At 36.9% G+C, this 72,089-nt stretch overlaps 1 protein-coding gene and 2 long non-coding RNA genes across 3 annotated transcripts; 1 reads left to right on the top strand and 2 right to left on the bottom strand.

Moving 5' to 3' along the window:
* Window positions 1–23,581: 23,581 nt before the first annotated feature.
* Window positions 23,582–24,949, bottom strand: LOC147499807 (uncharacterized). The gene has a single exon (XM_086563538.1). It carries the CDS (start codon window positions 24,947–24,949, stop codon window positions 23,582–23,584), a length of 1,368 nt encoding a protein of 455 aa, XP_086419664.1.
* Window positions 24,950–33,195: 8,246 nt separating this feature from the next.
* On the bottom strand, window positions 33,196–35,961 carry LOC147499806 (uncharacterized). Its single transcript, XR_015194546.1, has 3 exons — window positions 35,753–35,961; window positions 34,419–34,629; window positions 33,196–33,623 (listed from the first exon to the last, which is right to left on the bottom strand). It is a non-coding gene; the product is annotated as an uncharacterized LOC147499806 (long non-coding RNA).
* Window positions 35,962–41,483: 5,522 nt separating this feature from the next.
* On the top strand, window positions 41,484–42,071 carry LOC147499805 (uncharacterized). The gene is made up of 3 exons (XR_015195133.1): window positions 41,484–41,594; window positions 41,677–41,874; window positions 41,956–42,071. It is a non-coding gene; the product is annotated as an uncharacterized LOC147499805 (long non-coding RNA).
* The last annotated feature ends 30,018 nt before the right edge of the window (window positions 42,072–72,089 follow it).

Here is a 72,089-nt window from a genome sequence, read left to right as displayed (position 1 = left end):
CAGTTGGCTTCCCTCCAGCACTTCAATAGTTTTCAAGCAAATAAACACTTAACTTTGAAAAAAAAAAAATTATTTTTATTATTTTTTTGACAAAATTGGGAGAACTTATTTTTCAATTTTAATTTTCTTAGGATTTACTGAGTGAGAAAGGGATTACAAACTTTGTTTCTCTTCTCCAAACGCGATTCCCCCATTACAAATTAAAGGTGATTTACAAGTTTTTATTATGATATTAAAGATTGATTTTTATTTTATTTTTTTTTTTTTGTTTTTAATATATTAGATGTTGTTGTTATGGGTAGTAATCAAGACCTAATCTATCTCTCGACCAAACACCTAAGATTGTTCGATTGTCCTCAAAGTGCAACTTTTATTCAAGGTAAAGAATTTCTATTTATGTTTTGTATTTATGGAATACCAAATTCCCTGTATAGAACTGCTCTTTGTGTCAATTTAAAAAATGGTTGCTGTAATTTCGGGGACAAGTGCCGTTACATTCACTTCTAATGTTCTGATTGTCTATAGATTTGCTAAATAGCCTATGGATTTTAGAAGGTTGGATTGGAGATATTGGTGATTAGTCATTAATTACTAGTCACTTTACTTACTTTTTAAAGTTTGATTAGTCTGGCATATACACATGGTGATATATTACTATGTCTAACATTTTTGAATGTTGTGTGTATCTTTTATTTATTCCTAAATACACCATGGAGGGTTCTATTCCAATCGATAGAAGTTAGATTGAATTAGATCACCATGATGAACGCTTTCTAAAGGGTGTTGAAGAGTTTCTAGAGTTTGCAAAAACGTACAATCATAATAAGATATTGATACCATGTCCGTGTCGCGTGTGTAGAAAAGGAGGGAAGGCATTGACACACGAAACCGTGAAATTTCACGTTTATAAACGGAGGTTTGATCCAACATATTTACATTGGATTTTTCACGGTGAAAAAAGACAAGATGCACATGTAGAGTCCAATATGAATTCTAATGCGTGTTCGAGAATAGGAATGATGCATTTGCCATTGTGGTAGAAGAATTTGGTGGTGAAGACTTAGATGCATTTCTTGGGGGTTTGGTAAGTGGTGCTGAAGAGGGACTGGACGATGATGATGAAGCAAAACCATTAGTGTCGGATAAATTTTTTGAAGAGGCCACAAGTGCTTTATACCATGATTGTAAAGGCTTCACTATCTTGAAGTTATTTGTAATTAAGCTATTCCGAATTAAGGTCAAACGTGGGTGGTCTAACATAGGTTCCACAGAGTTGCTTCAGTTATTTAAAGTTGTACTACCACACAGGTTTCACGGAGTTGCTTTCTTGGAGATTGTCTCACACATACCGAGAAACCAATTTTGGTGTGGACTTAGTTAGCAGCGAAGATGGGAGCAACTATGAATCAAGGAGAGAGGCTATGGAGTTCTACCTGCAGAACAAGATATATCACACTATTAGAAAGTCCGAACATGCCTTACTACCGTTTTAACTAGATCTAGTTTTATTACCAAGTTGTAAGTTCTCCACTTGCGATGTAACATTCTTTATTATATTAATGCAATATCCCTACTTGTGTGCAAAAAAAAATAGTACTACCACATAGTAATAAGATCCCAAAAGATACATATCAAGCATAAAAGTTTGTTAAGGATTTAGGGATAAATTACAAGAAGATTGATGTTTGCCGAATGACTGCATCTTGTATTGGGGAGATAACGAATTCCTAGAACAATGCCCTACTTGTAACTCATAGAGATACAAGTTTGCAATAATTCAAGACAAGAAAAAAAAATGTGTTAGACAAGCTGCAAAGTGATAAGAGCCCAAAACTGTAGTTTTAACCTGTAACAGTCATACTTTTAGACCAATTATGTGAGTAATAATTAAGAGTTTATACGATTTTACGTGTTTTTATGCATTTCAGGCTTCAAAGTCCATTATGTGCAGAAATGTGCCACTTTAGCGAGATAAAGGAGCAAAGGTCGGTTGCTAAGGAGTTCTGTGATTAAAGGCCAAGATTGAAGAAGACAAAGCCTTTCTAAAGCCCGGTCAAAAGCTGAAAAGTCGACGCGGGCGTAAACAAAGACACAAAGTCGTGAGAACTTCGAAGGCGTATCTTTGGACTCAGATCTCGGAATTGGGCCTACCTTATGTCAAAACGACCGGCTCGGAAAGAGCTTTCCAATGGTCCAAGTCTTGACCCAATCAGAGGAGCAGAAGTGAACGAAAAGTCTGTTGAAGCTAACTGCAGCTGAAGAGGCCTTTTTGGACTGAAAGAATCGGGTTTTGGGCCTGATTCTCTGGCCCAAAACATGGCTTCAAGCCCATGCATGATTTTTGGATCTGAAAGTATAAAAACAAGAGCTTGACTCTTTGTTAATGGTAGTTAGTTAGACCTAAAACTATATAGATAATTCTAGATCTAGATTTAAGTGTTTTTAATTTAGTTTAGCTTCAATTCAGTTCTTGTTTTAGATTAAACTCTTAGAATCAATTGTTCTTAATTAGTTGATAAATAAAATAGCTATTTGTCAATTTCGATTCTTATCATTTACAATTGTTTAGATCTAGTTCCATGTTTAATTAATTACTTTAGAACAAGTAGATTATTAATTTAGTATTTGAATAATTGTTTTATTATTCATTAGATTAAGAAAATAGTGTTCTCTATAAGTTAGTTTCATTTCCATTAATTGTTTAATTTCAAGTCGTAGATTCAATTAATTGTCATTATTAGTTTAATTCAATTATTGCATTAGTAGTTTTGAATTGGGTTTAAACAAGCAAAGTTTCAATCTTTATATCATGTCTTGTTTGAATTCCATTGGGAATGATAGCGTGATGATTCTCGGCTAAACCTCCATTGAGGGGGTTGAGAAGCCTTGATGAAGCTTGACTCCGATTATCGTAGAGTCGTCGTAATTTCCTTTCCAATCTAGAAACGATTAGTTCACCATGAGAATGGGTTTAATCGTTCACATACTAGTTATGAATTGGTAGAAATGCCATGTGTAATTAGGGATCAGGAGTAACCATATTGTTCTGCGAAGGAGTTCAATTCGGATTACGACGATTCGTCGTTAGTAGGATTAAGTCGAGTTAAGGTGGAATCAATCCCCCTCTAACTCCTTATCATAGAATCAACGTAGCATTCCCATAGTTGTTCTGATAATCGACTAGTTGCGTCTTGTGGGTAGTTGCATCGTAGTCTAGTTGCCACTTCGTAAATCTCTCATTAGACTTTAGAGTTAAGAATACTTATACGTAGAGAACACAGCATGCGGAAGGACTGGGAGTGAACGAATCACTCTACTCCACTATATCTCATAGGATTGAGAGTAGAATCTTTGATAAATATAGGCACATAAGGTAGTTTTAGTTTACTTACGTTTTGAGTTTTATCGTTCATTTTGTAGGTAAACTATTCAATTTTATGTTTTATCAAATGGCGCCGCTGCCATCTTAGTTTCACTTTCGCATTGTTTTCGTAGTGTAAGTACTTTTCTTAAAGTCCCATTAAACCCACCCACCCTTGTTTGATTCATACTTTGGTTGTCCGTTTCAGCATTGAAAACTTCCGAAAAAAATTGAAAAGTCGCATCTTCAGGAAGTGGAGCGACTTCAAGTTACGGAATTCGAGGAACGCTTAGCGCGACCAAAAGATCAGTAATCGAAACTGTAACGAACCCGACCGACCCTATGTGGGAGCGACCCCTAAAACACTGTAATTTCAAGATTACACGGAGCGTGTGGCGCCACTAAGCGAAGCGACTGCGCTAAGCTAGACTTTTCGGATTTCTACGGTTTTGATTGAACTTTGATTTTTCAAGTTTTTCAGTGTTCTAACTTGTTATATACACTGAACACGCGTAAACAAGATGCTATTCATAAGCGAAGCAAGGACGCAATCAGGTATTCCTTTCTTCCGCACCTCGCATCTCCTGTTAGAGGTTTATACTAGTATATCAGAATTGTTTGGAGTGTTGATGTGTTTAGCTAAATTTGGTCTTAGCCTTGTATGCGATTAAGGTCTGGTCGAACAAAAACACCAAACGTAATCACACAACAACGTCAACAAACAATTCTATCTAGTATACCACCTACTACACCTCTAGCTACTATTTCACACACACCACCTGACACAATGCCCAACGAAGGAGACACTCCTCTCTCGGACTTTTATAAAGCCTTGAGCGATAGCCCCAAATCTTGCATCGTTCTAGCGGACCACGTGGGGATTTCGAATCCCCAAATATTTTAATTTGTTACCTGTTTTTCATGGATTAGACCATGAAAAACCTTATCAGCACATGCGTAGGATTGAACAAGTCCTTACAACATTTCATCATCCTACGGTTGGTGCGGAACAAATTAAACTCAGGGTATTCCTTTTCACCTTAGCTGATAAGGCGGCGTCTTGGTTAACTGCCCAAGCGCCTAATTCTATGGATTCGTGGGCTAAACTTGTTAAGCTGTTTATGGAACATTTTTACCCACCCCTAAAGACGGATGAGATGCTTTCCAAGATTCATTTCTTTCGACAAAATCCTCATGAATCATTTTCAGATTCTTGGAATCGTTTCACCGATCTCCTTATAGAGTGTCCACATCATAACTTAGCAAAAGACACGTTAGTTTGTGCCTTTTTCAAAGGACTTCAAGATCACCATAAAGAAGTCCTCGACATAATGAATGGGGGTAGTTTCTTAAGCAAAGGAGCCTCGGAGGCTTATAAATTTTAAAGGATCAAACTAAAGCTTAAATAACAACTGGGGGGGTAGTGACGATATCCACCGCTCCGCTAGTTCATCAAAATAACGCCCGGTATGTTTGAAATTAAACATGGCTTAAAACTCTAATCGAATATGTTTGAAATTAAACAAAACGATCCCATGAAGCTTAAAACTCTAATCGAATCACTCCCACTAAAAAGGTAAAGGCCATTTCGTTTAACAAAAGCCTATCCCCATCATGAGCGTGGAGAAATTCAAATCCATGTAGTTTATGTTGGAGCCCCTAAGCCCTATAAAGCATCCCAACTAAAGCCCTCACAGAGTTTCGGTCTAATATAGGGCGGGGCTATGATTCTAAAACATAGGGCTTGTTCCATTAATAGTGAACCTAAATACACATACCATAATTGGAGACAAAATCAATTAAAATAAACTTTGGTTGGAGAAATAACCAACTTGTCAACTTACACATCCAATGAGTACACTAATAAAAATAAACTTTATGTTCAATCAAAGTCCAATCAATTTTTTTCTCACTTATTTCTTATAAATTATATTTTTATTCACATCCAAGCCAAGTCTAAAACTAAAGGTTTCCTTCCACACCATTAAAGGTCGGGGTGAGCGGACATTTGTAACATAGAAACCAAACTTTGTCTAAAATGACATTTTATCTCAAACCTTTCTCCATCACTTGTTCAAAAGCCAATATTTTCATTTCCATATACAAAGCTTGAATCACTTTTTAAATTAGAAGAAAGGTAATTTTAATAATTATAACAAACCTTAACCAAAACTATTATGTTTCTTCTTTATATCTATTAACTTTCTTTAAAATGATAATATAAAGGTATTTCAATGTTAAAGCACAAGGAACAAATTCGAAAGGTAGTTATAATAATTATAATGCTAACTTTGAGTTTGAGATTATTATACATTTTTGTAATATAAATAATAATTATCAAAATCCACCCATAAATAATTCACGTGAAATAGTTCTTGAGATTTAGACCACCACCACCCGTGACTACTACACCCACACAACCTAGGATCACCCCCTCTTGACACCTTCAGTTTTACAAGTGAGCCACAAACTTTTCCAAACCATGGGTTATCAATCTAACCAAGAGGTATCGTTAGGTAAATAATAATTATTGTTAATAATTTAACCCACCCGTGACTACTACACCCACACACAACCGGATCGCCTTTGACACCTTCATACAAGTGAGCCAAAAACTTTTCCAAACCATGGCTCAATCTAACCAAACCGGTTGGCTCAAGATAAAGCCCAACCCGAGGTGTGTTTCAGTGTCACGATAAATGCCAAATCCTAAAACAACAAACACAGCCTTTGAGGTAACCGATAATACTAGTAATGAATATGAAAATGTAGGTGAGCTAAAGGCCATCACCACCACGTTCCGGCAGAGTGGTTGATAACAAAGTAACTATGCCTATAGTTACCCCACCAAGAGTCTCCCTACACTTGCTATTTTACTAGATACCGAAATAGAAATGAAGAACCTACCTTTGTAGAGGTACCCATAACACAACCTAACCTAAGAAACGAGAATGCCACGGTTAAACATCTAGGTGATACCATTGCTAAATATAGACAGAAACCACCATTTCCACAAAAATTAGCCGTGTTAACTAGGGATACTAATTATGAGGAGATTAGGGACGTTTTCAAGAATCTAACTATAAATCTTCCCTTCCTCGAAGCTATTAAAAAGCTACCACACCATGCTAAGTTTCTTAAGGAGTTGTGTACTACTAGGCGTAGGACCAATATACCAAAAGCGCCTTTTAACATTCCCAACTTTATCCGAACATAATGGAATTGTTAAGTACAAGAACCCTTGTTGTCCCATCGCATAATGCACCTTAGGAGATTCTTATAACGACGACCGCGTTATTAGACACGGGGGCTAGTGTTAACTTACTCCCGTTTTATTTGTATAGACAAATAGGTCTAGGCGAGATGCAACCCACTAAAATGGCGTTGCAATTAGCTAATCGGTCTATTAAGTATCCTAAGGGTGTGGTCGAAAATGTTTCGTAAAAGTTTAGGATTTTTACTATCCGGCTGATTTTGTCATCCTCGATCTGTAAGTGGATTAATCGACTCGTCCCTATCATCTTAGGGCGCCCTTTCGGCGGCAACGCCAATGAGCTCATTAATTGCCGCTGATGGTTCAATGTCCATGTCTTTTGGCCATCTTTTTTGTTGAAGTCAATGTTTTTAAAACAAAGACACAGTTACCCGATTCGTCTATGGATGGAGAGGTTAGCATGATCGAGAGTTTTGCTCGAGATTATTTCAACAACACGTTCCCTGATAATCATATGCCCAAATTTCTTTCCTTTGGAAGTTCAAACTCCAATATTTCCATCCCTACACTAGTCGATACACATATTACGGATGAGGATGAGATAGATGACTTTCTCAAAGATGTAGAGGACTATCATAGTAACGAGGATATGACTAATCTAGATGAGCAATTCGATGAGTTTCTTAGAGCAGATGATGATTCACCCTATCCAGAACTACTTTCCACAACATCCACCTCGACTTCCCTCCTTCCACCCTTTCAAAGGAATCTCGAGTTTGCACTCGATCCTTTTGTTTCTTCTGTGCTTCATAATTTTTTAAATCCACCTAGTAAACAAATACTTCAGAAGAACAAAGCATTTGACACCTTCATTTTCAGACTTGAAACAGTCCCTACACACACCGTGAATGAGTTTTGTGCTAAACCCACATCCTCAGTGTTTACATGCTTTCCTTCTACAACTTATCCATATCCACCATATTCTCCACAACCATTCACTTTTTCACACTTATTTACTAGAACACCCACTAATTCAAAAATGAAAAAGAAGGTGCATGTTAGGTTACGTAATAGGGTTATCCGATTTCGCTTTCATTTCACTAGGTTGCGTCATAGGAAATCTTGGTGCTTGATTGTGTTTGGATATGTTTTCTGTGATATTTATTTATGGAATGATCCACAACTATTTCGGTTGTTGATATATGATAAACTGCATGTTCATACATATGTTTAGATAAAGTTTCGAGTATCTGACTATAAACGACTCAACTTTTGTGTTTGGTGCATTTCATTTCATTTCCATATATTGGTGAGTGCACTATTAAGGTAACCGGGCCCTCCCTACGGAGTGTGTGGCTGTAAGTACCGGATCCTAAGTCCACGTTTAACATAATTCACGTTTTCCACTCTTCATGTTTCATCGGACTTTTGAATCATGTTTCTCTATGGGGTGAATTATGTCCTTCTTGTTTATTGTTTTTCATTATAAAAGTAAAATATATATATATATATATATTAAAGAATAAACATAGAAATCTAGGAAGTCTCGGAAATCTAACTTTAAAAGACCCACTGCTAAAAAACAAATTTTCTAAGCTTTGTTGTAAAAAATTTGTTTGGGGGTGTGGTGTTTGTATTTCCGTCCTAGAATGTTTATGTCCCATTACAGTTGCTTAGGCCGTTTAATTGTATTACGATCCGGGTTGACATAATCTTGAATTTAGAGTTCAGTCGTTCGCATAACGTACGTCATGCACGCACTTCGAGGTGTTTTCCACTATCTTATATGTCATCCACGGTCGGAATAGAGTGTTTTATGGATCATTGGATTGAAAATTCTCTCCTGATCATTTCCATATCTCATTTGCAAAATTCAGACCGGTAACGAAGTGGCAATTTTGATTTGAAGTTTCGCAAAAAATAAAAAAATTCAAATTTTTTTCGAATTGGGCTTCGCCCAACCAGCACAACCCCCGCTCTTAACCGACAATAAGCACCGGGCGCCTTACCTTTGCTTTAACAGTGCTTTATCTTCTCAAACCGCCATTAATGCCCACCAAAGCTCCAAAAACCTAAAAAAATAAAAAATAAAAAGAAAACCAAATTTACCCACGCCCACAGTTCAAATCCACTTCCAATATAATCTAAAAGCTTTCTACCACCACCTCCACCAAATTAAATAACCAAAAACCACCGAAAATTTCAAATTTTGAACTGCCGCGCCACCACCGCGCCACCACCACTGTTTGGTTCAGTCGGTCGACTCAAATTCCAACACCACATCCCTTTTAAACCCCCACTACATTCCAAACACTAAAATGGCTCAACAACGTCGAATTTTGCCGGAGCAAGCTTTTACTGGCGACCACTTCGCGCCGTTTTACGGTGACGAGATGATCGAGAGATTGGAATAGCTTGTGGTACTTTCGACCAAGCCTTTTACCACGAAGACTTAGTCCGACGGTTTTACAAAACACGAAGGAGGTGGAGGGACTAGAATTTTTGTTATGGTGGCTAAGAGGAGGAAGGAAGTAACCATTGGGTTGTTGGTGAGATTCTAGGCATTCCGCCTAGAATCCATCCGATGTCATCGCTGCAGGAGTCCCAATATAATGGGGTAGAGCCATTGATGAACATGGCGATTATCGAAGGGAACTACAATGCGAGATCGCATTGTGTTCGCCAGCATCCCTTAGAACCAACCCCGGTGGGGCATTTCGATGGATTGGTCGGAACGTCCCGGGAAAGAGAAGGTCGGCGACATCGGTTTGAAGCGCCTTCACATTTTATGGATACTCTAGGAGCGAAATAACGAAGTTCAGTATCTTGGAGTTTTGCTTAGCATGATTAGGGGAGTAGGGAAGTTTGTTGCACCTCTCCCGTGTTGATAACCAAGATCATACTTGAAGTTGAGCAAAAAGGCGCCCCGATAGGTCTTACATCACCCTACAACCAAATCCTCTCATCTATAAGGAGTGTGTCCAACGAGTTTGGAGGTTGCCCGAGGATAGGGTAGAGGACGAGGAGGATGGTGGAAATGAGAATGCCGAGGAGGATGGGGAAATGAGAATGCCCGGAGGATGAGGAGGACTTGACTTGTTTTGACGCGGATGCCCCGGGGCGGTGTTGGTCGGATGTAGACGCGCATGGCCGTAATTCATCGTGGCATGCGTTCACTGAACACTATCTGGGAAGACCTACGGATTCGACATGCTACTATCATAACTTCGAGATCCGTACCGAGAGAGGACGAAGCGGTGGGAACAGATGAGGGCCGAGCTAGAAGCTCGGCCGCCAGATTCGGGGCGACATGCTTGCAGACGATTCCCACCTCACGGGATTCTCCTTCTGAGGACACACCATCGAGGCACGAGCGTCGTCGCCGAAAGACGAATGGTCCTTGGCCCATCGGGAGCTCGGGGAGCCATCTCCGGACCGTCGCCCTCCGCTACCAGTACCGGAGTGGTTAGGGATAGTATCAGTTGATGTTTCTATTTTTATTTGTAGTTTCATTATTGTTATTTATTTTAATGTAAGTTTTATTTTCGTAATTTGAATTTTGTAGTGAAATGTACTTAGAATGAAAATTTTAATATAATGCGGTTATTTTCATTATGCGTGGTTGTTTAATATTGATCCCACCTTCCCAAATTGTTTGGGGGTGGTTTTATCTATTCCAACATTATTTTTATATGACCTCGTCTTATAATTTATTGCGGAGTCAAGGTGAAAATATGGCCGTTTAGGCATATCTATGAATAAGTATCATGGTAGGATGAAATCTCGATTAAATAGGTAGATTATGTCATAAATTCATCCTAAAAGATACTAGGTTTGTTTTAGAATCAAGAAAATGAGTTGTTTCCGTTTTTGGGTTTGGAAATTTTGTATTTTTCGAAACCGCCAGAAAACCTTTTGGCAACTTTCCGATCCATTTTAGCAACTTAAAACCTATATAAACTTCATACATTCTACACTCACAACTCACACTACACCTAACCTCCATCACTCACCTTTCACTCCCACGATTCCCCGTTTTCGTCTCATTTTCCGAAGTTTCAAAGACCTCCGAAGGCGCTGCTTCAAGAGGAGCGCGATTTTCGCCTTCTGCAATTTTTCAGATTTTTTTTGTCGAGCACACTTTCAGCCAAGGTGAGCGTGACCAGCGCCAAACACTGGATTTCAAAATCTTGAGCGCACTCACGCCTCTAAGAGAGCGACTCGCTACCGACTTCCGTGGACCGAAAAATTCGGTTTTCTGCGGGTAGTTTTCGGATCATTCACGCCTATTCAGAGCGTAATTTTGAGATGACATCTCCTACATTGATATTTGGAACAGTCTTTTCAAGATTTGTTCCAAAGCACTACTTATGGTGCTTGGTTTCATGAGGCGATCACATACGTTGGCCGGGAGCCGCTTTATGGTAAGACTCGATGCACTTTATTCTCCAACACTAGCATCTTATTTTTACGATAAAGCGCATTTTCTTTGAAAGACCGGATGGAGAACAAGTGTTCTCCATCAACATTGATAATGAACCAATGGAAATTACCGTGTTCTTGCTAGCATTTGTTCTTGGACTTGCTATGCCCATTTGAAATACAAGACCAATGGTGCTATTGGGTAGATAATATGTATGTCTACACTTATGAGTTTTTGCATGAGTCCTATGGGGTAGGCATTTTCCGTATCGAGGACCAAGGGGACTATAACGTCGCCTTTGGTAGCCTGTCCATGAACATAGGAACTATTATGTTTTGGATCATGCTAAACATTTTAGGGGAATGACGTTTTTCTTCTGTGAATGATGCCACTTGTAGCGTCTTCCTTGCTTTAGCCACGGGACGTATGTGTCATGACCTTCCCCGAACCTTGATGTTTAGTTTAGCTCGATCCCATAGCATGAGGCATAAGTACCTTCTTATGCCTATTCTGATTTCCCGTATTTTGCTATGTTTCTTTCCTATTTTTTGTACACATTTCACGGATTGGATTACGGCCGCATTAATTTGACGACCCACCAATAGTATTATTCGATCTTTCCATGCAATGACTTGGCAAGGGTGGAGGATACAACCTCATCGAGGTTGCACCCTACACCCCGTCGGAATCAAGTGGCTCTTAATAGGTTAGCAATAATAGATGATAAATGGCGGAAGCCCGGCAAATTATCATGGCATGGCGGGGATCTAAAGGAACCTCACTTCTTTATGGAAGAAGAGGATGAGGAAGATGATGAGTAATGCGGGAGATAAGGTAAGTTTTCATTCTAGTTAGTGTCCGCTTATGTCCCAAGCAATTTCATTCTTGTTAACCCCATAATGGGTAGAACTTCGTGATAGAGTTGCGTCGGTTTTTATTTCCTATATTAAGACGCGTTCTAACTTTGTTTTGTAGATGTTCCTGAATTTCCACGCGTTTCAATGGTATTTTTCCTACCCTCTTTATTTAAAATACTTTGAGGACAAAGCATGCTTCTTGCGGGGGGCATAGAAACACGTGTAATTAAGGCATCTGTTAGGATATATATATATATATATAATATGCATTTGTTTTCTAGTTAAAATTTAAAAAAATTCAAAAATATAAATAAATAAATTATGCTATACACTTAGGAATAGTGGTATTGTTTTCTTTCTATGCTCTTAACAATCTAGAAATCTCAATGTAGTTTTTTGCATCGAGAATAATTTTTAGAAACTTAGGTTAATATGTAGGTAATAATCTTTGCATCTATCTATAAATATATTACATGAGTATCGATGATTATTAGCGGTAAAGTTTTCAAATCTAGGCTAGAATACTTATTCTACAAATCTGTGAGAATATAGCCTAAAGCCTTATATGAGCGAAACATTTGAGAAATGACACAAGGGAGAAGTAAAATCCGGATAGAGATATCACACGTCCACTTGCTTGATCACTAAACAATATCCTAAGCGAGAATTTAGGCCCTCTTTGGATCGATATAGCCAGAAATTCAAACCTATGAATTATTTTCCGCTAGTCGCCCCTCTGAGCCTTTCTTTAGCCTTTCATAAACCACAAATCCTTTACCCTGTTACAAAACAAAACAAAATAAAAAAAAAAAAAAAAATTAAACCTACCCAATTTAGATAAGTTTGAGAATAGAATGAGGAAGAAAGAAGAAGAGAAAAACCTGTGTAAACAAAATTTAGTTAATTGCTTCAGAAAATAAAGAAAAGAAGTTTCCATCCAAAGAAAAGAAAAAGAAAAATAGAAATAAAATAAAAACTCCAAAAAAAAAAAAAAGTAGAATAAAAGGAGTCAAAAGCCAAAGAAAAAAAAAAAAAATAATTATGGCTAAGGATGGAAACAAAGTGTAGAAGCAAAAGTAAATAACAAGGTTTTATCTAGTTACATAATCTGAAGACTCTATTATCTTAGACTTGTCCTTTTTAAATATCCATTTCTTTCCTTCTTAAACCATCTCCTAATCCCCGCAACACCTAATAAAGACATCTAGCTCAATTAGGAATATGTTAGTGTGATAGTAAGTGGCAGATGTGTTTGATCGACTCCGGCTTCCTTGTTGTCATTGAGATTGTAAGGTAAAGTGTGCCCACCGCATTAATTGGAGTAATAAACTTGAGTGGAAAAATCAGAGTGTTGTATCTTGACTATTATTGTGAGAACCAACTTAAGGACGCTATCCCGAGTTTCAAAAACGAACCTGCTAGGCATTTCATAGTATTACTCATTGTATATATGTTTATTGTAGATGATTGATTATTATGCAGATATTAGCTTAGGTTTTCGACTTGATTACTCTATATGCATTGCTAGTGAGAGGTATAGTTAATTTAGAGCATGAATACGGAAACAATAGTTTTATTTCTTAGTCGATTTGTAGTATAGATGAAGTTTGTGAGTACCTTCTTTGGAAAACTCTCACGAGGCTATAACTTCGTCCACTAGGGAATTCCTAGTGGTTTAAGGCCTTGTTGCATATGGTCAATGCAATCGCGACTCGTGAAACGAGTAGATAGAACTCCATTTTGGTCACTTATTCTAATTTCTCATCTTTGCTTGAGGACAAGCAAAATGCTGTTTGGGGTGGTTTGATAAGAGCCCAAACTGTAGTTTTAACCATGTGTAATGATCATACTTTTAGACCAATTATGTGAGTAATAATTAAGAGTTAATAATCGATTCGTGTTTTATGCATTTCGGGCTTCAAAGTCCATTATGTGCAGAAATGTGCCACTTTAGCGAGATAAAGGAGAAAAGGTCGGTTGCTAAGGAGTTCTGTGATTAAAGGCCAAGATTGAAGAAGACAAAGCCTTTCTAAATCCCGGCCAAAAGCTGAAAAGTCGACGTGGGCAGAAACAACACACAAAGTCAGCAGAACTTCCGAAGGCCGTATCTTTGGACTCCGACCTCGGAATTGGGCCTACCTTATGTCAAAACGACCGGCTCGGAAAGAGCTTTCCAATGGTCTAAGCCTTGACCCAATAAGAGGAGCATAAGTGGACGAAAAGTCTGTTGAAGCCAACTGCAGCTGAAGAGGCCTTTTTGGACTGAAAGAATTGGGTTTTAGGCCGATTCTCTGGCCCAAAACATGGCTCCAAGCCCATGCACGATTTTTGGATCTGAAAGTATAAAAACAAGAGCTTGAATCTTTGTTAATGGTAGTTAGTTAGACCTAAAACTATATAGATAATTCTAGATCTAGATTTAAGTGTTTTTAATTTAGTTTAGCTTCAATTCAGTTCTTGTTTTAGATTAAACTTTTAGAATCAATTGTTCTTAATTAGTTGATAAATACAATAGCTATTTGTCAATTTCGATTCTTGTCATTTATAATTGTTTAGATCTAGTTCCATGTTTAATTAATTACTTTAGAATAAGTAGATTATTAATTTAGTATTTGAATCATTGTTTTATTATTCATTAGATTAAGAAAATAGTGTTCTATATAAGTTAGTTTCATTTCCATTAATTGTTTAATTTCAAGTCGTAGATTCAATTAATTGTCATTATTAATTTAATTCAATTATTGCATTAGTAGTTTTGAATTGGGTTTAAACAAGCAAAGTTTCAATCTTTATATCATGTCTTGCTTGAATTCCATTGGGAATGATAGCGTGATGATTCTCGGCTAAACCTCCATTGAGGGGGTTGAGAAGCCTTGATGAAGCTTGACTCCGATTATCGTAGAGTCGTCATAATTTCCTTTCCAATCTAGAAACGATTAGTTCACCATGAGAATGGGTTTAATCGTTCACATACTAGTTATGAATTGGTAGAAATGCCATGTGTAATTAGGGATCGGGAGTAACCATATTGTTCTCGCAAGGAGAGTTCAATTCGGATTGACGATTCGTCGTTAGTAGGATTAAGTCGAGTTAAGGTGGAATCAATCCCCCTCTAACTCCTTATCATAGAATCAACGTAGCATTTCCATAGTTGTTCTGATAATCGACTAGTTGCATCTTGTGGGTAGTTGCATCGTAGTCTAGTTGCCACTTCGTAAATCTCTCATTAGACTTTAGAGTTAAGAATACTTATACATAGAGAACACAACATATGGAAGGACTAGGAGTGGAACGAATCACTCTACTCCACTATATCTCATAGGATTGAGAGTAGAATCTTTGATAAATATAGGCACATAAGGTAGTTTTAGTTTACTTACATTTTGAGTTTTATCGTTCATTTCGTAGGTAAACTATTCAATTTTATGTTTTATCACAAAGCAATTGAGGTACTTTCCTATAGTAGATAGGTTGAAGAGAATGTACAGTATTGATTGGGTAGCAAAAGCAATGTGTTGGCACTCTACAAACCGATTGAAGGGTGGTGATCGAGTTGGGTCACCCCAGTTGACTCCTCACCGTGGAAACAAATTGATAAAACATACATGTTGTGACCTAATTCTTTTTCTTAGACTTCCTATTTTTTCCTCCCCCTCTCTTTAGGGTTCCCCCCTTCTTTATACTTGGTTCATCCCTTAGTTTGCGCTCTACCCTTCATCTTCTTTCCATCCCTCGGTTTTGATAAACCTACATGTCTTCTCTGACTTCACACACCTGTCTCTCACCTTTTGCGCTATCCCCTCTATTTCTGCCCTGGGCTTGCTGCCTACCCCAGTCCGCGATGACCCATCAGCCCATGGGCTTTTCCAAACCTTTGGGCCCAATCATCCCGAATCGGTCCGTAACAGTTGCCCCTTCTTGGGAGCGTGGACCATGCTGGGCTGCGATGCCAAGAACACCGAAATGCTCTTCAACCAACTGACTTTCTTTGTACTGTAGAAGCCAGGTGTTGATTTTTCTTAGGTTGCTTTGAATCTAGGGACCCGAGCCACCTCCAGTACTTCTTCACTCTAACCTTGCTTCTCTCTTCATTCTTTCTTCCCTTCTCAAACTCCATTAAGTCTCTTTAACCTCTGACCTTTTTCTGCCCCTCTCACCATTTGGTGAACTCTCTTTGTTTGCCGGCGTGGGAATGAAGTTCTTCAAGCCTTCTTAGTTGCTTCAAGGTTAGATCAACTCCTCTTGCTCCTTTTTATTATTTTCATTGTTTTAATTTTGCTTTGTCTATTTCATTTTTATCAAAATATCTCTCTCCAAAACCTCATTCTCCATCACCATCAGCCGTCTTTTTAGTATTGGGCTTTGTATTTGTTAGCCGCCACCTCATTTTTACCCATTTTGTAGTCAATAGGGCTGTCAATTAGCTAGTTCATGGAATATCTTTCACCCCTTTCCCTTTTGTGATAAAATCCATCCACTTCAGAACAATTTGTCCTCGAACCCCCGGCTGCCACCCTTAGACGACCTGATCTCGAGGCTGTTCGTGCAACGTTTGAAATCCCTGATGATGTTGGAGTCGAGTTTGTACCCAAGTTAACTCAATTTCCGCTCTTAGCCCCTTTTCAAAAGGGATGCCTGGTAGCTACAGTTGGCCAAATCGCGGCCGGCTTGCGCTTTCCTTTAACTGACCTTGATCGCGAAGTGTGCAATTTCTATCGTATATCCCCTAGTCAAGGGACTGGCAACTTCTGGAGAGTCTTGTTCGCGGCCAATTTTTACAACAAACATAATTCTACTAAAATTAGTTGTCGGGACCAATCTTCAAATTACTATCTGAAGAGAACCACCAAAGCTAAGGGCGTCGGCTATCACTATTTCTGCTCCCGTTCTGGTAGGAAGTTGTTTATTCTAAATCTCCCTGGCTCTGATAAAGATTGAGAATTATTTCCTTTATATTTGTCTGGCAACTAGAAGTCTGCGGAAGCTGAACCTCGTGTTCGTTTGAATTATTCCAAATTCCGTTTTGGGGGTGAGTTATAACTATACTCCCTTTGTTATTCATAGTTTACCCATATCTTAGTTTGTTGTTCTTAATTCACAGGTTGGTACGCAGACTCCAAAGGCAGACCAGGTGGGATATCTTCATTGCTACAACACATAAGAGATCTAGGGAGTGCTCAGTATCCATTTCTCGGTTTGTCTGCAGATACAGGATATCCTATTCTCTCCGACGATAGTCTATATTGCATTAGGGAGCACAAGCACCCCCTCTATCGTTTTCCATTCCAGTCTGCTGCTTCTCAGTGTGAGGTCCCGCCTGAGCATACAACTAAAACCCATCAAGCTCCACCCCACAAGAAAAGAATAGTGGATAGTGCTTCATGTTCTCACACTGTTTTGTCGGACAACGAACCCCCTTTTGTTCAGAATTTTGCGGCGCTACATGAGTGGGAAGAACACCCGGCCATAGATCCACACCTATCTCAGACTAAGACCATGAAGTTTGCCCCAGTTCCCAAGCTTTTCCCCAGTGTTAACCATGACTCATATAGTGATGATCAAGGGGTCGTCGTGGCCCCAAATTTGGCTAAAAGGCCACAAACTGAAGCTAGCTCCTCTCCGGCTCTACTGGATTCTTCTTGTAGAAGCACGCCTCCCCTTCGGCTTCGCAAAAAGGAGAAATACTTTACAGATAATCGTGGTGGCTATAGAGCTAAAGTTGTCAGTGATGCCCACCCTCTTTCTTCTATCAAATTGCTTACTCGTCCTCTTACTTCTGCAGATTCAGCTTTACAGGACCCTGATGTAGCCTCCGCTATGTTTCACGGGGCACACCTCATAGCTGATTTGACTTATGTCACTGATGGTCTCACTGCGGACCACTGTACTTCTCTCTATCAAAGCCTGGAGCGTGTAAGAATCCTTTAATATTCCTAGTTGGTTAGTTGCATTCCATTCTAGTTTTAGTACGAGATTAGTTCAATTTTCTTATTTCATATATTTATATGTATGAACATGCGATATCAAGATGGATTTAGTACACACATTAAGTGCCAAACTCTTAGGACGGATGCCACTTCGCTTTCCATTTCTTTTTGTAGCATGAGAATTGGCTGTTAGCTAGTTGCTTCACGCTGAAACAGGTGTTGCATGTCAACAATACCCAACACTCAAAAGAGTATTAGTAATAGAATATAACTATGATGCAACTAGTATTTCTTAAAAATATAAACCAAATACTTACGATAGACACTTGTGAACTCCAAGTTGATATCCACTTCAAGTCCAAAGTACTTGTACTGCCTTCATCAATGTCACAGAGCACTTTTCCGTAGTCTGATTTCAGCAAACTCTTTGCAGCACAACTCACCCCATTTTGTTTAAACAACCCTATAGTGTACTGTTACTCATTTCATCACGATCTCCCATCGTTCAAAGACCTTATAATGCTTCCTTAGTAGGAGTATAATTTATAGTATAACCCAATGTGTATATCCGCTATCGTTGGTTCTGACCTCCTTCATTTCATTATACATTTGCGTGGTTTTGCTTGCTATTTATGTTAATTTTGCCTGTAGGCATCTCTAGATTCTCTCCACCTTGTTCATGCTTTCAACCTCTACGCTAGCTAGGGTCAAAGGATGAAGGCAGAGCTCTACGGTGTTGATGGTAAGTCTGGCCTTGCCAAATGTGACCAGCTCCTTGTTGAAAGGGACGCTGCTCGACTCGAGATCGAGACCTTGCACACTGAAAAGGAAAATCTTTTGAAATCTCAAGATAAAGCATTGAAGAAGTGCCTAAAAGATAGAGAGGTTGAACTTCAGGAGCTGTAAAGAGCACACTGCTTTAGCAGTTAAGCAGGTCCGCAAAGAATTAACAGGTCCGAAAAAGTCAGTCCTAGCACCAAGACCCTCTCCTATGGATTCCACTCCGCCATCCCTTGTTTCTACCGAACTTCCTCCAAACTCCTTCGTGATCCCTCAAGAGACATCTGATAACACACTTGCGGACTTGTCCACCGTGATAGATATTGTTCCAGAACCTCTGACCGCAGTCAATGCTATCCAGGAAACCTTGTCCGTGATGAAGACATGCGAAGATGACCCTTGTCCGTGATGGAGACATGCGAAGATGACCCATGTCCGTGATGGAGACATGCGAAGCTGACTCTTGTCCGTGATGCTTATTTTGAATTTTGAGTTTCACTTAGATTGTTTAATTTTGGCCATCGTGTACTTCCTGGTATTCCAGGCACGCCGGTCTCTTTTGCCTGTTTAGGTTTCCACTTTTGAACATATTTAAATGTCTAAGTCTCTTGTTTGCCTATTCTTGTTTCCCCGCTATGCCCCCTAGTTTTTGTGCGGTTTCTATATGTATGAAACCGATGAAAACTATGTCATCTATATTTTGTTATTTCTTGCTTTGCTTAATATTAGGCTCATTGTGAAGCCCCTTCGATGCACCTAACACTTAGGATGTTCTTGGATCCAAGTGAAATCAGAACTTGCTGCAAAAATTTAGCATCACAGCTATCACAAAGGTTGGAGACTCAGCCTTGGTTTCCACATTTGGCAGTTAGATAACTATCTGTACGCCACATATAATTTAATTAAGACGTAGTTATCAGAGATTGGAGCTAAAGAAAATACAACAGAATTCATACCGTGAACCTACTTTGTTTCGTGATGCATATTCATTTTATGACTTTAACATTATATCTATCCCTTTCGTGCTTCTTTTACACATACATTGCAACACTATCTCTTTGACCCATTTTGCATTCCAACTCTTCATGGACTCGTACTACTTGTTTATATTCTTACACCAATGCCGAGTCTGGGGACAACTAATATCTGCCCCCAGTTGTGTTTTGGACCGGTTAGCCATACCTTGTCCGGGACAACTAATATCTGCCCCAGTTTTGTTTTGGACAGGTATGCCATACCGTGTCCGGGACAACTAATATCTGCCCCAATTTTGTTTTGGACTAGTTTGCCATACCATGTCCGGGACAACTAATATCTGCCCCAGTTGTGTTTTGAACCGGTCTGCCATACCGTGTCCGGGACAACTAATATCTGCCTCAGTCTTGTTTTGGACTGGTTCGCCACATCGAGTCTGGGACAACTAATATCTGCCCCTATTTTGTTTTGGACTGGTTTGCCATACCGTGTCCGGGACAACTAATATCTACCCCAGTTCTAATAACCGATTTACAATACCATAATATCATTTTTCTTATATCTCCTTTGCAATACACCATATCACTTTTCCGATAATCAACATTGAACATCCTATATATATCGATGTATCTAGATAATATGTACATGTCCAGGTCACAGACTTCTTTCAAGGAGGTACTACCATCCATTACATATAAAACTTTTTCAATAACCTTATGTTCCACAATTTGTCTATCTCTAGTCCATTGGGATACTTCATCTTGTAAGTTCCATTGGGACCTATACCAATGACGAGGTACGACCCCTCCCAATTCGGTCCTAACTTCCCATCCTTCGACTCCTTGGTGTTCCCCATTACTCTTCGCAGCACCATGTCCCCCACTATGAATTTTCGTTCCATTGTGTGTTTGTTGTATCTTTTCTGGATCCTTCTATGATAGTTTATCAATTTCATTCGAGCTACCGCCCTGACTTCTTCAGCCAAGACCAGATCTTTTTGAATTATAACTTCATTAAGGCCTGACTCCACCACTTTCAATTTGGTGGTCGAGGCGATCATTTCAGGTGGTATAATTGCCTCCATACCATATGACAGCACGAACGGTGATTCTTCAGTTGAACTCTGCGGTGTTGTCCTATACGCCCAGAGTACACTATACAGGTCGTCTGCCCATTGTCCTTTCCTATCTTCCAATTTGCGTTTCAAATTGTCCAAGATACACTTGTTAGAAGCTTCTGCTTGTCCATTACCTTCTGGGTTTCTGGGTGTTGAAAAACCTTGTTTGATTCCGTAAGATTGAAGAAAAGCTTTGACTTTAGATCCACGGAACTAGCTACCATTATCAGCTATAACCTTATATGGTAGGCTGAATCTGCACACAATGTTTTCCCATAAGAACTTTATCACATGTTGCTCCTTAACTTGTTGTAGGGCCACCGCTTCAACCCATTTTGTAAAATAGTCAGTGGCGACCAACATGAAACGCCTTTTCCCCGGTGCCATAGGCATTGGTCCGACAACATCCATCCCCCACATTGCAAAAGGCCACGGACTGAAAATGTTATGCAGAGGCTCTGTTGGAGTGAAAATTAGTTTTGCATGCATTTGACACTTGACACACTTCTGGGAGTATGTCGTAGAATCTCTTTTCATGTGTGGCCAATAGTACCCTTGACTTAAAAGACGATGCACGATGGTTCTTCCTGCGGAGTGACTACCACATTCTCCTTCGTGAAACTTAGCCAAAATGTCGTTGGCTTGCTTTGGGTTTAGGCATCGAAGCAACGGTCCTCCAGAATTTTTCCTATACAAATCCCCATCCACCATAGTGTATCTTCTAGTGGTTTGTTCCAGTCTCCTTTTTTCTTTTGGGTCTTCTATTTCTCTTCCTTCCAAGAAGCCTTTCATTTCATCTGACCAGTCCTTAGGCTCTACATCATTTTGCATCACTGCTGCCACTTCATGCCAGGTTCTCGGATGTTTCCTGTATTGAACATCAATTGTTCTGCCTTCTGTCCCTTCTATCATTGCTGCGACATAAGCCAGCACATCCACGTGTCTGTTCTCTCCTCTGTTCAAATGCACAAACTTGATTGATTGGAACCTCGCTGCCGCCATGTTCAACTCATGTAAATATTTAACCATCCGCGGACATCTAGCTGTGAACCCTCCATTGACTTGGCAAACTACCAAATTTGAATCTGTATAGACTGTTAACTCCGTGACTCCCGCCTTCTCTACCAACTCCAATCCTGCTAATACTACCTCGTACTCTGTTTCATTGTTAGATGCATTGAATCCAACTTTCATAGAAAGCTCTAACCTTGTGTTCTCTGGAGTAACAAGCACCACGCCAACTCCACTCCCAGTATCATCAGATGATCCATTCGTGAACACCCTCTAGCCATTCTTTTTGTTCCACAGGTCATTTTCGTCTGTGGCCTCTATGGCTTCAGCTTCGATTTCCATGTCCGCACCCCACGTTGGATCCTCCGCGGGGAATTCTGCTAGAAATTCTGCCACTGCTTGAGCTTTTTCCGCGGTCCTAGCTTGGTATTCTATCTCATATGGACCCAACAAAATAGCCCACTTGAGCATTCTCCCTAATTTTTCTGCTTTCAGAACCTGCTTTAAAGGCAAATTAGTCATGACAATAACCGAATGAGATTCAGAATAAGGTTTTAGTTTTAGTGCGGAGAATACTAGCGCCAGAGCAAATCTCTCTATCCTGCTGTATCTTGTCTCTGCATCTAACAATGTTTTACTTTGAAAGTATACCAGATACTCTACTCCGTTCTCTAGACGAACCAACATAGAGCTGATTGCAAATTCTGACACCGCGAGGTACAAATATAGCTTTTCACCTGGGTATGGCCTAGAAAGTATTGGTGCTTGTCCCATATACTTCTTGAGTTCTTGGAAGGCTCGTTCACATTCCTCTGTCCATTCGAAGTCAGTCGTCTTCTTAAGCAATTGATACAAAGGCTTGCATTTGTTAGACGATTTTAAAATGAATATGTTCAATGCTGTTATTCTTCCCGCCAATACCTGCACATCTTTCTTAGTCCGCGGTGATGGCATATTGTCCAAAGATCTAATATGTTCTGGATTGGCTTCGATTCCCCTATCAGTAACTATATAGCCCAAAAATTCCCAGACGACACCCCAAATGTGCATTTTTCCGGATTCAACTTCATTCTGTGCTTCCTCAATATCCCAAAAGTTTCCTCCAGACCTTTCATGTGTTCTTCTTCCGTCATGCTTTTTTCTACCATATCGTCGATGTAAACTTCCATCCTTTTTCTTATCTTGTTCGCGAACATTTTTTTCCCCAACCTTTGAAATGTTGCACCTACATTCTTAAGACTAAAGGGCATCCGAGTATAACAATAAGTCCCTCCATTAACGACAAATCCGGTCTTAATCTGATCTGGTTCATACATCTCCACTTGGTTGTACCCCATGGAAGCATCAAGAAATGAGAATATTTTGAACCCGGCTGTTCGGTCCACCAACTCGTTCACTTTGGGCATCGGATAACTGTCTTTTGGGCATTCTCTATTAACATCTGTGAAGTCCACGCACATGCGCACCTTGCCATTCTTCTTTGGTACTGCTACAATATTGGAGAGCCAAGTGGGGTACACATTGTCTTTTATGATTCCTGCCCTTAGTAATTTTCCAATCTCTTCTTTAATACTATCTTCATACTGTGGGCGCACACTTTGTGGCCTCTGTTTCACTGGCCTTGTATCTTCATTCATGTTCAACCGATGACATGCAATCTCTGGGTCTATTCCGGATATCTCCTCCACAGACCAAGCAAACACATCCTTGTTCCTGCTAAAAAATTCTATCAACTCTTTTTTCCATGCCTCTGGTAACAACGATCCTACACCCGTAAGTTTCTCCTCCTCCATTTCTCCCAAGTTAACCATTTATACCTTTTCCATTGTCTTGGACTCTGTCCACGGTATAGGTGTGTCCGTGGACAGACCTATCTGTAATTGCTATGCTTTCCTTGGGTGTTACGGACCTTCCGGTCATGCACTTCCTTTCAATATATCTTTTACTGTGGCAAAATGACTTGATTGTGCCGCAAACTGATCTCCCCTGATCTCATACGTCCCATTTGACGAAGGAAACCTTATGACTTGATAATAAGTGGATGGGACAACTTTCATCGCATGAATCCATTTGCGTCCCAAAATCATATTATACTGGGACCCAGAGTCCACTACCATGAATGTGGTTATGACTGTGACTGGGCCTACAGATACAGACAATTCTATTTCTCCTATGGGTTCAGTCATACTCCCATTAAAACCAAACAAATTATTTCTAGCTCGTTTCAAGGCTGGTATCTCTATATGCATTTCATCTAGGGCAGAACGGAACAATAAATCTACTGAACTACCACAATCAATTAAAATTCTTTTAGTAAGATAGTTACCTACTACCAGAGTTACCACTAATGCATCATCATGAGGAAGGTTGACCCTCTCCCTATCCTCCTTTGTGAACGCTATGTTGTTGTAGCCGGTCGGACTCTGCGGTATAGCTCTTGGCATCAAGTTCACCTCGTACACCTGCTGTAACTGAATTGTCCGCCTTACCTTGTCTCTTTGACCATTCTGAGTCGGTACTTCACCGCTATAAATGACATTGATAGTTCCCATAATTCTGCAATCTTCAGGTATCCTACCCTCTTCTTTGTTGTCCGCGACAAACTCCCTTAAGTGACCTTCATCAATCATCTTCTGCACCAACCACCTCAAAGCATAACATTCGTTGGTGCTGTGGTTTCGTAACTGATGATGTTGGCAATAAGGCTTGTTCGCCCTCTCCTCTGGGTAATTCCGCGGTGGTATGTAATCCTGTCGATCTCTTATCACCCTAAAGATTTCCTCCAAAGGCTTGTCAACCGTGTATATACCTTTTCTTGATATGGCTTTCTGCCTTTCTTCCCTCCGTTCTCTTTCCCTAGGCCGATCCCTTGTACCCCTTTCCCTTGTAGTCCACTTTGCCTCTCCTTTCATCATCTTTCTCCACTGTACTGGCTTTTTAGTAGACCGCGGTATATAATCCTCACACCTTATATACTTCTCCAATCTAGGATACAGTTCCGCCAAGCTAGATATCACCTCTTCATTTTTTACTATGGACATGTGTACTTTACTTTCTTGGCGAACTCCATTCCTAAAAGCTATCACTGCAGTTTTCTCATCTAAATTCTCCACTTTCATGGCCTCCGCGTTAAACCTGGACACAATTTTCCTTAACGATTCTCCATCTTCTTGTTTCATATAAAACAGTGCGGACATGTCCACCGCTATTTTCTTTTGATGAATGTAATGAGTGACGAATGCCTTTTCTAGTTCACTGAACTTCTCTATACTTCCAGCTGGCATCCGATAAAACCAATCGGAAGCTCCTTCTTTCAAACTTGCCGGAAAAAGCATACACCATAAACCATTAAACTTATCTTCTTGCCATAAAGCTAACTGTTGGCGAAAATGTTGTATGTGATGCACCGGGTCTCCCTTTCCATCAAATCTATCAATCTGGGTTATGTGAACCGCCTTGGTACCTCCGTTGACCTCACCGCCGCCGCCAATGGGTTGTGACTGAGCGCCGCTATTACCTAGTTTGTCGTTCCTATGCTATCCTGCTGCACTGGTCGGATGGCTTCCCTTTCCCTTTCAAACATGTGTTGAACTTGTTGTAATGTGACTCCATCTGCTATTCCACCGCCTTCCATTTGTGGATCTAGCTCTACTCCCTTCCCTATTCCATCTAACGACTACACAGGTTCCCCATCTGAGCTTTCTTTATCAGATTCATCTTCTATGATATTTTCCTCTCTTCTTGTTTCTTCCGCTTCCCTCTCTCTTCTAAACTTTCCATTATCTTCCCTCAGCCTACCCATCTCTACCTCCATCTCTCTCATTCTCTCCACCGCCGTCAGATCTGTTTCTCCTCCTACCTCCTCTACTTGATTGACCACTCCTATACCATTTGCTTCCCCGACCTCCGTTTCTGTCTCCACTCTTGCTTTTCTTTTCAATGGTGCCATCTCTTCTCCTAGAACCGTGGTTTTTAACCGGTGTGGTCGTCAGTTCAGTCCCCACAGACGATGCCAATTGTTGTGACCTAATTCTTTTTCTTAGACTTCCTATTTTTTCCTCCCCCTCTCTTTAGGGTTCCTTCCCTTCTTTATACTTGGTTCATCCCCTAGTCTGCGCTCTACCCTTCATCTTCTTTCCATCCCTCGGTTCTGATAAACCCACGTGTCTTTTCTGACTTCGCACACCTGTCTCTCACCTTTTGCGATATCCCCTCTATTTCTGCCCTAGGCTTGCTGCTTACCCTAGTCCGCGATGACCCATCAGCTCATGGGCTTTTCCAAACCTTTGGGCCTAATCATCCGGAATCGGTCCGTAACAATTCCCAAGTTTCTTTTCAGAGCCTCATAACGTTTGATTGGGTCTTTCTACTGATGGGTTCAATCTGTTTGGAATGCAAAGCACTTCACATAGTTCATGGCCAATAATGTGTCACATACAACCTCCCCCCTTGGCTATGTATGAAACCGCAATTCACTATGCTTGCACTGCTTATTGAGGGTCCAAGACAGCCTGGAAAAGATATTGATGTTTACTTGCAGCCATTGGTTGTTGAGTTGCAGTCTTTGTGGGATACCAAAATGTTAGTTAAAGATGCTAATAAGGGAGATGTGTTCAACATGCGTCAGTGTTATTATGGACAATTTATGACCTCCCTGCATATGGAAACATCTCTGGTTATAAAATTAAGGGGAGATTTGCTTACCCCCCTTGTGGTCCTCATACTTCCACTTTGAGACTCATTCATGGGAGGAAAAATGTTTATCTTAACACAAGGCGATTTCTAGGGAAATCAGATAATCCAAGCAGGTTTGATATGAGAGAATCGACTTTCAACAAGAAAGAAGAACGTCGGGCACTACCAAACAGATTGTCTGGTAAGGAGGTTAAAGAGCTGACCGATCGAGCATCTTAAAGTGAAATGTGGAAAACTTAAGATAGGGAAAGGGAAGGGTGATGATTATGAGGAGGAATATGATACCAGTGACTCTTGTTTCTACAAGCAGTCAATATTTTTGAAGGAGCTAGACTATGTGGAGGGGCTTCCCATATTTCATAACCTTGATATAATGCACATTGAGAAGAACATATGTGAAATACTTCTTGCTATGATGTTGGACATAATAAAAACCAAAGATGACATTAATGCATGCAAAGACTTGGAGCTCTTATGGCTTAAAAAGAAGTATTGGTTGACTGAAAATGCTCGTCAGAAGAAACATGGGGTTTTGTGTTTGTTATCTAAGAAGAAGAAGTTGTTTTTTACCACTTTTAAGGAATATGCATGTTCTGGTTGGTTTTAGTAGTAATTGGAGGATTATCGCCAATGAGGGATCGTCTATGGAGCTGAAAGGGATGAAGTCTCATGATTATCACATTTTAATGCAACATTTGCTCCCAATATTAATCCAACATCCATATAAAGATAGTAAAGAGGCTCGAAATGTTCTACTAAGTTTCTGTACTATACCTTTTTCCGTGCTCTATGCTTCGAGGAGAATTGATGTTGAGTTGCTGGCTATACTTGAGATGGGTATGGTCCGAACTCTATATGAGCTTGAGAAGATGCACCCCTTCGTTGTTTGTCATAATGATGCATCTACCTATTCATTTGGCATATGAGGTCCATGTTTTGGGACATGTGTTCTACCGGTGGATTTATGTTTTCAAAAGGTACAATCATTTTTATTTTTTATAAATAGTTAGAATTTATTTTACAGAATCTTCCTAATTTATTTTAGCACTCAAAGGTTAATGAAAACCTACAAGTACTCTGTCACGAACAAAACATGTCCAGTAGGTTGCATTGCAGAGAGATATTTGAAGGAGAAATCAATGACATATTGTGGAGGATATGAAGGAGGGGTGGCATCCTTTAAAAACTAGATGAATGCACCGAGGGTTCTATGGTAACAATACCTCCAGGTTTGATTCTTAATGTTAATGAGGAAGACGAAATTGGTCCTCTTGGTCCTCAGAAACGTTATCTTCTAGAAGGTGTTAAGTGGGAACAAGCACGACAATGGATATTGAAAAGCCACCCCAAGTATGATATGTGGCAAAAGTTTGTATTTTTAGTGTTGTTACATTGTGGATGTGATTTTCAATTCCATGTTTTAATTTTGTGTTGTTTTGTTTTAGGGAGTACAATAGCTTCCTCGAAATATGTAGGAGGACCATGGGTAGAAGGTCAGGTTAGTACAAAGTACCTGAAAAAGATGAGTTCATGCCATGGCTGGGGAGACAACTTGACGCTCAAAACCCGAAAGATTATGAGCTCATACAAATAGCAAGGGGACCAACACGAGAGGCTAGAACTTACGATAAGTACACAGTGAATGGGTTTTTATTTGTCACCAAGGATTACGAAATGACTAAACGAAATCAGAACAGAGGAGTTTCTACCAAGTACCTAACTACCTTTCACTCGAGTGCTAATGATAATAATCTAATAGATGGGTCTACTGAATACTATGGTGTTATTAGAAAAATCATTTAATTGGAGTACCGGAGTATTGACTATGAACCAGTTATATTCAAGTGTGACTAGGTTAAGCTCTAACATGGTGTGAAGGTCGATAATGTATCAAAGTTGTTGTTGGTCAATTTGTTCAATATATATGAGTTTTCCCAAAGGAGTGACAAACCATTTATTCCTGCTGAACACGTATCACAAGTCTTCTATTCTCAAGACGCAGTGAATCTTGATTGGCATGCGGTGATTGAGGTTCCAAGAAAGGTATACTCTGATCTAGATGCAACAAGATTGGTGTCGGAAGATGTAGTTATGGATGAATCCTTCGCAGGGCTAGTGAATCAAGAACCAATTAGAATGGAAGACGAAGTGATATTTAATGGCCAAGAAAACATGGTTGAGGCTATTGAAGTTCCTAGGCGAAGGAAAAGACTTAGAAAGAAGTGAATGTATCTATATATTGGAACTTAAAATAAGTATCTATTTTTTGAACTTTTTCCTTGACATATGCATGTTTTTTATTTGATGTATTGCATGTCCATTTTAACTATGTAAGGACATCTATTCAATTTTAAACTTCTTGACTTGCAGCCCGCATAAAGCATTTGACCTGCTGAAAGCATCTTCAGATGCATGATTTATATTATTAGCTATTGTGGCATTGTCTGGTGTACATCCCATGTGTGATTATTTGTTTTATAATGCATTTTTTTTTAAGATAAGGTAATTTACAATGGTTAGCAACACATCACATATATGGTTCAGTTCCACTTCACGAGTCCCCAGGGGCAGATAATGTGTTATTTACAAGGATATTACTATACTTTAAAGTTCATTGCCATCAAAGTTGTGCCTATATGCTTTTTTTTTTCTCCTTTTGGTCATCAACTCTTGAGACAAGTTATTAGCGTATTAGCATCCTGCCATCCTCAAGAATGAAATGTTTATTGAAATTTTGCAACCTTATTTGTTGACATTAGGCTACATAACATTTTGCTTCTCTGACTTTCACCCATTTTATGATTAGGTATGTTTGCCACTTCATGGCGAAGGTCGGGTAATACCTATACGTACGACTTTCGAAAAGGTTGAAATCGGGTGAGAAAATTGTTCTTCGACTAACTGAAGACACCTTGCAGCCTTGCTCCCCTAAACAGGGTGTACATAACTTGTCTAGTGAAATTACTACGCTTGTTAATTTAAGCGCGAGATCCCGATTTATTATAAATCCTCTCTAGATATGATCATAGATTGTGTTGAGAATGATATCTTCCCTTATAAAACCATAATTGATAGTTTGAATACCCGGAGTTGGTATGTTTATCTTTCAATAGGATAAGATTGGTGCACATTTGGCCTCCAATCCTCAATCAGATCCGACTTGTGATGCTGTGGCGAAGGTTTAATTTGAAATTATTTTTTTGTTATTTCAAAAGGTAAATTAGTCTAGAATATTAGTTATAAGCATAAATTAAATTATGTCAATTAAATAGGTTCTTGGCAAGGATGGTAGAGGATGCATGCGGCTGATGGGATCGGGTTAACTGCTCCAAATCAAAATTGAAGAACTCATCTCCTTATGTCAATAGGAATCAGAAACAAGTGAAGGCGTCTTCAGACTTAGCCACCTTGTTTGAAAAAAGAAACTTGACACCGTATGATACCAATCAAGCCTAGTAGCCCTAATTGACCATCTTCAATTCCCATGGACCATCTTCCTCTTTTGGATTCTTTTCACATAATGCAGTTTCCAATGTATGTAATCTATTTAATCTTTTTTATGTTCTTAATGAAACACCCAGACTCGATCGACTAGTAATGTTTCTTGCACTGTTTTGTTTTCTAGGAAAACAATTACATTGATGCTGAAGTGGATGTTAGAGCTCATTGGCCCTTTGAGAAAAGTTGCATCTGGGAGGGTGATAAATGTTGATTCGGGACATAAAATTGGTAGAAGAACCATAGGGGAGGGCAATTTCCTAGTATGCATTGAAGCTATTATCGAAATCTTATGTGAGATTCTTTAACCATATAACCACTTTCGAACCCTTGGACAAATTGGGCAGGGAAATGTTATATGGCCTAAAGTGTTTCTCAATTTTTTCCCTCTCGTTGTTAGGAAGCAAACTTGTTTTAGTTTTAACTTTTATTAGACGTGCAAGCTTCATTTTGAGTTCCATGTAAGCTTAAGGTATTTTATTAGACATGTAAGCTTCATTTTGTACAGACTTTGTCTTTCTATGGATAATTTTGTTAGATTGAATAGTTTATCTTATTAATCTATTTATTTATTTATTTTTTATTGTGGAACTTGCATATGTATGTATGTATATGTGTTTGATATTTAGGTGATGAACTCTACTTAACTCTACTAACCACTTTCTAACTCTGCCAATGCAAATTTATTTGCATTGTTGATCCCAAGCCCGAATAAAGGAGGAGGGAAAAGGGTGGCGACTTGAAGGTTTGTTGAAACATAGGTATGTGCTATTCTACTTTGAAATATTTTTACGTACATCTCACTCTTTTTAAAATTACAAGTTCACTAAGTAAAGTTTGGTTGGCATCAAGGTGGTGGATTACAACGATATTGAGGATTACTGGATGCACTGTTGCATGAAGTGGAAGCTATGGGAGGAAGCAGAAGCTATGTGTTACTGGTTACTTTGGTACAGTAAGTTTGCATCATTCCCCTAGTATCTCTCCCTCGATCTCCTCCTCTAACTCAAAGCTGTGGTATTTGCTTCATTATAGGGGAAAAGTTATGGCTGGATGAGTGGGAAAGTGCAGAAGAGTCAGAAAAGTGGCAGAGTTATAGCTTTTTGGGACAAATTAACCTAAGATATGCTGTTTTTTCATTTTAATTTAGTTTATACTCTTCTCGAATGACTTAGTGACTTACACTGAGGTTTTTTTTTTTTTTTTTTTTGAAGTGGAAATTTTATTGATACTGATGAGGAATTTTACAAATAATTAGGACAAGCGTGTAACAAAGCTGCGCCGCAGCCGCAAGTCCTTTTTGAATAGCAAATCCTATTTTTCTAAAAACAAACTCGTTAAAACCAGCTGTCATAACGTTACTGTTCATAACTTTTTGAAGTCTCTTGAGAAGCTCAACAGACTGTTGTTCCAAGAAACCAAAAGTGTCGAAACTAAATGAAATGAAACAATGCTGGTTAGCCGTGCAAGCTTCCTCATACTTTTCTATCTTCCCTGTCGCTGTTCTCTTAGCTGCTTCTCCCACCTCAAAGACTCTATTCCCAAGCCCCACCAACGGAGAGGCACCAGTTACATCAACACATGCATGTCTCCCCTCAGACCAACTTTATATCAACACATCCGCAGGCCGAAGTGTAGATCTTCCCTCATTCGGATCAGTGAGAAAATTCACGGGAGCCTCCTTCTTCACTTGTACCCTAGACCTCCAAAATGCATCACATAAAATATCTCTGACATGATCATGTCGGTATTTGAAACCTGTAAAATGTCTATAATGTGCTGCATGGTCCCCGAAAGCATCTAGTCTACTATTTTTGCAAACAGGGCATAGACCACCATCAGAGTACAAAGGAATCATGAGACGGTACCAGAGAATAGAACGATACTCCCCCGACGACATACGTTGTCTAAGTCCTTCCATCGGAATAGCAAGTAGAAAATCCTTTGCGTGTTCTGACTGTAAGCATCCAATGACTGCTTTTTGACAAGCAGATAACACAAACTCCCTCTCAAGACTAGCAACAATCTTACCATATAACGCTTTTGCCAAAACTTTTTGTGGTTTTGAGGGGACGGTAGCATTCACAACCATAGAACTGAGGTCAAAATCGGGTAGACAAAGACTCAATGCACTGCTAGTAACATCAAGAATCTCATCTAAAAGCACTGGCCCACAACTCCTAAGAATGTGATTCTAAAGCTCAGAAGTTTGACAACGGGAGGCCACAAACGGAAAAGATAGAGTGGCAAAACTTTTTTTTTTCAATAAATGAGGTGAAAGATAGAGAATTTGTGGAGAGCTCTAGTGAATGAGGTGAAAGATAGAGAATAATATGTATTGTACTTGAGAATATGGATAGTAATTAGAAATAACAGTTGTTAACCGCTCTAATTACCTGAGTTTACCATGCATTTATTAATGATTGGTGTATAAAATATCTCATATTATTACTCGTCTATGTTCTTGTTTTGGAAAGTGTTTACATAGTACATGTGATACAGAGAGACACTACTAGTTAATTCAATCATTTGCTTTATGAAGCTCCCTTTTATATCTTTCGAGATGATGAGGATGAATGGAAATGGTGATTTTGAGGTGTAGGATGGTTAGGGGAGCTTTGCTAGGTTTCTATTGATTGCAGGTGAAACGACCCACAATTAAAAAAAAAAAAAACCCTCTACCACGGCCCATAATCGTAGCAAAAAGTACTTATATTGCCATGATTGTTAACTTTATCCACGGTCAAACAACAGATCCCACAAACTAAGACCGTAGGAAAAACTATCTTATCCCACGGATAATAACTGTCGGAAAAACTGATCTCATCCCATGAACAAAGACCGTAGGAAAAATGGATCTTTTCCCACGAACTATCCCACGGGTTTTTGCCGTGGCCATACCGATGGCAATGACCGACGGAAAGACTATAACTATTGGTTGGCTTTACCAATGGTCATGACTGTGGGCAGATCATTGCCGATGCACAAAAAACCCACGGTCGTGCGATGGTCCAAAACCGTGGGAAAAAGTTTTTTCCCATGATCTTGGACCGTGGCTTAAAACCTATTTTCTTGTAGTGATACAAACACACTGTCCAATAGAAAAGCTAGGTTTCTAAATTATGAAAAATCAAAAGTAGAAAGCACACCTTTCATTATCTCTTAGTTATGGCATGGGAATTAATGATACAACTTTCACTCAATATGAAACAATAACTGCATTACCTAAGATAAAGTAATCTTCCTTCAAGGTTGATTTGCATATGTGCACTAGGTACTTACATGTTCTTCCTTGGTAGTAGTTTCTCATGATGCAAATAAGCCAGCCGAGCAGCCCTGCAAATGTATTCTTTTTTTTTTGCTAAAAGGTAATTGATTAAATAGAATAAAAGAAAAGTTACAAGAAAAAAGATTAATATGAAGAGTAAAAGTTGTCTAGTGTGAGTAACATCATATGTGTACCCACCTATTACATCCCAAAACTAAGAAATGAAACAAAAGTAGGTAGTGAAATGGTTCTCCCGGTTTCTCATGAATAGAGGCCTTGTGTCCCACCATTTACTTTCACCCCTTTGTAGTGCTGCACCATGTCTCGAGCAACTGTCCGCTCCTAAGTTTGTTTCTCGCCATATTGTTGTTACATTTATCCATGTGGCTTTCTCCTTCAGCTGCTTCCATTTTGCTCTAACTTTCCAATGCACTGTGTCCTCTTGAAAGGCTTTCACCATTGAGGAAGAGTCTGATTCAACTTGATCTTTTATTTAACTATATGAAAAAGAGCATTAAGTAGAGGTGAACATACCAGTTAAAGCATCTCTGTGGTAACAAGGGCTTCTATTCGGGTGAACAATACCAATTAGAGCATTTTTGTGGTAGTTAGGACTTATATTGAGATTAGTATTATACATTTGAATCAGACTAAATCAGCATAATGTTTTTAGAGTTACATGAGTCTAGTATTATCATTACACGTTTTTAGAAATTTTTAATTTTTTTGATTATTTGTGACAATGTTTAGAATTGTTATGAGATTATATCTATAAAACATTAGCCTAATCCAAAACTTATAAATGTAATGTTTTTAGAGTTAACAATTTACACGTTTTTAGAAATTTTTAATTTTTTTGATTATTTTTACAATGTTTAGAATTCAAGATATCTAAAAACATTAGCCCCAAAACAAACATAATATGATAAAAACAACCCTCCCCAAACATTATGAACCTATTATTGTTAGTTACCTGACCGGATGCCATTGACATTAAGGATATATCGATAGACCAAACACATATACATCCTGACCGGCTTCTAGGAAAAATGGATCGAATAGTATAATGAATTTGAAAAAGTTAATTTTTAATTTGGACAACTTAAAAGAACTCATTAAGACTAATTAAGTACCAAGACCAAAAACTAATACATCGACCATTTTTCAAATTACTACGAACCATAATAGTCCACCAAAAACAGTCAAACTAAAGAGTCTTGATTACTAATTGATCATATGGTCCTATCGATTAATAATTTCAAATGTTTCGGTTCTAGACATGAAGGATTTACCTCAATCACCTTTAGGGCATGCTTTGTTATAAATCGCGTCATAGCTAGTATTAAAACAATCTTTCGTGAAAAGAAGTCCAGTCTTGTTGTTGCATCCCACCACTCATTTCCAAGTTGCAACAGTCTTACCTACCCAAGAAGAGAGCCGACCGTTTGAAACATCTATGCCACTTGGTTTGACGTTAGGAATGAGGCGCTTGTGGTTCATTCTCTGGACAATTCAAACTCATATGATCACTTCACAAACTGAACTTAATAGTATATCCATGAACAACACGACTATTAATGCATTTGAAACTGATTTTGTCTTTGTCTTATGGAATAGGACAACATCAAAATGTTCAAATTTACTTGCTAATTTCCAACTTTCCATGAACTTAATAGATTCCAAGAACTTAACAAACAATCAAAAGTTTACTTATTAGGTAGTTCTTATGCACACGATTGTTACATATTTTTTACTTTGTAGAAACATTGCAATGTTTATCTAACTACTCTTTGAGGAAAACTATATTCCCATCTCTAATCAACAAAATACACATAACTCGATAATGTGCATAAAAACTACACTAAGTCTCCATCGCCAATATCTACTTCTATTTTGATTAGTGTTGCATCGCACACATATATAAGTAGTTCTCCTAAGATCAACATCTAATTAAGTGTTCACGTGTGTATGTTTCAAAAGATATACCGAGTTGAGATAATGAATCTAGATTTTAAAAAACATAGCATAATGAATCCGCATCCATCTTGTGATTTCATAAAATATAGACTAATGAATTCAGAAGCAATCATATGACTCCCTCCAAGAAATAACAATGCATGCTCATTTATCTATGAACTCAAAAAAGAAGTAACAATGGGATATAGTAGTGCATGATGCTTTATGGCCTAACCCATAAGGCATGGGTTTCAACTGCTAAATATGCATGTTTACATGAAAAGTTCGGACAAAATATAGTAAACTAATACATTGAGATCCCAAACTAATTCCCCATTCATAACTCAAGCATAATGGAGAGTTTCAGTTCCTATCATAGGGTAGATGAAACTAATAATAATCATAGAATGGAAATCAAAACTCATTTTAGTGCTACAACTTTATTGTATTAACACAGAGAACAAAAACTGATTAAAGAAATACATGGGTGATTCCAATCTAGGACACATAGACATAATAAGTTACTTGAATACACAAAAACGAAGAATTGCCAGACTCACCTAGCTGCAGCAAATAGTACAAAAACTCATGTAAGGAACTGCAATAAAATAATATCAGAGAACTTTTTTTTGGACAAAAGATAGACCACTCAAACGAGAAAGAAACTAACTTGATTAACAACACGATCAATAACTTCAGTATTATCATGTCCTATTTTTGGTGCAATAGAATCAAACTTGTCAAAAAATAGAAAGGTTTTGAATATGTGGTTGATGAAGACTCGTTGCAAGCTTGAACCTTGACGCCTCTTCTTCGATCCAGAATTCCCAGTTGGACTTAAAAGGAATATAATCAAACTATTGAAGTAGTATGTTTTTTTTTGTGTGAGAGAGTTTGCGGTGTTTGACGAAGGGAGGATGGGGTTTTGTTTACTTTTTGGTTCTTTAATTACTTAATTACCCCCGATATACAAATAAAACAATAGAGACAAAAATGCCGAAAAAGTAACTTTTAAGGACACCTTTTTATTTTTGTAACTCTCAAGGACCGAGTAGATGAAAGGTCAAGTATACCCTTGACACGAAATAAAAAATGGATCGGGTAGATGAAATGCCAAGTATACTCCTGACGCAAAATAATTAACGTCCCGGTGTATTTAGTATGGACATTGAATGTTCAGGGTAGTATGAACATTGATTGGGTATGAACATTCAATGTGCATACATGAACATTCAATGTTTATAGTCCTTGGGTATGAACATTGATTGGGTATGAACATTCGATGTTCATAGTCCTTTGGGTATGAAAGTTCGATGTTCATAGTCCTTGGGTATGAACAATGAATGTTCATAGTCCTTTGGGTATGTACATTCGACGTTCATAGTCCTTTGGGTATGAACATTCAATGTTTATACATGAACATGAAATGTTCATAGTCCTTGGGTATGAACATTGATTGGGTATGAACATTCGATGTTCATAGTCCAATGGTATGAACATTCGATGTTCATAGTCCTTTGGGTATGTACATTCGATGTTTATACATGAACATGAAATGTTCATAGTCCTTAGGTATGAACATTGATTAGGTATGAACATTCGATGTTCATAGTCCAAGGGTATGAACATTGATTGGGTATGAACATTGACTGTTCATAGTCCTTTTGGTATGAACATCCATTGTTCATAGTCCTTTGGGGATGAACAATCAATGTTCATAGTCCTTGGGTATGAACATTGAATTGTGTATGAACAATGGATGTTCATACCTTTGTGTATGAACAATGGATGTTCATACCCAATAAATATAGGATATTATGTGTCACATCCTAAATAAACGGTTTCGTGTCCACTTCAAATACAGTTCCAACTACTCTTTTTGCACACATTTCCAAAAAACAGCGAAACCAAAAAGAAAACTAACACAAAAACAGTAAAACCCTATATTCATTTTTAACCCAAAATTGTCTCCAAAATCAAAATCAAAATATATAAAATATATAAAATGGACGAAAATGTGTGTAATACTGAGAATTGCAATAAGCCTAGGTATGAGAACGACATTTACTGTGAAGAACACAAACAAGAAATATCAAATGTCATACAAATTATTGTAAATGATACCGTTGAAGAAAAAGTTGGAGGAGATGAGAAGGATAAAATAAAAGAAGGAGTTGTTGAGAGTGAAGATGACGAGAAAACAGATACCGATGATGATGATGAAGAAGAAGAAAAAGAAGAACAAGGAAAAGAAGAAGAAGAACAAGAAGAACAAGAAGAACAAGAGGAAGAAGATGAAGAAAAAGAAGAAGATTTAAAGGTTTTTTTAAAATTTTTGTTTTTATTTTTTGAAATAAAGTGGTATGAACAATGAGTGTTCATACGTCTGTTTTTGCATATTAGGATTTGAATATGTTAGGACCGCGTAGAATAGGAAATAGGCATGAACATTCATTGTTCATACTCATATTAGACTATGAATACTCATATTCATGTAGTAAAGCATGATATTAAATATGCATGAATACTGATTTTTCATAACTTTGTTTTGCATGTTAGGATTTGAATGCTGGAAATCAAGAAGCACATCAACAACAAGATAGAGGAGAAGATGATTTGGAAGTTCCAATAAAGGTACATTTACATTAGTGATTACTCATAACTCTGTATGAACATTAATTGTTCATAGTCCACTGGGTATGAATGAACATTAATTGTTCATAGTACCTGGGTATGAACATCGATTTCATACCTTTATAATAACAAAACTATGTTTATAATTTGCATGTCTGACCTTTAATTATTTGCAGTCCTTAATCTGAGGAAGGACGAAAAGAAATATGGAGAAGAAGAAGAAAGTCGAGAAGTCCCCTGTGAGTAGATTTGTGAGTAGAAAGTTATCTTTGAGATCTGACACACCAAACAAAAAATTATGTTTGAGGTCTGTATAAAAAAAAAGGAAACCGGAGTCGAGCAGCGCTGCCGTCCAATCTAAAAAACTTAAGACAAAGAATACTAGTAAAGGGAAGGTTGTGGTCAAGAAAACTAATAAAAGGAAGGTTGTGGTCAAGAAAACTAGGAAAGAGAAGGTGGTGGAAGAGAAGAAAGATGAGGAAGATAAGAAGAAGAATGTTAAAGGTAGCACAGTAGCACCTGTGCAGCTATGAAGTACCTTCTCACACATGATAAGTTTGGTACAAAAAATCAAAGAAGTGGGGATTCCAAAAGAACATGTCGATGAAATGAAAAAGACACCGTTCTGGTTTATGTTTGATGCATTATACAATTGTGGGATTGTTGAAGGAAACAAATTCAAGCCAAACAAAGAAATATTCTATCTCTTGGACAATTTCAAATCAGAACCTGAGGAGGCATTTGAGATTGGTAAGAGAATGGTAAAGCTAACTGTAGAGGAGGTTAGTCTCATGTTTGGGCTGCCTATCAGAAAGACTTTGGTGCAGTTAAGTAGGACTGTTGGAGATGATGAAAAGAAAATCAACTTCATTAAAAACTACTTTGGTGATGCCAAAACCAGGTATTCCAAGTCTCATGTTGAAGATGGCATAATGAGGACTTTGGCAACCACTGATGAGCAATTAGCTGAAGATTTTGCAAAGCTGATGTCGCTTTTGATGTTGGTTACATGTTTCTTCACCAATGCCAATTACAGAGCATCATGGCCATTGATCAAGGCTGTTGACAGCTTGGATACACTTAGAAGGCTATCTTGGCCAACTGCCATACACAAGGAGTTAATTGATGCTGCCATTGAATACAAAGAAGCAAAAAAACACACAATCAATGGATGCACTATAATGTTTTTGGTATATTTCTTTAACTAAATATCCTTAATTTATGGTTGTTTGTCTATTTTTATAACAATTTGTGGGTATGAAAATTTGTAATGTTCATAACTATTGGTGGGTATGAACACTCAATGTTCATAGCTATTGGTGGATATGAACAATGAATGTTCATACATGGATACCTATTGGTAGGTATGAACGACCAATGTTCATAGCTATTGGTGGGTATGAACACTCAATGTTCATAGCTATTAGTGGATATGAACAACCAATGTTCATACATGGATACCTATTGGTGGATAGCTAATGCTGGGTATGAACAATCCATGTTCATAGCTATTTGGTGGGTATGAACAATGAATGTTCATACATAAATACCTATTGGTGGGTATGAACACTCAATGTTCATAGCTATTGGTAACACTCAATGTTCATAGCTATTGGTGGATATGAACAATGAATGTTCATACATGGATACCTATTGGTAGGTATGAACAACCAATGTTCATAGCTATTGGTGGGTATGAACACTCAATGTTCATAGCTATTGGTGGAGATGAACAACCAATGTTCATACATGGATACCTATTGGTGGATAGCTAATGCTGGGTATGAACAATCAATGTTCATAGCTATTTGGTGGGTATGAACAATGAATGTTCATACATAAATACCTATTGGTGGGTATGAACACTCAATGTTCATAGCTATTGGTAACACTCAATGTTCATAGCTATTGGTGGATATGAACAATGAATGTTCATACATGGATACCTATTGGTAGGTATGAACAACCAATGTCCATAGCTATTGGTGGGTATGAACACTCAATGTTCATAGCTATTGGTGGAGATGAACAACCAATGTTCATACATGGATACCTATTGGTGGATAGCTAATGCTGGGTATGAACAATCCATGTTCATAGCTATTTGGTGGGTATGAACAATGAATGTTCATACATAAATACCTATTGGTGGCTATGAACAACCAATGTTCATAGCTATTATTGGGTATGAACACTCAATGTTCATAGCTATTATTGGGTATGAACAACCAATATTCATATCTATTATTAGGTTATGAACATTTATTGGTTTAATGTTTTGGTTTATTGGTGTGTGAAATAATATGGCTTTCGTCATGTGTATTGCAGTTTTGGTTTTGTGAGCACTCTGTAGTCATCAAGAAGATAGAGAACCATGAAACCAAATTCCCGAGGTGTGCAAGGTGGAATTTGAAGACCTTACTTGATGCGTTCCGAAAGATACCAATAATAGAAATAGCTGCAAGTTAGATTGTTGTTGATGCTGAAGCAGTAACGGAGGATGAAAAGACTTTACTTCATGACATGCATAGTGATTTAGTCACAAACCATGAAGTAACAGTCCAGTCTAATGTAGAAAACATTGATGCATTGAAAATGGAGAACAAAGAACTAAAAGAGAGGGTCATCGAGCTTGAAAAGAAAATTATGTTTTCCAGAGATGAAATTAAAAAGTTAAAGGCAAAGTTAAAGGAGCAGCAAGAGAGGGATATGTCTGATGAGGTTGAATTGCAACCTAATGAAGTAATAGATGAAGTCCACCTACCGAAAAAAGTGCTGCAGGGGCATCCCCGATGAAGTCCACGGATGCGATCCCTCTACTGAAGTCTGCGAGGGGCCATTCCGACAAGCGGCAACTGAAGTAACGAATGAAGTCCACCCACTTAAGAAGTGTAGCAGGGGCATCCTGATGAAGTCACAGATGCAGTCCACCAGGCTGAAGTGCATCAGGGGCCTTCTGACGAAGTCACAACTAATGAAGTTCAGCAGAGTAAGTATGTCGGAGAAGCCTTTGATAGTCCATCATTTGATCTTCGCGTAACCTTGTCACCTCCAGATAAAGATGAGGATAAGGATGTCGAGGGAGCCAAGAAACATTGCTCACTTGTAAAACGAGTCAAGGAAAATAAAGAAAGGAGAAGTAAAGTGATTGGTGAGGATTTCACTGGTGATGGGCGGAAAAAAAAGAAGAAAGGTGACACTGGTAAGGGGACTCTTGTTAATGACAGTACCGTTTGCCCTATGCTTGACCTGAAGACATGTCTATACTATATGGGTTTGGAAGAAACCCATTGAGAAGTCATTGACATGTTCTTTAAAATTGGATAGTGGGTAAGTTTAACATACCAAAAAATAATATTTTGAGAAAATATCTTGTTTGACTAATGATTATTTCTTATGGTTTTTGAAGAGCTATTGCTTGGTCAAATGGAACATTACAAATTCAAGGTGTTCTAGTTGAAGATATTCTCTTTGATAGAGAAATTGATCACCAGGTATTTTTTATTCATACCACAATTGGACTATGAACAATTAGTGTTCATAGTTTTTAGCTATGAACACTCATTATTCATACCCACAATTCGACTATGAACAATGTGTGTTCATAGCAAGACTATGAACAATCATTGTTCATACTCCAGCAATGGGTATGAACAATGATTGTTCATACTCTAGCAACTTACCAAGAATCTTGTAGCTATAATTAACCTTAGACAATTGGACTATAAACATTCTTTGTTCATAGTCATAAACTATTTATGTGATGCCAATTTAAAATAAACTTATCCATTCAATAGATCATTGACTGGTGGGCGATAGAACTTCAACAGAGGAAGACTGGAAAAACAGAGACTTGTCTAGTATCTGCAAACTCTAAGGTGAATTTTTTATTACAAAAAAATATTGTTTCATTTATTATTATTGTCACATTCTTATTATTTCACACAATTGTTGACACAGAGATTGTTGGAAGAAGTAGGATTGGAATCCATATTGAAGAGCATCGACTTCTCTTTGAAATTCATTGCCATTCCAATTCATTCGGACAATCATTGGACCCTTCTTGTGTTGGAGTTGGTGGAGGGACAACAAGCAAGATGGTATTACTTCAACTCCCTAAGCCACACAAAAAAAGGGTTGGAAGTTGCAAAAGAATTGGTGAGTTCGACAATAAACACTTAAATTACATAAAATTTTTTATGTTGAAATATAAAGAAATAACTTATTGTAATTTTGCAGAAGAAGGTACTAGTTCAGTCAATAAACAATCTTATCACAAAGGGGGATTTGAAAATCCAGCCTGTCAATAATAAAGGAAGAATTCTTTCACCAAAATGTCCTCAGCAAAACAATAGATAATTATTTATTTACAACCTATGTTACATGTGTGAACTTTGATTGTTCATACCTATTGGGTATGAACAATGAGTGTTCATACCTCATATAGCTATGAACATTGGTTGTTCATGCCTCAGATAGGTATGAAAAATTATGAATAGAATGACTTTTCATGCATCAGATAGCTATGAACAATCATAGTTCATACCCATAGGAACTATGAACAATATTTGTTTATACACCAATACGAATGAATACAATGATTCCTCATATTTTAGCACTGATTGTGTATTCTTTAAATTGCAGTGTTGATTGTGGCATTCATGTGTGCAAAACGATGGAAATTTTGTATGAACAAGGTCATATGGATTTCTCTCAATTGATAAATGAAGAGGAAATACAAAACTTGCGCCCTCACATTGCACGCAGAATGCTTTCAGACTTGCCGAGAAGCTGGAGTAAAGATGATCATGATTGTTGAATGAATGTGAGATTTTAAAAAGGGAATGTTTACTGAATGAATGTGACGAAGGCAAAAAACAATCTATTTTGTGGTGTGTTTTGTGCACAATGATATTTTGTTTATGAAAGTTAAATATTGGTGTTATTAATGTGTTATCTTATTAGTATTTATAACTAATTTTCATATTATTTATATCCTTGTTCATAACTGATGTTCATATTTGTGGATATAAACAATTATTGTTCATACCTGGTTAAAGGTATGAATAATGAGTGTTCATATCTCCAATAGGTATGAACAATCAATGTTCATATTATTTTCTTTAAGCAGGTATGAACACTCATTGTTCATACCCTTAATTACAAACAATAGCTATGAACAATAATCCAATAGGTATGAACATTGATCCAGTTATGAACATGGATTGTTTATACCTATTTGGGAGTATGAAAAATCATTGTTCATACATCAACATTGTTCATACATCAAACATGAACAATCATTATTAATGACTACTTTGATTTCAAATATAGTATGAACAATCATTGTTCATACCTCAACATGTGAAAAGACATTGAGCTATGAACATTGGTTGTTCATACTTACGCATACATGTGAAAAGACATAATTACCCTCAAAAGCGGTTTCGCTTTTGAGTGTTACGTGTCCATCATTTCTTGTTTTTACGATTTTAGTTACACACATTTCGAAAAAAAAAGTGCAAAGAAACCAAAACCGCAAACCAAACCCTATATCTTTTCTTACTTAACTCAAACAATACAACAAAATCAAAATCAAACCCAGTAAAAATGTCAAACTCACCATTGGAAACCGACGAGAACTTGTGCGCAACAGAAAATTGCATGAATACTAGATTTGAAACCCAAGTTTATTGTCAAGAACACATCCAACAAATATCATCTATTATTGACAATATTGTGCTGGATGATTTGATGGAGGAACAAGGAGGAATTGCAACTACTGAGGATGATGATGAGAAAGCAGATAATTTTGTCCTTAAGAGCATAAAAGAAGTTGATTAGAAATCAGATGATGTTGGAGAAAATAAAGATGAAGAGGAACAAGTACAACAAGAACCGGGAGAAGAACAAGAAGAGGATGTACTAATAAAGGTACATTTTTTAGTATGAACAATGATTTTTTTTGCAATGAAAGTTCATAACTCTGTTCCCTATGTTAGTGAATGTTAGTTTCTGCATGGTTGTTGCATGGTAGGAAATATTAGTGTATGAGCATTGAATGTTCATAGTACACTAGATGTGAACATTCAATGTTCATACCCTAATAATCGGTAGGAACATTGAATGTTCATACCTGTTTATTAATTTTATGTATCATATCAACAAAAATTATATTTATACTTTCCTAATTTTTTAATCTTGATATATGGCTTTTATTAATTTGCAGAACTTAGCCCGTGAAGCGAAGAAAAAAGGAAAGAATTGCCAACCAATCGATGCTTGGGTCAATCTGTTGCTAAAAAAGGAAAGGGAAATAAGGCAGTGGAAGTGAAAAAGAAGGAAGTGAAAAAGAAGAAAGAGGAGGAAAAGAAGGTAACTCAGCTGCGAAGTACCTTGTCTTTTATGATAAGTCTTATAAGAAAACTCAAGCAGAGAGGCATTCCAGAAAAACATCTCCATGAAATGAAGAAGACGCCATTTTGGTACATGTTTGATGCATTGTACAACAACATTATTGTAGAAGGAAACAAACCCAACAAGGAAATATTTTATATTCTGGACAATTTCACTATACCTGAGGAGGCATTTCAGATTGGAAAAAAGCTTGTCAAGTTCACTGTAGAAGAGGTCAGCCTAATGTTTGGAATTCCTGTGACCGAGACAATGGTGCAACTAAACCGAATTGTCAGAGCTGATGAACGAAAAACAAGGTTCATTTTGAAGTATTTCGGTGATGAGACCCCGATATACCAAGGTTCAAGTAGAAGATGGCATACAGAGGACCTTGGACGACCTAGAAGAGCAACACACAGCTGAAGATTTTGCAAGGCTGGTGTCTCTCTTCATGCTGACAACTTGCTTCTTAACAAATGCCAACTACAGAATCTTGTGGCCATTGGTAATTGCTGTTGACAACTTGGATACATTGAGAAAGTTGTCTTGGCCAACAGCTATCCACAATGACCTAATTGATGCAGCTAGAGAGCACAAAGTCAAGAAGGAAAAGAAGAAACTAACAATCAATGGTTGCACGATAATGTTTATGATATTGTTTCTCCTTATTTTTTTTTTCAATTGGTAGGTATGAACATTCAATGTTCATAGCCCTTGGGTATGAACATTGATTGGGTATGAACATTAAATGTTCATAGTACACTAGATATAAACATTCAATGTTCATATCCAAATGAACAATGAATGTTAATACATGGATATGTATGAACACTAATTGTTCAAATCTATTATTAGGGTATGAACATTGATTGTTTTAATATTTTGGTTTATTGGTGTGTGAACTAATATGGCTTTCGTCACGTGCGTTGCAGTTTTGGTTTTGTGAACACTCTCTAGTCATCAACAAGGTACAAAACCATGAAAGTAAATTCCCTAGGTGTGCGAGGTGGATTTTAAAGACCTTGTTTGATGCGTTCTGGAAGACTCCGATTACTACAGTAGTTGCATCTCAGATCGTTGTCAATGCTGAAGCAGCAACGAAGGCTGAAAGGGAGTTACTACGTGACATGTACATTGATTTAGTCAAAAATACAAATCATGAAGTCCAGCCTACTCCAGGAATGGATGAAACACTTAGAGTGGAGAACAAAGAACTATTGGCCAAAATTGCCACACTTGAGAAACAACTTTTTGGTCGCGAAGAAGAAATAAAAAAATTAAAAGAGATGTTAAAGGAAAGGCAAGAGGGGGATACAGCTGAACCTCAACCTCAACCTGATCAACCTCAACCTCAACCTGATCAAGTCCCCCTGGCTGAATTGCAACCTCAACCTGATCAAGTCCCCCTCGCTGAAGTGCAACAAGTGAAGCTCCAGCGAGACTTTGAAGCTCCATCATTTGACTTACGTCTTACATTGTCTCCTCCAGACAAGGAGGGAGATACAAATAAAGGTGAAGAAAAGGAGCGAGAGAAACCTTGTTCCCTAGTAAAGCAAGTCAAGGAAAAGAAAGGAAGAGAAACCTTGTTCCTATTGGCAAAAGCAAGTCAAGGAAAATAAAGGAAGCAAAAGTATAAGCTGTTTACGCGAACTCGGAAAGGAATATCCCCGACCCACATCTAAATCGAATCGGGCCGAAAGGGAAGGGCCACTAAAAAATAAAGAAAGTCTTGATCTCGCCAAGGAAGGCGGAAGGAAGCATCTATGGTGATGATGGATTTGCTTTACCAAGTGGGTGATGATATTGAAGGACCCCGAAGACTAAAACGAGTCCCTACTATGAGGGATTAGAAGAAAGCCACAGACAAGTTGTTGACACTTTCTTCACGATAGCAGACAAAGGGTAAGTCTAACAAGATTGTAAGTTTTACGAGTTTACTATAACATTTTTGACTAATGGTAATTTCTTATGGTAATTCCTTATGGTTTTTGAAGCACAATTGCATGGTCAGATGGAAATTTACAAGTACAGGGTGTTCTAGTTGAAGACCTTCTGTTTGATAGAGAAATTGATTATCAGGTAAAATTTGTTTATACTAAAATTGTACTATGAACAATCATTGTTTATAGTCATGAGCTATGAACATTCTTTGTTCATACTAAAATTCGACTATGAACAATGATGTTCATAGTCATGAGCTATGAACACTCATTGTTCATAGTCCATACTGTACTATGAACAATCATTGTTTATGAAATATGTAATGCCAATTTAAAAAATGCTCAATTCAACAGGTTATCGACTGGTGGTCTAAACACCTTCAAGAAAAGAACCATGGAAAAAATGAAACTTGTCTAATCACTTCAAACATAAAGGTAAAATATTTATTACAAAATTCTATTTCATTCCTATATTATAGATGTTGTCACATTCTTACTATTTCACGCAATCATTGACACAGAAAATGTTAGATGAAGAAGGAGGCTTGGAAAAAATAGTGCAGAGCATCAACGTTTTTACAAAATTCATAGCAATTCCTGTTCATTCAGATACACATTGGACATTTCTTGTAATAGAGTTGATAGAGGGACAACAAGAGCAATGGTTTCATTTCAACTCCCCAATCACCGAAAAAAAATCGCTCCAAGTTACGAAAGATCTGGTGAGTTCAACATAAAACACTTAACTGACATGAATTTTTTTTTTCTTGAAACATAATGAAATAACTTCTTTTTATTTTGCAGATGAAAAGACTGGTTGATCCCATCAATAGTCGTATCAAAATGGAGAAGAAGAAAATCCACAACATCAGTAATAAAGGAAGAGTAATGCCTAAAAAATGTCCACAACAACAAAATAGGTAAGCACGTAATTATTCACTGACATTCTTGGAAACTTCTAGACATACAGAAAACAATAATTGACCTGAGATCTGTATTCTCTAAATTGCAGCGTTGATTGCGGTGTTCATGTTTGTAAAACAATGCAAATTCTTTATGAACAAGGTGGTTGGGATTTTTGTGATGTAACTATTGAAACCGAAGTACACAATATGTGCCAAGAACTTGCATGTGGAATGCTTTTGATAAACCAAGAAGCTGGACAAAACAAGATCATGAGTTCCAGGAGGCGTTAAAAAAATGAGAGTTTACTCTATGAACAATATATTTTGACGTGGTGATTCAAAGTGAAATGTGTTCTTTGTGAGTTGTCTTTTTGGTACACAAGGACAAAACAATATTTTTTCTCGTGTATGAATGTGCATCAGTGGTGATTCATAGTCAAATTTGTTCTCTGAGTGGACATGATTTTGGTACACAATGACAAAATGTATGAACTATTATTAATGTTTATCATGTGTTCTCTTATTGTTATTCTTTTTTATTAATTATCATGTATGAGGAATATTTGTTCATACTCCAGTAAGTATGAACAATGAAATGACAAAATGTATGAACTATTATTAATGTTTATCATGTGTTCTCTTGTTGTTATTCTTTTTTATTAATTATCATGTATGAGAAATATTTGTTCATACTCCAGTAAGTATGAACAATGATTGTTCATACCTCAATGTATGAACATTCATTGTTCATACCTGTTAGTGTATGAACATTCAATGTTAGTGTATGAACAATGATTGTTAAGTATGAACATTGATTGTTCATAGTACATCATATATGAACATTGATTGTTCACCATGAACATTAAATGTTCATAGTACACGTACTAGGTATGAACATTGATTGTTCACCATGAACATTGAATGTTCTTAGTACACTAGGTATGAACAATATTTGTTCATACTCCAGTAGGTATGAACAAATATAAAAATCATACCTCAATAACAGTAATGAAATGAATAATATAAATCATATGAGACTTTAAAATATATTCCACCTAGAACATTAAACATCCTAATATAAAAATCATATGAAAACTGTATTAATATCAATCAGTCAATCAATATATTGTTCATACAAAACATTACCACAGCCTGATTAGTTCTCCCCACCTAGAATAATTGGCAAGACCTTGATACCATATCGCCACTAGGCTACTCAGTAGTTAACACATCAACAATTTTCCCTTGGCAATTCTTTCAGTCATGTCGGTCGGTGTTGTCGCATTTTCTGCACTTGTGGGCAGTATAACGCATATCACCTGCGCTCTCAATCCTCTTAACTCGTGGTCTACCCAGAGGCTTCTTCACATCTGGTTGGAGAATTCACACTTAATCAGAACCATCCGAACAAATCTCATTATGACTAATTGCAGTTATGCCATGAGAGTAGGTGCTACTAAAATAAATGGAGCGAAATGCATCTTCAATGTATGAATACACCGACTCCTGTTTGCAATGAATACTTGCAATAGCATGACGACAAGGAAAACCGTCTATGTCCCATTTGTTGCAAGTACAAAATCTCCTAAGCAAATCAACCCGATGCTTATGCTTCTCCATATCAACTTCAAATACATGATCATCTGACTTTGTCACAGTCACAGAACGAGCCCTCTCAGTCCTCTCAAGCAACTTTGCTTCAATTTTAGGACAAATAAAACTTTTCCAATTCTTGCATTCCATCCTCCGGGAAGACGCCATCTTCATCATCTTCATCGAATTCCATCTAACATGGCTGTGATAGGAAGATGCCACTCTTTATCTATCCAGCTGTTGAAGCACTCCGCCAAGAAAGAGCACATCTCACCATACCGGGCCCCACAGAAGTACGCATTAGCCCAGTACTCATAAGGCACCCTATTAAGAAAGTTAGAAAGTACATCTCCACCAATTTCATTGAATTCAGCCATGTGCTCTTCAAATTTCTCATGTGTGGTAGCATAAGCACATTTCTTAACTAATGCAACCAACACTTTTGTTATACCACATGACTTCAACAAACATGTTCTAAGGTTGTTCTTCATATGCCACAAGCCAAAAGAGTGATAGGAATCAGGAAATACAATAGGAATGTTAACAAGCAAACCATGATGCCTATCACTCAAAAACGTATACCTCCACTCATACCCAAAAGCCTTCTTAAACATATCAAGAAACCAATACTAATTGGAATCGTTTTCAATGTCAACAACACCAACAACAAGAGGGAACAATCCTTAAAAAAAAAAAAAACAAAATATGAGATAACTTGAAGCATCAGTGTTATGTGTTCATACAGAGTGTATGAACATTGATTGTTCATACACAAAAATGTGTATGCACAATGATTGTTCATATGAACACGTATTGTTCATACTCCAAAACAGTTATGAACAATGATTGTTCATGACCAACACACAAAATTAAAACTAATGAAAATGCTAGTAAAATTAGGAGAATACCTTGATCTCCATTTTTTGCAGTAGCAGCCAACAAGCACCCTTTGTAATCAGATTTCAAGAATGTTCCATCCAAATACACCATCGGGCAGCAAAACTTAAAACCATGGATACTTGATTCAAAAGCAACAAACACCCTCTTAAACTTCCCACTCTCCTTGTTAACTTCAAGTTCAACAATATTCCCAGGATCTCTTCTTTTCAACTCCTCCGTATACCACAACAAGTCATTGTAAAACAGCGCAACATCACCATACAACTCCTTCAATGCCAACTTCTTACCCGCATAAGCTATGTGCCTTGAAATACTAACCCCGTACTCACGAGTATATAAAGCAGTAATATCTCCCAATGTCAAATCTGGTTTATCTCTCGCAAAATCTAGAATATAAGTCTTCACAAGATAAGAAGTGAGAGGTGGATGGTCGTAGTCTTTAACTGCAAAACCACAAGTGTGTGTGAGATTAATCTTATTAATCTCAAAATAACCACAACTCTCCCAAAAGTGAATACACCATTGACAATTTAGCTCATTCTTCTTTTGACAAACCGTAGTCACTCTAAAATCATCATTCTTGATCAACTCATACTTGTAACCACTCACAATAGAGTACTCTATAAATTTACATCTAAACTCAGGAGCACCTAAAGCAAATCTCTACCCAACACCACCATCAAAGTTACGCCACCAAAAATCAGACTTGTAAGTTTTATGGCTAACAACCTCACCACCAATTAAGTAACTCGATGAACCTGATGATCTTGATGTACTTGCACCACTACAACTACTCATTGAACTCATACACACATTTACTTTAATCTCCAGAGTTGCAATCTTCATGCCATAACAATAGCAAGCCAAGGATCACGAATCCCCATCCGTTTCAATCATATTCTCTTTTGCATCATGGGAGAAACACAGAAAAACTCCTTAATCCCAAATCAGGCCACTTGTCACACACCTTGCGCATGACAACATCAATCGAAGAATCCAACCCAAAATGAAAGGACAAAGTACCCCCATTATAGCAAAAAAAACTCCAATCACACTAAATTCCATGTATAATCAGACTTGTAAGTTTTATGGCTAACAACCTCACCACCAATTAAGTAACTCGATGAACCTGATGATCTTGATCTACTTGCACCACTACAGCTACTCATTGAACTCATACACACATTTACTTTAATCTCCACAGTTGCAATCTTCATGCCATAACAATAGCAAGCCAAGGATCATGAATCCCCATCCGTTTCAATCATATTCTCTTTTGCATCATGGGAGAAACACAGAAAAACTCCTTAATCCCAAATCAGGCCACTTGTCACACACCTTGCGCATGACAACATCAATCGAAGAATCCAACCCAAAATGAAAGGACAAAGCACCCCCATTATAGCAAAAAACTCCAATCACACTAAATTCCATGTATAACTGCAAAATTCAACCCACAAAAACACAATAAAAATGTAATTTAGGAGATGTACACAATAAAAACAAAATACTATGATCATTCACAATTCTTCAGAGAGGTATGAACATACATCGTTCATACTCCACTAGACTATGAACAATAAATGTTCACCATGAACAGTAAATGTTCATAGTACACGTACTACTATGTTCATTCGCAATGCTTTAGATAGGTATGAACATACATTGTTCATACTCCACTAGACTATGAACAATAAGTGTTCACCATGAACATTAAATGTTCATAGTACACATACTACTATCATCATTCGCAATGCTTCAGAGAGGTATGAACATACATTGTTCATACTCAACTAGACTATTAACAATAAGTGTTCATATTATTTGTTCAATGAATATTCATACCCATTCAGATCTAAAAAACAAGAAATATCTAAATCATAAAACAACCTTAATCAAAACAAAGCCGATAGCATAAAAACCATCAATCATAAACAATCTCAATGGGTATACAAATCATAACATTTTATGATTTCAAAATACGATTTCAAGTTTAAGTATACCCTCAACATACGATTTCAATTTTAAGTGTACGATTTCAAGTTTAAGTTAATAGATTATTGGACCTCATATTGAAATCATATAAAACAAACCTTTTTAGATTGAAACCTGGTGTCGCGATCTTCGCTCTCCACTAAAAACACAGCGCGCAGTGTAAAGTAGTTTCTTATTTTGAAAATTTCTCTGCTTTAAATAAAACACAGAGGGGTTAAATTGGTATTATAAAAAAATGGTCAATTTCACGGAAGGGTATAACTGGCATTTAAAAAAAACAAATGGGCCAGGCCAACTTATTTTGTCCTTGAGGGTTACTAAATATGAAATCGTGGGTTCATGAGTTACTAATTTCTAGAATTTGTCCTTGTGAGTTACTCACTAAAAAGTGTGTCCTATAGACTTCATTTTCTCCAAAATTGGGCCTTTCTTGATAAAACAAAGGGCGTGTATTTGGTTTTTTTTTTTTTCTAGTTTTTTTTCCAACACGCTTGAAAAAAAACCAAATAGACTTTTATAAAATAGCATTTATAACATGCGCTGGTTGTATCGGTAGGCAGGGATAGAAAAACCTAGATCCAGTACCTTGCCATGCAATACACCCTCACTTTTAGCTGGTGGATGGCCCAGATGGCATGCATACCCATAAATTGACGTACTCTAGATTTTACATTTATAAAATAACAAAATATACCAATTTTAGGGGTACTTTGGTAAGAAAGAAAGTAAATATTTTCAAAACGTGGGCTTTTTAAATTTTGTTGTTGATGTGGCGCTCTATGAGCATCTTGGCGGAACGAATATTAATATTAATATTAATACTTACCACCAATAGTAGGGGTTTACACTAACTTGGTAATGGGGACTAATGTTTGGGAGATAGGTTATGAAATAACGTAAGTAGTCTCCGTGATCCAGTACCCTTTTTCGCACCAAATATTGCAAAATTCATTTAGCGAGAAACCCTTATCTTCTTTCTTCTTCGAGTTCAACTCTGTTTCGGGTAAAAATCTTCATCAAGCAACAACACGAGCTCTAAAACATAAGACACCAAATGGATATCTCTGAGTTCGAAAAACCAAGGTTATCGACGTATATCACAGCCGCTACTCAATTGAGACAAGTGGTGGTCGGGGATTTAGATAAGGAGGAGGTCGCACAAAGAAAACAACTTTCTTATGCAGAGGCAACCAAGCAAAGAAACCAACAGCCGATGAAATTCTTTGAACTTCCTATGCTAGAAACGATGGGGGAATACCTGCCATCACTATTCTTGAAAAGGTGTATGAACAAGGGTTACTCTATTGTAAACACTGTTTGGTGGGCAGAATTGATTTGCAGAAGGTCCCAATAGAGAGAGTTCGAATTATAGCGGAAAAAATCTGGCGGCCAAAGGGTGAATGGCTTATCACTCCTATCGGCAAAGGATATCTCTTCCTAAAATTTTCCACTGCAGAGGACCTTAATAGGGTATGGTTGAAAGGGGCTTGGGATTTTGAGGAAAATATTATGCGCATCAGTCAATGGATGCCTAACTTCTGTCCAGAAAGCCAACTTCAATCCCATGCCTTGGTATGGATAAGACTCCTAGGACTAAGTCAGGAGTACTGGGAGCCTGAAGCACTTATGACCATTGCTAGAGGAGTAGGTTCCCCGATGCGGATAGACGAGAGAACTCTGAATAGGGATTATGGGTATTATGCCCGTATACTGGTGGATGTTGATCTCTCGGAAGTAATACCGGAGCAAATTTATGTCAAGACTAAGAAGGTGCAATTCTGGCAAACTGTGGAGGTTAGAAAGCTGCCCAAGATGTGCACACATTGCAAAATAGTGGGACACCTGATTACAGAATGCAGGATGTTAAAAGGAGCAATGAACAAGGACAAAGAGGTAGTAATTAACTCCACTCCACCAACGGAAAATTCGGCAGAGAAAACTCATAAGAAGAGAGGACGAAAACAAAAAAAGGTGAAACCAGTAGACAAGATGAAGCAATCTGGATTCCTAAACCCACTAATCAGCACAAAGAAACACAAGTTCAAAATAGATTCGAAGGGCTGGAAGTTGAGGAAAGTCAGGATATGGAAATTCAGGAAATTCGAAGGCCTGTGAGTCCAGTAGTGGAGAAAGTGACGGACCCTCAAGCTACATTAGTTGGGGTGCAAAAAGTGAGTCCAGTAGCGACACGGACAGTGAGTTCAGCAGAGCATGGGAATTCAACAGCGCCTGTGAGTCTAGCTGTACATGTGAGTCCAGCAGCGATTGGAACAGTGGCTTTATTGGAAGTGAGCCCACCAGGGCATGGGAATTCAGCATCGTCTGTGAGTCTAGCTGTACATGTGAGTTTAGTAGCGACTGTGAGTCCAGCAGCGATTGAAACAATGGCTTTATTAGATGAGGATACGGTGCAGAAAGTGACTCAAACAACACCGACAAACTATCCAGTAGAGGGGATCCTAGTCTCTCTAGTTTCAAATGACTCTACACTGAACACAGTGACTAACTTCCGATCCCCTAACGAAGAGGCGGTGGGTTTACAGGTCCTGAATGTATCTACAGTCGGTGAAACATTCGCTTCCCCAGTGGCACATGGGACTTCACCCAGCATAGCGCCTAACTTCATCTCTACAAATGAAGAGGCTGTTGGAGCTCAGGCCAGGATAAATAGAGTTCTAGATTCATATTCCTCATTGACAACAAGAGCAGAGTCTTCATTCTCCAATGTATTGAACGAAACCAACTTTATATCGAGAGCAGTCAATTGGCTAGACTTTGCTGATGATGAGGATATATTGGAGGATGGTGATGAACCATGGCAGATGATACCCAAGAAAAAATCCAAACCACAATGGATGCTGCAGGACTACTCTCCGCCATCCACAAGGGCACGAAAACCTCCACCACATAAGAAATGAATATCATATTACTTTTGTTGCAAAATTGGAAAAATCGGATTAGTTATACTTTAGATCCCCCTAGATTGTAGAAAGATCTCCTTTTGTTACTTATGGTGGAATCCTATCTATGTAACTTTATATTAATATTAATATATTCACATTTTGCTTGCAAAAAAAAAATGATATCTTATTTAGTTTGTTTTGAGATACCTGCATACCAATATTAGAGAACAAAAACTTCCAAATGTGTTTGTGATTGTTTTTCTAATTAGTAACATTTCACTCGAAAGTGTTACAACCCCAACAAAATTTGGTAACATTTTACATGCAAGTGTTGTAAGTCAACTAAAATTTATAACATTAAATAATAAAATGATACAAAACAATATAATAGTAATATTTTGTCAAACAAATGTTACAAATGTTTGTTATGGCGTAACGTTCCCCGTAAAATGATACAAAAGGTATAAATAGGTATCCCCGTAAAATGATACAAAATGATACAAAATAGCTTAGTTTCCTGACTCGCGGTTGGGATTCGATTTCAGGGGGTATAAATCGAGGGTCCCCAATGCGCCACAATATGAGAGAGAGAGCCCATTAGAAATTAATTTTGATATTAATTAGAAAATTAACTGTGGTAATAAACGGCATAAACCCTTCGTGTACTATGCTTAGCTTATCTTTTCGTTCTCTCTTCCACTCCCAAATAGTGTGCACCTCCTTTGTCTCTCTTTCATCATCCGCAATTGGAGAGATTCTACAATCGGTTTATTTTCGGAAATGGGTTAATCTCCTAATTGAAATTCGTCTCAAAGCCTGAACCTTTAAGTCATGATTCTTCTCAGGTAATCTCTCTTTAAAAAAAATTGAGATTATATATTTATGGATTGAGCAAACTTTGGTTTTCTTTGCAGAGAACCAAAGAATATGGATCCCTCTATTGTTGCAATAGAACATGACTAAGATATGCTTTGAGTATGGATCCAATTGTTGCAGTGCTACTAAAATTGTGCAATTTTCGGAGGTATATTGAGACTTTCTTTTGGTTGGGTTATCGTATTCATCCATTTTTATCCATTTTGGAATAACAAATTGTAAACTATTTTATTAGATATCCCACCTTTCTTACGGACAACTTGAAGGAAATATAATTTCTAACAAAATTCTCGCAGCAAAGCTATAAGTGTTATGAATTCTATCGCTTCAAACTCTATTCCTCTTTTTTAATCATTTTAATTAATTTTTTCGTGTTGTCAGTTCACCATTGCATCGTTTGGAGAATAAGCACGGTTGGATCAATATTTTAAGCCAATTGTCAGAGGTAATTTTTATTCCATGCTTTCATTTTGAGAGTGCTTCATTTTTTTTCATGCAGTTAGTTCATAGTAGCAATCATGTAGCATAAATCCAGCATTTATACAACGTTATATGACTACATATAGTAGATGCATCGATTGAACTAATTTTCACTGCCTAAAATCTTGATTATAATCTTATCATGCTCTACAAAGTGTTTGTACTATTGTGGGAAAAGGGCTATATGGTATTACTTTGAAATACATGATTGATTTTAGTGCCTCAATTCTGAAGTATGGAAGTTTCACATATTTTGCCTTGATTCCCTATTATATGCCTATAATGGTGGTTTCTGTCGATACTATTATAGTTTAGAAAGATCACTATCACATTGAAAAATTGCAACGTTAGCTGCATGTGTTACTCACTTGTTTGCTATTTGAGATTTCCGTTGCTATAAATTCATTGGTTTGTCCTACTAAGCTATAAAGCTGAGACAATGGTACCATGAATATCAACTCTATCATCCAATTATGCTCAAGTCTATTGGCAATGTTGCAAGTCTCATTGGCTTGCTCTTTTGAATTTGTCATTATTGTTTGTATTTTTCACCTGTGAAGTAATTACATATCTTTGTGACTTACTTAGCATTCTGTATATGTTGGGAATATAGGGAACGTTGGAGCCATTGCAAACAAATGTGAAGAACAACTAACAAGCGTGGTCTAGGTGCAGATTCGAGTAGACAAAGAAAAAAACCTTGCATCTTTCTGAATAATCAAAGTCTAAAGTGCAAAAATGAAAATGTAAGTTTTCTTTAATGGAAGTGACATGCTCCCTTTGTGCCCTTTTGCTTAGTAAAATCATATACGAACAAAGTGAAAAACAATAGACGGGAACATTCAAGGAACCTCCTGCTTTAAATATATATATTTAATTTAGCTACTGCATATAACTATATAAGTACATATGGCATGTATGCAAGCTTGGTGTGCTTTCACAATGGATAGGTTCTAGACGATTAGTATGCTAGAAATTGATGTTAAGCGACTAGAGCTTTACCAATTATCTATATTTCGTTAGGTCAACTTGCAACAAACAGTTTCATTAAGTACCCCTGGATGGCGGTTTTTTATATGTGTTATTAGTTAGCTTTTGGATTATACTTTTTACCATGTAAAAGATGCCTATTGCATGCTAAGTTTTTATCTACTCATCAGGAGGACTCTCAATCCATAAAGAAAGCCAAATTAAAGCATTATCAAAAAGGGCAAAGAAAATTTAGGAGTAGGAAAAGCGCATGCAGTTTAGATATCCACCTCAGACTGTTTTCTTGGTTTCAAATTTTCAATGTTGTGAAAGGATTTTCTGTAGGTAATGGGTTTTGTATAACATCCCGTATTTTTATTTTGGCTATAAAAAATAAAATAAAATAAGCATTATTAATAGGGTTATAATAGTAAAAAAAAAGAGTGGATAAAGATTAAATAGAAATAGAGAAAACATGGGGGGAGAGAGAGTGGGTACGGTTAAACCCTTTCCTATTTTTGGGGTTTGGAAATACAAAAGAAGATAAGAAAATAGAGTTGTGAGCTAGTGCGCGCTTGAGAGGGTTGGATAGAAAAAGAAAAAGAAAAAGAAAAAAAAAAGGGAGAAGATGGCTCGATCACTTAACGCGCCGACAGTCGATCTTCTTTTTGGATTCTTTTGTTTTCGTCTGTTTGATTAACACAGTGAGTAGCCTAAACTCTAAACCGTATTATTTTTATCTTGATATTGATTAAAAAATATTTTCTATTAACAAATTGGTTCTTTGATTTTGCTGGAAATCTAACGAAACAAGAATGTTATTCGGATCGCCATAAAGGGCATGCGTTACTGATGAACTTCTGTCACCAAGTTTTCGTTTTTATCTATTTGATTTGTTGGGTAAAGGACATATTAGTTGTTAACAGTTAGTCAATCATAGACTTAAGTTTTGATGCGTCAGGATTTAGTAACTTAGATTTTTGGAATTTAGCAAAGACTGTTAGTAAAGACTATGGGTTAGAAATTTAAATTACATGCTACTATTTCGATAATATTATTGTTAAAAAGGTGATCTATATTGGCACCAAGGTTTTTTGTTTTATGTGTAGGTATGTTTCCATGGCAAGGCATGTGTAGTGATAACTGTTGGTCTTTGGTTGATTTGGGCAGGCTTTTATGTCAGAATGAAGTTATAAGCTTAAGCTTAAGGTTTAATAACTACAAGCATTTTTCGGTCATTAATGATATTTGATATATTGGTAGCTTCAAGACTTTTCTGTGACTGATGATATTAGATACTTGGTACTGTTTGATTTACTTGATAGCTATAGGTGGAATAACATACTATTCAAATAATGAAAGGTGAGCATAAATGGAAATGCCTGATTGTTAATCTGTTATACATCAATATATTTTTCTCTGTTGTCTTATTTGAATTGACATAAAAGATGATGCTAGTGAAGGGTGATAACGTGTGATTGGAATAGTCTGTCGCGGATTTGTTTTGATGTGATATTCATGCATACCTATTTATTTACCCGTGTATTTATTAATGGACAATGGAAGATGTTATATCTTTATAACTCTCCATGCTTCTTGGTTGAAATAAAAAGAAATATTTAATTATGACTAGTGAAGTAATGTAGGAAACCGCCCTAGAGAGGAACGGAGGTATTCTCCTTGCGGGTTGGTTTTATTCCTCGAGTGTACGGGAATGTAGGTCTGGATTCTTTGAATGTACGTGAATGTCCAATTAGTTTTATGCCCATAAGTGGCTTGGTTTTATGAGCATTAAAAGCTTAGAGATGGTTGTGACTCACAAGTACGAGTTTACAAAAGGGATATATGATATTTATGCGAGACAAATAAGTGTAAGAACTACGAAGGCTTGATTCCAATTTTGAAAGATTTAGATACGTAAGCAGTTTTGAGAAAAAGTGCAGCCACCATATTACATATTATATATTAGTTTTAGTGATAACTATATGTGTACAATATTAGTATTAAATTGTGTACGTGATAGTGGTGGTTTAAAAATGTATTCATTGAATGTGTTATGAATGACCTGTTGGTGTTATGATGGGTATTCTTTGAATGTGGCGGGAATGACCCAATCAGGTATTCATTGAATGTGTCATGAATTACCTATTAGTGTAATGATAAGTGATATTTCCTAATATGCGAGACGAACTATGTGGTATCAGTTAGACTTCAATGTCTTAAATAAGGTTTTGATTATGAATGGAAATTTAACTGGTTGAGATAAATCCTTTTATTGTGATGTCTAACTCTATTTTTACAGGAGGGTAGGATCCATTAATCTTGTTTGCAGGGACATAAATATCCTACCCTAAGACGACGTGCTGACTTAAAGGTAAAGTGTATCAAACTCATAATTAAATAAATTATCATATGTGTATTTAATAAGTGGAATGCAAGTGGTATTTATACTGTGAGTTAATTTGGAAAATGGAAATATTTAGTACCGTTATATGAGTTTCTTGGAAATGTATATAAGGATTTAAAACTAACTTGTCTTCCAAGTTGAAATGATTGAAATAGTTTTATTCGCGAATGAAGAGTTGTTCCTTTTGTTTTCATTTGTTTTCAGTTTTTTTTATATTATGTTTCATAATGGGTTATTAGGGTTTCGTTTCATCCTGAGTTTTCAGATGATTGAATAGGGTGACGATTGAGATATTTATATCTTTGATAATTCCCTATTTTAAATTTTCTGGAAATTTGGGGTGTGACAGTTTGGTATCGGAGCTTAGGTTAGCCTAGATTTGGAAGGTCTAGGTGATCCTCGGAATGTGGTGATTGGGTGTGTTTGAGTTTAAGATGTTTGGATTACTAATAGAATATATATGTTTTGTTTTAAGGTGATGGCTGGAGATGACAATGACATTACTGGTACTAGAAGTAATACCATATCCGTTGATTTGGGAGCAATATTAATTCAGTTGGTGCAAACTGTTCAGAGTGGTCAACATGCTAATCTAGGAGATCCTTTTGCTAGGAGAAACAAGGATTTTACAACTTTAGGAGGCCAGAAGTTCAAAGGAGAGAAAGGGCCCATTGATACTGAGAAATGGGTCATATGTGTGAGTCCGTGTTTGCTAAGATGCAACTCACTGAGGTGCAGAAGTAAGAGTTGGCTTCTCACCAGTTGGAGGGTCAGCTTTATTTTGGTGGAGGTCTATCAAGGATAATGTGGATGTAGGAACTATGACTTGGGAGGATTTTCAGGTAAGATTTGAGGGAAGGTTTGTTCCTAATGCTGTTAAAGAGCAATTAACTGTGCAATTCTTTAATCTGACCCAAGGAGGGAAAACTGTTACGGAGTACGTGACTAAGTTCAATGAACTATCGAGATATGCTCCTTATCTAGTGGATACCCAAGTAAAGAAGAACCAGAAGTTCATCCGTGGACTAGAGCCATATCTATCGAGTTATTTGATACCCTTTAATTCAGAAACTTTCGATCGCGTGTTAGATTTGGCATTAAAATATGAACAATTGGATAATGAACCCAAAGATGAGAGGTTTAAAGAGAATGCCCCAAAACAAGCCAGCTTACACCTTATTTCTAGTCAACCACGTCAAGGGCAGAGAAAAAATCGGCATCACCCATATAATAGGCAAACAAGTAAGCATGTGAATAAGGACGCTAATACTTTGCTAAAGAAATTTGATGGTTATTGTTTGAACTGCAGGAGAAGTTGGGCATACTATTCGAAGATGTCATAAACCAAATGAACTAGTAGGTAAATGTTATAAATGTGGACAGTTGGGATACTATGCTAAGAACTGCACTGGTTAATGTTAGATATGTTTGAATTTGTTATTTACTAGTTCCTCTATTAGTCCTTAGCATGTAAGAATTTATCGTATGATTATGAAAATAAAATGTTTGTTGTTTTAACGATTAGTTTCTTATGAAATTTATAATCGAAATTGTTAAGCATGTTATAGTGTTATTTTCCTAACAGAGTTTTCTATTTTAAGTAAGTATTGGCTAAAGACGAAATTGTTATTTTAAAATTTCATATTTTAGTAATTTGGAATTATCCAAGGAATAAAGAAACCCTTTTGGTAAAGGTTGGATTTGGAATTGTTTATATTGTTCAAGTTATGTATATCGTTGGTGTGTGATCCAATATACATAGCATCTCTCTGTATGCATCGTTGGAGTTTGATCCAGTGTATACATGTACACCATTGGAGTGTGATTCAGTGTGCATACCACACATCGTTGGTGTTTGATCCTATGTGATGGTAGAGAGCTTGTATGCATCATTGGTGTGAGAACCAGTGTATACTTGCATATCGTTGGTGTGTGAGCCAGTGTGCATGCCTCACATTGTAGGTGTTTGATCTTATGTGATGGTGGACATAATTGTATGTATTGATGATATGAAACCAGCCTATCGTTTTATATATTCATTTTGAACATGCATGCCTCACATTGTAAAGAGAAATGTTGATATATTTGTAAACACCAAGATGGTGGATGAAACATATGAGTTTTTACGTTTTATATATTGGTTTTTGAACATGTGGGAAGACCGTTGAAAAGAAAAATGTTATTATTATTATTAATTATTAAGATATATATATATATATATATATATATATATATATAATATATATGGTTTTGGACTAGTGGGGAAATACTAAAAGTGGAACTTATTTATTATTATTATATATGATATAATATATATTGCCTTTTTAGTGTGGCAATTGAAAGAATGATTTTAATTTAGTGTTGGCAATTGAAGAAACTAATTACGTTTATTCTTTTGAGTTGTGTATACTAGCGTATACACGTGTTTCTTGGGTTCTATATGTTTATGGACACACTTTCAAGGTTAGTATATATACACTCCTGATGTTAGATATGTTACATTAATAGAGCATGCATGCCACTGAGTTTTCTTTTTGTCATTTCTATTATACAACTAAGTTGCTATGATACCACTAATTGTTTGTTTGTTTCTATCTACTTCGAATCTCGGGACTAGATTCCTTTTGAGTTGTGTATATTATAACATCCCGTATTTTTATTTTGGCTATAAAAAATAAAATAAAATAAGTATTATTAATAGGGTTATAATAGTAATAAAAAAAAGAGGGATAAAGATTAAATAGAAATAGAGAAAACGTGGGGGAGAGAATGTGGGTACGGTTAAACCCTTTCCTATTTTTGGGGGTTTGGAAATACAAAAGAAGATAAGAAAATAGAGTCGTGAGCTAGCGCTTGAGAAGGTTGGATAGAAAAAGAAAAAGAAAAAAAAAAAAAAAAAAAAATGGGAGAAGATGGCTCGATCACTTAACGCGCCGACGGTCGATCTTCTTTTTGGATTCTTTTGTTTTCATCGGTTCGATTAACACAATGAGTGGCCTAAACTCTAAACCGTATTATTTTTATCTTGATATTGATTAAAAAATATTTTCTATTAACAAATTGGTTCTTTGATTTTGCTGGAAATCTAACGAAACAAGAATGTTATTCGGATCGCCATAAAGGGCATGCGTTACTGATGAACTTCTGTCACCAAGTTTTCGTTTTTATCTATTTGATTTGTTGGGTAAAGGACATATTAGTTGTTAACAGTTAGTCAATCATAGACTTAAGTTTTGATGCGTCAGGATTTAGTAACTTAGATTTTTGGAATTTAGCAAAGACTATTAGTAAAGACTATGGGTTAGAAATTTAAATTACATGCTACTATTTCGATGGTATTATTGTTAAAAAGGTGATCTATATTGGCACCAAGGCTTTTTGTTTTATGTGTAGGTATGTTTCCATGGCAAGGCATGTGTAGTGATAACTGTTGGTCTTTGGTTGATTTGGTCCGACTTTATATGTAAGAATTTGGGCGGGCTTTTATGTCAGAATGAAATTATAAGCTTAAGCTTAAGGTTTAATAGCTACAAGCATTTTTCGGTCATTAATGATATTTGATATATTGGTAGCTTCAAGACTTTTCTGTGACTGATGATATTAGATACTTGGTACTGTTTGATTTACTTGATAACTACAGGTGGAATAACATACTATTCAAATAATGAAAGGTGACCATAAATGGAAATGCCTGATTGTTAATCTGTTATACATCAATATATTTTCCTCTGTTATCTTATTTGAATTGACATAAAAGATGATGCTAGTGAAGGGTGATAACGTGTGATTGGAATAGTCTGTCGCGGATTTGTTTTGCTGTGATATTCATGCATACCTATTTATTTACTCGTGTATTTATTAGTGGACAATGGAAGATGTTATATCTTTATAACTCTCCACGCCTCCTGGTTGAAAGAAAAATAAATATTTAATTATGACTAGTGAGGTCATGTAGGAAACCGCCCTAGAGAGGAACTAAGGTATTCGCCTTGCGGGCTGGTTCTATTCCTCGAGTGTACAGGAATGTAGGTTTGGATTCCTTGAATGTACGGGAATGACCGGTTAGTTTTATGCCCATAAGAGGCTTGGTTTTATGAGCATTAAAAGCTTAGAGATGGTTGTGACTCACAAGTACGAGTTTACAAAAGGGATATATGATATTTATGCGAGACAAATAAGTGTAAGAACTACGAAGGCTTGATTCCAATTTTGAAAGATTTGGATACGTAGGTAGCTTTGAGCAAAAGTGCAGCCACCATATTACATATTATATATTAGTTTTAGTGATAACTATATGTGTACAATATTAGTATTAAATTGTGTACGTGATAGTGGTGGTTTAAAAAGGTATTCATTGAATGTGTCATGAATGACCCGGTGGTGTTATGATGTATATTCTTTGAATGTGGTGGGAATGAACCAATCAGGTATTCATTGAATGTGTCATGAATTACTTGTTAGTGTAATAATAAGTGATATTTCCTAATATGCGAGACAAACTATGTGGTTTAAATTAGACTTCAATGTCTTAAATGAGGTTTTGATTATGAATGGAAATTTAACTGGTTGAGATAAATCCTTTTATTGTGATGTCTAACTCTGTTTTTGCAGGAGGGTAGGATCCGTTAATCTTGTATGCAGGGACGTAAATATCATACCCTAAGACGACGTGCTGACTTAAAGGTAAAGTGTATCAAACTCATAATTAAATAAATTATCATATGTGTATTTAATAAGTGGAATGCAAGTGGTATTTACACTGTGAGTTAATTTGGAAAATGGGAATATTTAGTACAATTATATGAGTTTCTTTGAAATGTATATAAGGATTTAAAACTAACTTGTCTTCCAAGTTGAAATTATTGAAATAGTTTTATTAATGAATGCGAATGAACATTTGTTCCTAATGGGTTATTAGGGCGGGGATCCGGGTTTTGTTATATCGAATCGAATCGAATAATTTCATAGTATCGAATCGAATCGAACCCGATTATATCCGGAATTTAATATCGAATCCGACCCGAACCCGACCGAATCCGACTAACCCGATCGGATAACACTAAAAATTCAAAAAAATCCCAAAAATTATATCCGAATCCGAAACCGAACCCGACATACCCGAATCCGAATCCGACCCGAATACATAAACGGATACAAAATCAACCCGAACCCGATATATTATAATCGGTCGGTAGGAGACCCGATTCCTTTGCCCTAGTTGTTCCTTTTGTTTTCAGTTTTTTTTATTTTTATATTGTGTTTCTTAATGGGTTATTAGGGTTTCGTTTCATCCTGAGTTTTCAGATGATTGAATAGGGTGACGATTAAGATATTTATATCTTGGATAATTCCCTATTTTAAAGTTTCTGGAAATTTGGGGTATGACATTTTGTTTCGTGGCTTCATGCATTCTTTATAATAGTTTTTTGTCATTGTCTGTTTCTTTGGTTTCTTACAGTGTTGTACAAAGAAATATTTTAGTAATTTGTCTTAGCTCTTGCTACCCCAAGAATTGGGTTATTGGAATTTTGATTTTGGCATTATTTGAAGATCTGTCTATGGTTTCAAAATTCAGGCAGTTATATAATTCTTTCAATTATTTTTTTTGGCAAATTGGTCGTTGGATATCTTTCTGCACTTTCTTTGTTTGCCACTCTTCGTGCCTCACTATCGTACACAACCTTCTTTCACTAATTGATTTATAACAATCGTAGGACACTTTTCTCTTCTTCAATTCCCGACTAATCAAGACAGACTTCTCTCCTAAAATAAAGTTCGTTCTGCCATGCTTGAGTGTTTAAAAGAAGGTAAAAAAAAAATGTTGTTAGTGATGCACTTTCTATAATTAATTGTGTTTTTACTAGAACAGACCCTAACAACAAACACCAATTGTTAGACTTTCCTTTAGCTCTAGAAATTAAGGGTTCTTTCTTGCATAGCAATGTTAATTGATCATGGATAGTTTGAATTGATCAATGTAAGCTTATGTAATGTCGAAAGAAGGAAATGTTTTAAGACGGCGTGATTGAGACTGATAAGATAATGTGAGGGTTAAGAGTTCGCTAAAAAGAAAGAGGAGTTAAGTAAAAAATACAAGCCAATAAGCCATTAATATTACAACTATAGTTTGTATAGCCTTGAGTGGCTCCAAAGCTTTACTAATCTCATGTGGCCTCTGTACAAATGTGTGCCATTGGTACAAATGCACACCTTTAGTACTGCAAGGATGAAAGTGAAGCGAAAGGATCTTAAAGGTGAAGATATTTATGTTTTTTTATATATCAATCATGATAGATACTTTGATGATATTAATACACAATATTATTTCAGGTTCTTTAGCCAGCATGGTACGTTTTATGTCCATTCTATTGAAATGTTAATTTTCTTTCATTTCATATATTTTAATATTGCATTAGTAAACAGTAGACATCAATACATGTAGAACATATAAATTCTAAAGATTGTTGTGCTATAATATATTTTCTAGCACCGTGCAATATAATTTAAGAATCTTCGAATACAATCCGTGTCGAAGGCATGGGACATTAACTAGTGCATGTTACAAAAGGTCTTATTTGTTATAGTGTGAGGGGTGCGGAAGAGAATTCGTAAGTAGCTCAAACCCATGTTCTAATGTTCATTTGATCTCTCATACGCTGAACAAAATGCATGAATGACAATTTTTTTTTTTTTTTTTTTTTTATGATTTTATTGTCCAACAATTGTCTAAGAGCAAGTCCAATGGGGGGGGCAATATGGGTTGCTAAAGGCAAATATCCAATGGAGCTGCTATAATAAGTTCGGGAGACAGACGGTATAGTTTCTGCCGTCCGTGTGTTAAATTTCGACGCACGGTAGAAACTGTGTCATCCGTCCAAAAAAAATTCAAAAAATAATGGACAGTCGACAGAAACTATGTCGTCCGTATCATTTAGCATTTCAAAACAGACAACGCGATTGGATTGGTTTTTTTTTATTTTGGAGAGCCAAATTTGTCTGGGCAAGCTAAAAGGCCTATGTGGCATTTTTAGCAGCCCAATTTAGCAGCTCTCCATTAGACTTGCTATAATCCAACCCCTCCGACAAAGGTGAGCCACAAACACAAATACACAATGTTAGCTCTGGAAGTCTGGAGTTTAGATCATTAAAAGTGGGTTAGGCCCATGTTCGGGCACTATGTAACTGAAGCCCCTATGGGATGTTACCCAGGCCCAATATGTTGAACTTATTTATACGATCCAAGCCCAACCTTTACCAACCCTGAGCCCAATATCTAACACTTTCTTCAGTACAGATTAATGGGCCAAATATATATTCGCATGACCATGTCTCAACTTTTGAATAAATTTCGAAGGTGTCCCATAGCATCGATCCAAACTTTAGATTTAAGCCTACGTTCGTATCAACAAATGCTTGTGTGCGCTCATGGCAATGTAAGTAAAACACTAAAACATCGGTATGCAATGTTTTGACAGTTTGGATCAAAAAACGTTTTGACGGTTTGGATGGTTTTCTAAACACCTCTAATTAAAGTATCAACAAATGTAAAACATCGGGCCCAGTTAGCCCTCAAGGTTTGAAGGCTTAATGGTTGGAGGCCCATTTGAAGCCTGGCTGAGTTGATACGCAGTTTTGTCTGTTGATAATTTTTGTGAACGAAGCAGTAGCTGCAATGTTAAGTGATCTAGTATGAATTGCTTTCAGAATCAGATGTACTCCATGTGCTTCTTCTTGTACTCATATTTGTCTTTATTAAATTTACAACAGTATAATTTAGCAAGAAAACGAAAATGATGAAAAGAAAGAAAGAAAGAAAGGCGAAAAAAGGCAATGGAAACTTAACATTGGCTGTGGAAACAGGAATCTGCATCTTCTTCAATAAAGCCAGAGTAACAATTTCGATCTTGGCAAGTATGGACTATGGAGCATAAGCTATGCAGTTCAAGCGTTAATAGGCAGTAAATCGCTCCAAGAGCTTATAACGATTAATCGTAGTAATTGCAATTAATTGAGAATTAATCGGAAACTACTAGTCGGGGAACTAAACGATGACTAAATATAAATTTAACTCCTAAAATATAATAGTAATAACAAAATATTGATACATCTTTACCAAAAAAAAACCAAATATTGATATATGGGTCAAATGGGCTTTGTTTGTATAAGGTTTGTTAAGTACAAATGGGCCTTGTTTGTTTGTATATGTTGCTTATATACACCCGAGTGACACTGGATCAAACCTTTTGTTTTTGATAAAGTATCCTCATCGTCTTCAACCTTTCTCACATATCTAGTTTTGTGCCCACAACATTCTAACCACGAGTTCAAGAAAATAAGACAACTGATATTTAGATTTGCTCTTAGGCCCCTTATGCTGCTTCACATTTTTAGATATATATTATATGATGAAAAAGTTAGCCCAAAGCTGCTAATCGGTCTAAATCGCTCGATTATTTGCTTCCGCTTAAACTTATAAATCTTTTGCTAATCGGATCGGTGAAGTACCGCATAGCAATTACTCGCCGATTAATAGCCACTTAAATTGCACAGAGTATAAGTACAAAATATCACGATATATATTGAGATCTTAGCAAGGATATGAATTGGATACATTCTAGGGGTAAAATTGTAAATATCAATGCAATAGTTTAGCGATATATTGATATTTTGAAATATCGTGATATATATAACAAACTTTATTTTTACCATCACTTTTTCTCTCTCAATTTTAAGTCAATGGCTGATTTTTTAATTTTCTTAATCAAACTCAAAGAGCCAAAATTTCCCCATCTTCTTCAAATTTTTGGAGGGGAAAGAACTAAAAAGAGAAGGTGGGTGATGAATAAATTTGATGTTGAACTCCTTCTCATTCTCTTCTCTCTTTTTTATTTTTTTCTTTAGATCTAGTTTTGAATGTCTATATATTATTACATTATTTTCTCCTTATTATTTTTCAGATCAATCTGGCCTTTTTCAAAACCTATAATTCAAATTTTGACTCAATCAATTAATATATTTTAGTTTTTTTTAATAGAAAACATTAATTATCAATTTTGTTTCCTTCTTAGTTTTTTTCCATTTCTTCTTTATATGAATCAATATATCTAAATAAAATTAAATAAATGATTAGGAATATTTTGTTTCAACTTATGAGTTATACAAATATTTTTGTTCCCAATTAAAGAAAATTGATAATATTTGGATCTAGAACTGAATTTAAGAAATATCTTTTATGATATTTTCATTATTGTCGATATTTTGCTATATATCGAGATATGTCATCAATTTTTATAGATGCCCACATGTATAATATCGACATAAAGAGCGATATTTTGAGGGTATGTATCGAGATTTTGGAGGTTGATATATCCTCATACCCCGATATTTTGTTCTATGCTATGGAGTACATAACTATGGAGTATGGACCACCAATATATTATATATATGATCCACTACACATTTCAGTTTCAGCATTTAGGCATTTTGTGGTGTGGCGTGCTTGACTTCTAAATCATTTGTTTGATTTATTTTTCATATCAATAAATATATTTTTTATTAAAAAAAAAATCACCTACAATAGGGAGTTGTTGCGAAAAGGTAATGCCCACAAGGAGTTACCACGAGATGGAAGGTTGTTGCCATGGGTCCGTCCTTTTTGTTTTGAACTTTTTTATAATAGTCACCGCAAAAAAAGTCAGTCGTCGTGAGATGGTTGTGTTCACCAAAATTGTTATTTATCAATTTGATCACAAGTTTTTCTTAGTCCGTACGAAAAACGTTGCCGCGAGATAACAAGACTATGCCTTGATTGTACATTTTTTTTCATAGTTTTGGTGTTGTTCTTAGAGCTTATGAATAAGCTCTAATGAAGAAGATGAGGTATCCAAATACCGTGGGTGTTCAAAATTTGAACTGACAAAAAAAAAATAATAATAAAAATAAAAATAAATAAATAAATAAAAATAAAAAATCATCGTGGCAACTCACTGTCGTGAATTGTGGGTTCGTACGACAATCCGATGCCATGGATTGTGAGATCTTACGGCAACTTAATGTCGTGGATTGTGGGATCTCACTTAATGCCATAGAACTATCGGGCATGTAGCTGGGTGTAAAATGACATAAATGGAATAACCATTATTTTTCTATCTTTTTGCAGTGTCAATTCCATAAAGTAAGGTGTAAATACCACGCCCCTTGTCATGCTCATGTAAAATGTGGGTCAACTAGAATCTAATCCATGTAGAGATCAAGATTTTGAAAAACAATGATAAGTGATGGAAATTGATTTTTTTCTTGAAGTAAAGAGACTGAAAATGATTGATAAGATGACGAGAGAATATTAATCATCAATGTGATCAAGCGGTAAAAGTGATCCTAATTTTTCCAAGTATCTAATTTAACAAATCCAGAGCCCTTTTTTCAATCATTTTTATTTCTTTTTCCTTTTATATTTTTTTGGCTAAAGATAGTTTTATATATTATATGGCACTAATTGGTCAATACCATACTACCATGACCTTGTACATCCAAATTTAATACATGACCTAGAAAAGGTCGAGGCGGCACCATCCTCCACCAACATAAATATCCCACTATACCATTTGAGCCAAACATGACCGATTGGAGTTCGAATCTGTTAGGTCGGGTCCGTTCTTGTTTGGTCCGTTTTTAAATTGTGAAGAAAACTGCTGGACTTTTAGTTTAATTTTGAAACTGGCCTAAGAGAACCGGCCCCATCCGTTTCTATTTGGCCCAAATGGTGTAGTGTACACTGGACAGGAGGTAAAACATTTGCAAATTTAGAGTATTTTTAGGAGAGCTACCAAAAAAACACCAAAATTTTAAACCAAAAAAACACCTAGCAACTTTAGGAGCAACATCAAATTTTTGACATCAAACTACGCGGTTTTGGATAAACAACGTCATATAGCCACGCGGTTTTTCCAAAACTGTGCTATATAAGCCCATCTGATAGGCCCAAAATCGCGCGGTTTTATCAAAACCGCGTGCTATAACTATTTAACCCTCTTGGTCATGCGAGGTTCTCTTCATTTTTCATGTTCCCTCTCATCTAAACTCATCTCTTTGAGAAAAAAAAAAAAAAAAAAAAACACTACCATAACTCTTGACGATTTTTCAATGGATCATTCATTTTTTTTATTCTTTATCGAGCTCGAGCTCTTCAAATGATAACATTGTAGTTAAAACTCGTAAATTAGTAGTTATTGCTCTACCTTTGGTTCGACATCATCTGAGTTTATTGCGTCAGCAAGAAATGGAGTTTGCTTATAGACCACATGGTGGTTCGAAGAAAGGAAGAAAATGTAAGAATCGTTAGTACGAGGCAACACTGGCTCGTGTAAATGCTAACTACTTCGGCGCAAATCCTATATTTCGTGACCACGACTTCCGACGCCGATTTCATATGGGTTTGTAATGCCCGTATTTAAAAAATGTATTTATTTATTTATTTATTTATTAATTTTATTTAAAATTAGTTGGATTGGATTTGGGATACATGGGCCTGATTTCTAGGCCCGAGTTTGTGTTGGGCTTAGGTTTCAAACCCAAGTATATATACATATTTTTCTAGAGAATAGGGTTTTTAGATAAAAAATAAAATAAAATAGAGGTGGCTCGTTTGCTAGAGGGTTGGAGCGCGACGATTCGGACTATAAGGATTCGTGGAGCTTTTGATTAAGTGAGTAGATTAGTTTTTCTATTTCAGAGTCTAACTTTACTGTACAAGCTTTCCGCTCATGTTTTTCTGCCCATTCTTTTGCCGTTATTATTATTCGAAATGTCGTTGCTAAACTGTATTGTTGTTGTTAAACTTGTTGTTGTTAGACTTTAGTAATGTCGTTGTTAAAAACTCGTTAAATGGAAAACTTGTAAATTGGTAGTATTAGGGAAACTCTGGGGATGGGGTTGTTGAAGCTCGAAGGGGCGTTAATGGCGTCAGCCTCGTAGAAATCGTCCCTGTATACTGGAAAATGAAGTTCCTTAAATACCATGATGTTCGATGGCTCTCTCTCGAACCTTCCTTTGTCACGAGTCATTGACAACAATGAGAGGCTACTGATTCAATAATTCCAGAAAAAAAAAAAAAAAACCTCACCCCGCGCTCTGTCTTGGTTTGTGCAGCCAAGACCACCACCTAGAGCACCAAGCGGATATTATTGAAAACATCAATGGGGGAGGAATATGGTTTTGCTGTCGAAAGACTCGAAGAAGTCGTTAATGGAGGCACCATCCCCATTAGAAATCTGAACTGTTATGTTGTTGTGTTGGTGTATGCTTTTAAATTATTAAACTGTGATTTGGATGGGTTGTTGGTGATGGGGTAGCTAGTGTAGAGGGTGTGAGGGCTGTAAATGGGTGCTGTTGGAAGCTTGAAGCAAGTTGTTAATGGCGGACGACCCATATCCCATTTAAAGGGAGGGTTAACAATATAGGAAATCGAGTTGGGGCTTTAATTAAAGTTATTGGGTTTTAGTCAGGGATCAAAACCGCTAGGTTGAACGGGGCGGACGAGTGGAGGTGGTGGTGGCTGATTTGGTGGCTGCTGGAGCTGAGGAAGATGATCGGTTGGGCCTTGGGCCGGTTTCAGTTTTTGGACTTTAGTTTTAGTTGTGTTGGGCCAAGTTTCTTTTGAGTTTGGACCAGTTTGGTTTAGTTCTTTGGGCCCGATTCTATTTGGTTTAGTTGGGCCAGTTCTATTTTGTTTCTTTGGACCCGATTTTAATTAGTTGTTTGGTTGGGCCAGTTCTATTTTGTTCTTGGGTTAGACCACATTAGTTTTCTTTGGGCCGAACCAATTAAAGTTTTGGGCCAGTTTCAAGTTTATTTTGGGGGTCGGTCCATATAACTTAATATAGATCCAAATTGGGTCTTTAAATATTTAGACCTTTGGGCTTTGATTGTGGACTTTTGACATTTTAATTGTGCTACGTTTTATGTTGCAAAATTGTATGGACAAAGCAAATGCTAAAATGGTGCGGAAGCT

The sequence above is a fragment of the Coptis chinensis genome, chromosome 5 (genome assembly GCF_015680905.1).
Source record: "Coptis chinensis isolate HL-2020 chromosome 5, ASM1568090v1, whole genome shotgun sequence".
Taxonomy (NCBI): Eukaryota; Viridiplantae; Streptophyta; class Magnoliopsida; order Ranunculales; family Ranunculaceae; genus Coptis; species Coptis chinensis.
Note: the sequence above shows the minus strand (reverse complement) of the source record. Positions and strands in the feature narration are given on the sequence as shown.

What these genes read in the sequence shown, in the direction of transcription:
- LOC147499807 (XM_086563538.1), bottom strand. Translation starts at nt 24,949, where the DNA reads ATGCCAGCTGGAAGTATAGAGAAGTTCAGTGAACTAGAAAAGGCATTC.